This window comes from Eulemur rufifrons, chromosome 19, assembly GCF_041146395.1.
Source record: "Eulemur rufifrons isolate Redbay chromosome 19, OSU_ERuf_1, whole genome shotgun sequence".
Lineage (NCBI taxonomy): Eukaryota > Metazoa > Chordata > Mammalia > Primates > Lemuridae > Eulemur > Eulemur rufifrons.
In genome coordinates this window covers 2322829-2394917 of record NC_091001.1, presented here as the reverse complement: position 1 = coordinate 2394917, position 72089 = coordinate 2322829, and positions in this window count along the sequence as shown.

The following is a 72089-nucleotide window of genomic DNA, read 5'->3' as shown; positions in this document are numbered from 1 at the left end:
CATCACTGTGACCCCTAATCCCTAACTCTAATTCTAAACCGCTAACCCTAACCGTAACCCTACCTACTACCCTAACACTGACAGTAACCCTTACTTCTAACCCCAACGCTATGCCTAACAAAAACCCTAACCCTTGACCCTAACCCTTCACCCTAACCCCTAAGCCTTACCCTAACCCTTAACTTTATCCTAATCCTAACCATTAAACCTAACCCTAGCTCTTAAAGATAACCCTAAACCTTATCCTGACGACTAGACCTAACCCTGACACTAACCTAACACCTAACCCTAACCAGAACCCCTAAAGCTAACCCTGAACCCTATCCCTAACCCTAGCAGTAAACTTTAACCGTAAACCTAAGCCCAACCCGTAACCCTAATCCTATCCTTTTACCCTAAAACTAACCCTTAAACCTAAACCCTATACCTCACCCTCACTCTAACCCCAATCCTAATTCTAACCATACCCCTTCATAAAACACTAACTCCTAAACGCTAACCCTAACACTAACCAAAAACCCTAATCACTAATCCCTAACCCTAACGCTTAACCTTTACCCTAACCGTTAACCCTCACCCTAAATCTTTACACTGACCCTAACCTTAACCTTTAACTCTAAGCCTAACCCTTAATCCTACAGTAAGGAAGACCCTTAATGCTAATGGGATCCCTTATCCCTAACCCTAACACTACAGCTAAAAATAACCCTAACCTTGGATCCTTAAACCGAACCCCTAACACTTACTTTCACCCCAAACCCTAACCCTAATCCTAAGCATTAAACCTAACCCTATCTCTTAACCCTAACGCTAGCCCTTAACCTAACGCCTAGATCTAACCCTAAATCTAACCTACCGCCTAATCCTAACCTTAAGCCCTAATGCTAACTCTAACCCTGAACCCTAAACGTACCCGTAACCCTTCACACTAACCCTATCCGTGAACCTTAACCCTGACCCTAACCATTACCCGCACCCAAGCATTTAACCCTGATTCTAACCCTAATCCTTAATGCTAACCGTAGCACTAAACCTAACCTTAAGCCCAACACTTTTCCCTAATCCTATCCCTTAACCCTAACCCTAACCCTAACCCTAATGCTACCCCCTAAACGTAACCCTAACCGTGACCAGTAAACCTAACCCTAACCTCTAACACAAACCCTAGCACATAACTCTAAACCTAAAACTAAACCTAACCTTAAACCTAACCCTAAACCCTAACTCTTAACCTTAACCCTAAGCGTTAACTCTCACGCTAACCTTTAATCCTAACCCTAATCCTAATCTTCAACCCTAAACCTAACACTTAACCCTAACTCTGTTCCTAACCCTAAACCCTCACCTTACCCTAACTATAAACCTCAACCCTAAACCAAAGTGTAACCGTTAAACTTAAGAGTAACCTTTAACCCTAACCGTAATCCCTAACCCTAAGCCCTCACCCTAACATTGAACTTCATCCTTAACCCTAACCATAATCCTAACCCTAAATCTAATTCTCAGACTTCTTGCATTCTTAGAGTTTAGAAAGCCTGCAATCCTCCCATGCCATGCGTGAAAGGAGGCTCTACCACTGTGTCCTGCATGAAACCCAAGGGCCCATACCCAGAGTATGATAGAGTGGGTTCCCGGGTACAATCCCAGCCCCCTAAATTCCCCCCGCCCGCCTAATGCAGACAGGGCCCGTGGGCTAAGCATAAACAATACCTTTAACAGATAACCCTAACCCTGAACATAACACCCAATCCTGTTCCTATTTCTCCCCTTAACACGTAAACCTCACCGTGTGCCTAACTTTAACCTCTTATCCTAACGTTATTGCATAACCCATTTCCTGAGAACAACCCCTATCCCATAATTATAACCCTATCTCCTAGTCATCACTGTGACACCTAATCACTAACCCTAATTCTAAACCGCTAACCCTAACCGTAACCGTACCTACAACCCTAACACTGACAGTAACCCTTACTTCTAACCCCAACGCTATGCCTAACAAAAACTCTAACCCTTGACCCTAACCCTTCACCCTAACCCCTAAGCCTTACCCTAACCCTTAACCCTAATCCTAATCCTAACTATTAAACCTAACCCTAGCTCTTAAATCTAACCCTAAACCTTACCCTCACGACTGGACCTAACCCTGACACTAACCTAACACCTAACCCTAACCAGAACCCCTAAAGCTAACCCTGAACCCTATCCCTAACCCTAGCAGTAAACTTTAACCCTAAACCTAAGCCAAAACCGTAACCCTAATCCTATCCTTTTACCCTAAAACTAACCCCTAAACCTAACCCCTATACCTCACCCTAACTCTAACCCCAATCCTAATTCTAACCATACCCATTCATAAAACACTAACTCCTAACCGCTAACCCTAAGACTAACCAAAAACCCTAATCACTAATCCCTAACCCTAACGCTTAACCTTTACCCTAACCGTTAACCCTCACCCTAAATCTTAACACTGACCCTAACCTTAACCTTTAACTCTAAGCCTAACCCTTAACCCTACAGTAAGGAAGACCCTTAATGCTAATGGGATCCCTTATCCCTAACCCTAACACTACAGCTAAAAATAACCCTAACCTTTGATCCTTAAATCTAACCCCTAACACTTACTTTAACCCCAAACCCTAACCCTAATCCTAAGCATTAAACCTAACCCTATCTCTTAACCCTAACGCTAGCCCTTTCCCCTAACGCCTAGATCTAACCCTAAATCTAACCTACCGCCTAATCCTAACCTTAAGCCCTAATGCTAACTCTAACCCTGAACCCTAAACCTACCCGTAACCCTTAATACTAACCCTATCCGTGAACCTTAACCCTGACCCTAACCATTACCCGCACCCAAGCATTTAACCCTGACCCTAACCCCAATCCTTAATGATAACCCTAACACTAAACCCTAACCCTAAGCCCAACACTTAACCCTAAACCTATCCCTTAATCCTAACCCTAATACTAATCCCTAAACGTAACCCTCACTGTGACCAGTAAACCTAACCCTAACCTCTAACACAAACCATAGCACATAACTCTAACCCTAAAACTAACCCTAACCCTAACCCTAACCCCTAACCCTTAACCTTAACCCTAAGCGTTAACTCTCACGCTAACCTTTAATCCTAACCCTAATCCTAATCTTCAACCCTAAACTTAACACTTAACCCTAACCCTGTACCAAACCCTAACCCCTCATCTTAACCCTAACCGTAAACCTCAACCCTAAACCAAAGTGTAACCGTTAAACGTAAGAGTAACCTTTAACCCTAACCCTAATCCCTAATCCTAAGCCCTCACCCTAAAAATAAACTTCATCCTTAACCCTAACCATAATCCAACCCTAAATCTCATTCTCAGACTTCTTGCTTTCTTAGAGTTTAGAAAGCCTGCAATCCTCCCATGCCATGCGTGAAAGGAGGCTCTACCACTGCGTCATGCATGAAACCCATGGGCCCATACCCAGAGTATGATAGAGTGGGTTCCCGGGAACAATCCCAGCCCCCTAAACTCACCCCACCGGCCCAATGCAGACAGTGCCCGTGCGCTAAGCATAAACAATACCTTTAACAGATAACCCTAACCCTGAACATAACACCCAACCCTGTTCCTATTTCTCCCCTTAACACGTAAACCTCACCGTGCGCCTAACTTTAACCTCTTATCCTAACGTTAATGCATAACCCATTTCCTGAGAACAACCCCTATCCCATAATTCTAACCCTATCTCCTAGTCATCACTGTGACACCTAATCCCTAACCCTAATTCTGAACCGCTAACCCTAACCGTAACCCTACCTACAACCCTAACACTGACAGTAACCCTTACTTCTAACCCCAACGCTATGCCTAACAAAAACCCTGACCCTTGACCCTAACCCTTCACCCTAACCCCTAAGCCTTACCCTAACCCTTAACCCTAATCCTAATCCTAACCATTAAACCTAACCCTAGCTCTTAAAGCTAACCCTAAACCTTACCCTCACGACTAGACCTAACCCTGACACTAACCTAACACCTAACCCTAACCAGAACCCCTAAAGCTAACCCTGAACCCTATAGCTAACCATAGCAGTAAACTTTAACCCTAAACCTAAGCCCAACCCGTAACCCTAATCCTATCCTTTTACCCTAAAAGTAACCCCTAAACCTAACCCCTATACCTCACCCTAACTCTAACCCCAATCCTAATTCTAACCATACCCCTTCATAAAACACTAACTCCTAACCGCTAACCCTAACACTAACCAAAAACCCTAATCACTAATCCCTAACCCTAACGCTTAACCTTTACCCTAACCGTTAACCCTCACCCTATATCTTAACACTGACCCTAACCTTAACCTTTAACTCTAAGCCTAACCATTAACCCTACAGTAAGGAAGACCCTTAATGCTAATGGGATCCCTTATCCCTAACCCTAACACTACAGCTAAAAATAACCCTAACCTTGGATCCTTAAACCTAAGCCCTAACACTTACTTTAACCCCAAACCCTAACCCTAATCCTAAGCATTAAACCTAACCCTATCTCTTAATCCTAACGCTAGCCCTTACCCTAACGCCTAGATCTAACCCTAAATCTAACCTACCGCCTAATCCTAACCTTAAGCCCTAATGCTAACTCTAACCCTGAACCCTAAACCTACCCGTAACCCTTAACACTAACCCTATCCGTGAACCTTAACCCTGACACTAACCATTACACGCACCCAAGCATTTAACCCTGACCCTAACCCTAATCCTTAATGCTAACCCTAAAACTAAACCCTAACCCTAAGCCCAACACTTATCCCTAATCCTATCCCTTAACCCTAACCCTAACCCTAATGCTACCCCCTAAACATAACCCTAACCGTGACCATTAAACCTAACCCTAACCTCTAACACAAACCATAGCACATAACTCCAACCCTAAAACTAACCCTAACCCTAACCCTAACCCTAAACCCTAACTCTTAACCTTAACCCTAAGCGTTAATTCTCACGCTAACCTTTAATCCTAACCCTAATCCTAATCTTCAACCCTAAACCTAACACTTAACCCTAACCCTGTACCAAACCCTAACCCCTCATCTTAACCCTAACCGTAAACCTCAACCCTAACCAAAGTGTAACCGTTAAACCTAAGAGTAAGCTTTAACCCTAACCCTAATCCCTCACCCTAAGCCCTCACCCTAACACTAAACTTCATCCTTAACCCTAACCAGAATCCTAACCCTAAATGTAATTCTCAGACTTCTTGCTTTCTTAGAGTTTAGAAAGCCTGCAATCCTCCCATGCCATGCGTGAAAGGAGGCTCTACCACTGCGTTCTGCATGAAACGCAGGGGCCCATACCCAGCGTATGATAGAGTGGGTTCCCGGGTACAATCCAAGCCCCCTAAACTCCACCCGCCCGCCCAATGCAGACAGGGCCCGTGCGCTAAGCATAAACAATACCTTTAACAGATAACCCTAACCCTGAACATAACACCCAACCCTGTTCCTATTTCTCCCCTTAACACGTAAACCTCACCGTGCGCCTAACTTTAACCTCTTATCCTAACGTTAATGCATAACCCATTTCCTGAGAACAACCCCTATCCCATAATTCTAACCCTATCTCCTAGTCATCACTGTGACACCTAATCCCTAACCCTAATTCTAAACCGCTAACCCTAACCGTAACCCTACCTACAACCCTAACATTGACAGTAACCCTTACTTCTAACCCCAACGCTATGCCTAACAAAAACCCTAACCCTTGACCCTAACCCTTCACCCTAACCCCTAAGCCTTACCCTAACCCTTAACCCTAATTCTAATCCTAACCATTAAACCTAACCCTAGCTCTTAAAGCTAACCCTAAAACTTACCCTCACGACTAGACCTAACCCTGACACTAACCTAACACCTAACCCTAACCACAAACCCTAAAGCTAACCCTGAACCCTATCCCTAACCCTAGCAGTAAACTTTAACCCTAAACCTGAGCCCAACCCGTAATCCTAATCCTATCCTTTTACCCTAAAACTAACCCCTAAATCTAACCCCTATACCTCACCCTAACTCTAACCCCAATCCTAATTCTAACCATAACCCTTCATAAAACACTAACACCTAACCGCTAACCCTAACACTAACCAAACACCCTAATCACTAATCCCTAACCCTAACGCTTAACCTTTACTCTAACCATTAACCCTCACCGTAAATCTTAACACTGACCCTAACCTTAACCTTTAACTCTAAACCTAACCCTTAACCCTACAGGAAGGAAGACCCTTAATGCTAATGGGATCCCTTATCCCTAACCTTAACACTACAGCTAAAAATTACCCTAACCTTTGATCCTTAAACCTAACCCCTAACACTTACTTTAACCCCAAACCCTAACCCTAATCCTAAGCATTAAACCTAACCCTATCTCTTAACCCTAACTCTAGCCCTTACCCTAACGCCTAGATCTAACCCTAAATCTAACCTACCGCCTAATCCTAACCTTAAGCCCTAATGCTAACTCTAACCCTGAACCCTAAACCTACCCGTAACCCTTAACACTAACCCTATCCGTGAACCTTAACCCTGACCCTAACCATTACCCGCACCCAAGCATTTAACCCTGACCCTACCCCTAATCCTTAATGATAACCCTAACACTAAACCCTAACCCTAAGCCCAACACTTAACCCTAATCCTATCCCTTAACCCTAACCCTAACCCTAATGCTAACCCCTAAACGTAACCCTAACCGTCACCAGTAAACCTAACCCTAACCTCTAACACAAACCATAGCACATAACGCTAACCCTAAAACTAACCCTAACCCTAACCCTAACCCTAAACCCTAACTCTTAACCTTAACCCTAAGCGTTAACACTCACGCTAACCTTTAATCCTAACCCTAATCCTAATCTTCAACCCTAAACCTAATACTTAACCCTAACCCTGTACCAAACCCTAACCCCTCATCTTACCCTAACCGTAAACCTCAACCCTAAACCAAATGTAACCGTTAAACCTAAGAGTAATCTTTAACCCTAACCCTAATCCCTCACCCTAAGCCCTCACCCTAACACTAAACTTCATCCTTAACCCTAACCATTATCCTAAACCTAAATCTCATTCTCAGACTTCTTGCTTTCTTAGAGTTTAGAAAGCCTGCAAACCTCCCATGCCATGCGTGAAAGGAGGCTCTACCACTTTGTCCTGCATGAAACCCACGGGCCCATACCCAGAGTATGATAGAGTGGGTTCCCGGGTACAATCCCAGCCCCCTAAACTCCCCCCGCCCGCCTAATGCAGACAGGGCCCGTGCGCTAAGCATAAACAGTACCTTTAACAGATAACCCTAACCCTGAACATAACACCCAACCCTGTTCCTATATCTCACCTTAACACGTAAACCTCACCGTGCGCCTAACTTTAACCTCTTATCCTAACGTTAATGCATAACCCATTTCCTGAGAACAACCCCTATCCCATAATTCTAACCCTATCTCCTAGTCATCACTGTGACTCCTAATCCCTAACCCTAATTCTAAACCGCTAACCCTAACCGTAACCCTACCTACAACCCTAACACTGACAGTAACCCTTACTTCTAACCCCAACGCTATGCCTAACAAAAACCCTAACCCTTGACCCCAACCCTTCACCCTAACCCCTAAGCCTTACCCTAACCCTTAACCCTAATCCTAATCCTAACCATTAAACCTAACCTTAGCTCTTAAAGCTAACCCTAAACCTTACCCTCACGACTACACCTAACCCTGACACTAACCTAACACATAACCCTAACCAGAACCCCTAAAGCTAACCCTGAACCCTATCCCTAACCCTAGCAGTAAACTTTAACCCTAAACCTAAGCCCAACCCGTAACCCTAATCCTATCCTTTTACCCTAAAACTAACCCCTAAACCTAACCCCTATACCTCACCCTAACTCTAACCCCAATCCTAATTCTAACCATACCCCTTCATAAAACACTAACTCCTAACCGCTAACCCTAACACTTACCAAAATCCTTAATCACTAATCCCTAACCCTAACGCTTAACCTTTACCCTAACTGTTAACCCTCACCCTAAATCTTAACACTGACCCTAACCTTAACCTTTAACTCTAAGCCTAACCCTTAACCCTACAGTAAGGAAGAACCTTAATGCTAATGGGATCCCTTATCCCTAACCCTAACACTACAGCTAAAAATAACCATACCTTGGATCCTTAAACCTAACCCCTAACACTTACTTTAACCCCAAACCCTAACCCTAATCCTAAGCATTAAACCTAACCCTATCTCTTAACCCTAACGCTAGCCCTTACCCTAATGCCTAGATCTAACCCTAAATCTAACCTACCGCCTAATCCTAACCTTAAGCTCTAATGCTAACTCTAACCCTGAACCCTAAACCTACCCGTAACCCTTAACACTAACCCTATCCGTGAACCTTAACCCTGACCCTAACCATTACCCGCACCCAAGCACTTAACCCTGACCCTAACCCTAATCCTTAATGATAACACTAACGCTAAAACCTAACCCTAAGCCCAACACTTAACCCTAATCCTATCCCTTAACTCTAACCCTAACCCTAATGCTAACCCCTAATCGTAACCCTAACCGTGACCAGTAAACCTAACCCTAACCTCTAACACAAACCATAGCACATAACTCTAACCCTAAAACTAACCCTAACCCTAACCCTAAACCCTAACTCTTAACCTTAACCCTAAGCGTTAACTCTCACGCTAACCTTTAATCCTAACCCTAATCCTAATCTTCAACCCTAAACCTAACACTTAACCCTAACCCTGTACCAAACCCTAACCCCTCATCTTAACCCTAACCGTAAACCTCAACCCTAACCAAAGTGTAACCGTTAAACCTAAGAGTAGCCTTTAACACTAACCCTAATCCCTAAACCTAAGGCCTCACCCTAACACTAAACTTCATCCTTAACCTTAACCATAATCCTAACCCTAAATCTCATTCTCAGACTTCTTGCTTTCTTAGAGTTTAGAAAGCCTGCAATCCTCCCATGCCATGCGTGAAAGGAGGCTCTACCACTGTGTCCTGCATGAAACCCACGGGCCCATACCCAGAGTATGATAGAGTGGGTTCCCGGGTACAATCCCAGCCCCCTAAACTCCCCCCGCCCGCCTAATGCAGACAGGGCCCGTGCGCTAAGCATAAACAATACCTTTAACAGATAACCCTAACCCTGAACATAACACCCAACCCTGTTCCTATTTCTCCCCTTAACACGTAAACCTCACCGTGCGCCTAACTTTAACCTCTTATCCTAACGTTAATGCATAACCCATTTCCTGAGAACAACCCTTATCCCATAATACTAACCCTATCTCCTAGTGATCACTGTGACACCTAATCCCTAACCCTAATTCTAAACAGCTAACCCTAACCGTAACCCTACCTACAACCCTAACACTGACAGTAACCCTTACTTCTAACCCCTATGCTATGCCTAACAAAAACCCTAACCCTTGATCCTAACCCTTCACCGTAACCCCTAAGCCTTACCCTAACCCTTAACCCTAATCCTAATCCTAACCATTAAACCTAACCCTAGCTCTTAAAGCTAAACCTAAACCTTACCCTCATGACTAGACCTAACCCTGACACTAACCTAACACCTAACCCTAACCAGAACCCCTAAAGCTAACCCTGAACCCTATCCCTAACCGTAGCAGTAAACTTTAACCCTAAACCTAAGCCCAACCCGTAACCCTAATCCTATCCTTTTACCCTAAAACTAACCCCTAAACCTAACCCCTATACCTCACCCTAACTCTAACCCCAATCCTAATTCTAACCATACCCCTTCATAAAACACTAACTCCTAACCGCTAACCCTAACACTAACCAAAAACCCTAATCACTAATCCCTAACCCTAACGCTTAACCTTTACCCTGACCGTTAACCCTCACCCTAAATCTTAACACTGACCCTAACCTTAACCTTTAACTCTAAGCCTAACCCTTAACCCTACAGTAAGGAAGACCCTTAATGCTAATGGGATCCCTTATCCCTAACCCTAACACTACAGCTAAAAATAACCCTAACCTTGGATCCTTAAACCTAACCCCTAACACTTACTTTAACCCCAAACCCTAACCTTAATCCTAAGCATTAAACCTAACCCTATCTCTTAACCCTAACGCTAGCCCTTACCCTAACGCCTAGATCTAACCCTAAATCTAACCTACCGCCTAATCCTAACCTTAAGCCCTAATGCTAACACTAACCCTGAACCCTAAACCTACCCGTAACCCTTAACACTAACCCTATCCGTGAACCTTAACCCTGACCCTAACCATTAGGCGCACCCAAGCATTTAACCCTGACCCTAACCCTAATCCTTAACGCTAACCCTAACACTAAACCCTAACCCTAAGCCCAACACTTAACCCTAATCCTATCCCTTAACCCTAACCCTAACCCTAATGCTAACCCCTAAACGTAACCCTAACCTTTGCCAGTAAACCTAACCCTAACCTCTAACACAAACCATAGCACATAACTCTAACCCTAAAACTAACCCTACCCCTAACCCTAACCCTAAACCCTAACACTTAACCTTAACCCTAAGCGTTAACTCTCACGCTAACCTTTAATCCTAACCCTAATCCTAATCTTCAACCCTAAACCTAACACTTAACCCTATCCCTGTACCAAACCCTAACCCCTCATCTTAACCCTAACCGTAAACCTCAACCCTAAACCAAAGTGTTACTGTTAAATCTAAGAGTAACCTTTAACCCTAACCCTAATCCCTAACCCTAAGCCCTCACCCTAACACTATTCTTCATCCTTAACCCTAACCAGAATCCTAACCCTAAATCTAATTCTCAGACTTCTTGCTTTCTTAGAGTTTAGAAAGCCTGCAATCCTCCCATGCCATGCGTGAAAGGAGGCTCTACCACTGTGTCCTGCATGCAACCCACGGGCCCATACCCAGAGTATGATAGAGTGGGTTCCCGGGTACAATCCCAGCCCCCTAAACTCCCCCCGCCCGCCTAATGCAGACAGGGCCCGTGCGCTAAGCATAAACAATACCTTTAACAGATAACCCTAACCCTGAACATAACACCCAACCCTGTTCCTATTTCTCCCCTTAACACGTAAACCTCACCGTGCGCCTAACTTTAACCTCTTATCCTAACGTTAATGCATAACCCATTTCCTGAGAACAACCCCTATCCCATAATTCTAACCCTATCTCCTAGTCATCACTGTGACACCTAATCCCTAACCCTAATTCTAAACCGCTAACCCTAACCGTAACCCTACCTACAACCCTAACACTGACAGTAACCCTTACTTCTAACCCCAACGCTATGCCTAAAAAAAACCCTAACCCTTGACCCTAACCCTTCACCCTAACCCCTAAGCCTTACCCTAACCCTTAACCCTAATCCTAATCCTAACCATTAAACCTACCCTAGCTCTTAAAGCTAACCCTAAACCTTACCCTCACGACTATACCTAACCCTGACACTAACCTAACACCTAACCCTAACCAGAAACCCTAAAGCTAACCCTGAACCCTATCCGTAACCCTAGCAGTAAAGTTTAACCCTAAACCTTAGCCCAACCCGTAACGCTAATCCTATCCTTTTACCCTAAAACTAACCCCTATACCTCACCCTAACTCTAAACCCAATCCTAATTCTAACCATACCCCTTCATAAAACACTAACTCCTAACCGCTAACCCTAACACTAACCAAAAACCCTAATCACTAATCCCTAACCCTAACGCTTAACCTTTACCCTAACCGTTAACCCTCACCCTAAATCTTAACACTGACCCTAACCTTAACCTTTAACTCTAAGCCTATCCCTTGACCCTGCAGTAAGGAAGACTCTAAATGCTAATGGGATACCCTATCCCTAACCCTAACACTACAGCTAAAAATAATCCTAACCTTTGATCCTTAAACCTAACCCCTAACACTTACTTTAACCCCAAACCCTAACCCTAATCCTAAGCATTAAACCTAACCCTATCTCTTAACCCTAACGCTAGCCCTTACCCTAACGCCTAGATCTAACCCTAAATCTAACCTACTGCCTAATCCTAACCTTAAGCCCTAATGCTCACACTAACCCTGAACCCTAAACCTACCGGTAACCCTTAACACTAACCCTATCCGTGAACCTTAACCCTGACTCTAACCATTACCCGCACCCAAGCATTTAACCCTGAACCTAACCCTAATCCTTAATGCTAACCCTAACACTAAACCCTAACCCTAAGCCCAACACTTAACCCTAATCCTATCCCTTAACCCTAACCCTAACCCTAACCCTAATACTAACCCCTAAACGTAACCCTAACCGTGACCAGTAAACCTAACCCTAACCTGTAACACAAACCATAGCACATAACTCTAACCCTAACACTAACCCTAACCCTAACCCTAACCCCTAACTCTTAACCTTAACACTAAGCGTTAACTGTCACGCTAACCTTTAATCCTAACCCTAATCCTAATCTTCAACCCTAAACCTAACACTTAACCCTAACCCTGTACCAAACCCTAACCCCTCATCTTAACCCTAACCGTAAACCTCAACCCTAAACCAAAGTGTTACCGTTAAACCTAAGAGTAACCTTTAACCCTAATCACTAACCCTAAGCCCTCACCCTAACACTAAACTTCATCCTAAACCCTAACCATAATCCTAACCCAAAATCTAATTCTCAGACTTCTTGCTTTCTTAGAGTTTAGAAAGCCTGCAATCCTCCCATGCCATGCGTGAAAGGAGGCTCTACCACTGTGTCCTGCATGAAACCCACGGGCCCATACCCAGAGTATGATAGAGTGGGTTCCCGGGTACAATCCCAGCCCCCTAAACTCCCCCCACTCGCCTAATGCAGACAGGGCCCGTGCGCTAAGCATAAACAATACCTTTAACAGATAACCCTAACCCTGAACATAACACCCAACCCTGTTCCTATTTCTCCCCTTAACACGTAAACCTCACCGTGCGCCTAACTTTAACCTCTTATCCTAACGTTAATGCATAACCCATTTCCTGAGAACAACCCCTATCCCATAATTCTAACCCTATCTCCTAGTCATCACTGTGACACCTAATCCCTAACCCTAATTCTAAACCGCTAACCCTAACCGTAACCCTACCTACAACCCTAACACTGACAGGAACCCTTACTTCTAACCCCAACGCTATGCCTAACAAAAACCCTAACCCTTGACCCTAACCCTTCACCCTAACCCCTAAGCCTTACCCTAACCCTTAACCCTAATCCTAATCCTAACCATTAAACCTAACCCTAGCTCTTAAAGCTAACCCTAAACCTTACCCTCACGACTAGACCTAACCCTGACACTAACCTAACACCTAAAGCTAACCAGAACCCCTAAAGCTAACCCTGAACCCTATCCCTAACCCTAGCAGTAAACTTTAACCCTAAACCTAAGCCCAACCCGTAACCCTAATCCTATCCTTTTACCCTAAAACTAACCCCTATACCTCACCCTAACTCTAACCCCAATCCTAATTCTAACCATACCCCTTCATAAAACACTAACTCCTAACCGCTAACCCTAACACTAACCAAAAACCCTAATCACTAATCCCTAACCCTAACGCTTAACCTTTACCCTAACCGTTAACCCTCACCCTAAATCTTAACACTGACCCTAACCTTAAACTTTAACTCTAAGCCTAACCCTTAACCCTACAGTAAGGAAGACTCTTAATGCTAATGGGATCCCTTATCCCTAACCCTAACACTACAGCTAAAAATAACCCTAACCTTGGATCCTTAAACCTAACCCCTAACACTTACTTTAACCCCAAACCCTAACCCTAATCCTAAGCATTAAACCTAACCCTATCTCTTAACCCTAACGCTAGCCCTTACCCTAACGCCTAGATCTAACCCTAAATCTAACCTACCGCCTAATCCTAACCTTAAGCCCTAATGCTAACACTAACCCTGAACCCTAAACCTACCCGTAACCCTTAACACTAACCCTATCCGTGAACCTTAAACCTGACCCTAACCATTAGCCGCACCCAAGCATTTAACCCTGACCCTAACCCTAATCCTTAATGCTAACCCCAACACTGAACCCTAACCCTAAGCCCAACACTTAACCCTAATCCTATCCCCTAACCCTAACCCTAACCCTAATGCTAACCCCTAAACGTAACCCTAACCGTGACCAGTAAACCTAACCCTAACCTCTAACACAAACCATAGCACATAACTCTAACCCTAAAACTAACCCTAACCCTAACCCTGAACCCTAACTCTTAACCTTAACCCTAAGCGTTAACTCTCACGCTAACCTTTAATCCTAACCCTAATCCTAATCTTCAACCCTAAACCTAACACTTAACCCTAACCCTGTACCAAACCCTAACCCCTCATCTTAACCCTAACCGTAAACCTCAACCCTAAACCAAAGTGTAACCGTTAAACCTAAGAGTAACCTTAAACCCTAACCCTATTCCCTAACCCTAAGCCCTCACCCTAACACTAAACTTCATCCTTAACCCTAACCATAATCCTAACCCTAAATCTAATTCTCAGACTTCTTGCTTTCTTAGAGTTTAGAAAGCCTGCAATCCTCCCATGCCACGCCTGAAAGGAGGCTCTACCACTGTGTCCTGCATGAAACACACGGGCCCATACCCAGAGTATGATAGAGTGGGTTCCCGGGTACAATCCCAGCCCCCTAAACTCCTCCCACCCGCCTAATGCAGACAGGGCCCGTGCGCTAAGCATAAACAATACCTTTAACAGATAACCCTAACCCTGAACATAACACCCAACCCTGTTCCTATTTCTCCCCTTAACACGTAAACCTCACCGTGCGCCTAACTTTAACCTCTTATCCTAACGTTAATGCATAACCCATTTCCTGAGAACAATCCCTATCCCATAATTCTAACCATATCTCCTAGTCATCACTGTGACACCTAATCCCTAATCCTAATTCTAAACCGCTAACCCTAACCGTAACCCTACCTACAACCCTAACACTGACAGTAACCCTTACTTCTAACCCCAACGCTATGCCTAACAAAAACCCTAACCCTTGACCCTAACCCTTCACCCTAACCCCTAAGCCTTATCCTAACCCTTAACCCTAATCCTAATCCTAACCATTAAACCTAACCCTACCTCTTAAAGCTAACCCTAAACCTTACCCTCACGACTAGACCTAACCCTGACACTAACCTAACACCTAACCCTAACCAGAACCCCTAAAGCTAACCCTGAACCCTATCCCTAACCCTAGCAGTAAACTTTAACCCTAAACCTAAGCCCAACCCGTAACCCTAATCCTATCCTTTTACCCTAAAACTAACCCCTAAACCTAACCCCTATACCTCACCCTAACTCTAACCCCAATCCTAATTCTAACCATACCCCTTCATAAAACACTAACTCCTAACCGCTAACCCTAACACTAAACAAAAACCCTAAACACTAATCCCTAACCCTAACGCTTAACCTTTACCCTAACCGTTAACCCTCATCCTAAATCTTAACACTGACCCTAACCTTAACCTTTAACTCTAAGCCTAACCCTTAACCCTACAGTAAGGAAGACCCTTAATGCTAATGGGATCCCTTATCCCTAACCCTAATACTACAGCTAAAATTAACCCTAACCTTTGATCCTTAAACCTAACCCCTAACACTTACTTTAACCCCAAACCCTAACCCTAATCCTAAGCATTAAACCTAACCCTATCTCTTAACCCTAACGCTAGCCCTTACCCTAATGCCTAGATCTAACCCTAAATCTAACCTGCCGCCTAATCCTAACCTTAAGCCCTAATGCTAACACTAACCCTGAACCCTAAACCTACCCGTAACCCTTAACACTAACACTATCCGTGAACCTTAACCCCGACCCTAACCATTACCCGCACCCAAGCATTTAACCCTGATCCTAACCCTAATCCTTAATGCTAACCCTAACTCTAAACCCTAACCCTAAGCCCAACACTTAACCCTAATCCTATCCCTTAACCCTAACCCTAATCCTAACCCTAATGCTAACCCCTAAACGTAACCCTAACCGTGACCAGTAAACCTAACCCTAACCTCTAACACAAACCATAGCACATAACTCTAACCCTAAAACTAACCCTAACCCTAAACCCTAAATCTTAACCTTAACCCTAAGCGTTAACTCTCACGCTAACCTTTAATCCTAACCCTATTCCTAATCTTCAACCCTAAACCTAACACTTAACCCTAACCCTGTACCAAACCCTAACCCCTCATCTTAACCCTAACCGTAAACCTCAACCCTAAACCAAAGTGTAACCGTTAAATCTAAGAGTAACATTTAACCCTAACCCTAATCCCTAACCCTAAGCCCTCACCCTAACACTAAACTTCATCCTTAACCCTAACCAGAATCCTAACCCTAAATCTAATTCTCAGACTTCTTGCTTTCTTAGAGTTTAGAAAGCCTGCAATCCTCCCATGCCATGCGTGAAAGGAGGCTCTACCACTGTGTCCTGCATGAAACCCACGGGCCCATACCCAGAGTATGATAGAGTGGGTTGCCGCGTACAAGCCCAGCCCCCTAAACTCCCCCCGCCCGCCTAATGCAGACAGGGCCCGTGCGCTAAGCATAAACAATACCTTTAACAGATAACCCTAACCCTGAACATAACACCCAACCCTGTTCCTATTTCTCCCCTTAACACGTAAACCTCATCGTGCGCCTACTTTATCCTCTTATCCTAACGTTAATGCATAACCCATTTCCTGAGAACAACCCCTATCCCATAATTCTAACCCTATCTCCTAGTCATCACTGTGACACCTAATCCCTAACCCTAATTTTAAACCGCTAACCCTAACCTTAACCCTACCTACAACCCTAACACTGACAGTAACCCTTACTTCTAACCCCAACGCTATGCCTAACAAAAACCCTAACCCTTCACCCTAACCCCTAAGCCTTACCCTAACCCTTAACCCTAATCCTAATCCTAATCATTAAACCTAACCCTAGCTCTTAAAGCTAACCCTAAACCTTACCCTCACGACTAGACCTAACCCTGACACTAACCTAACACCTAACCCTAACCAGAACCCCTAAAGCTAACCCTGAACCCTATCCCAAACCCTAGCGGTAAACTTTAACCCTAAACCTAAGCCCAACCCGTAACCCTAATCCTATCCTTTTACCCTAAAACTAACCCCTAAACCTAACCCCTATACCTCACCCTAACTCTAACCCCAATCCTAATTCTAACCATACCCCTTCATAAAACACTAACTCCTAACCGCTAACCCTAACACTAACCAAAAACCCTAATCACTAATCCCTAACCCTAACGCTTAACCTTTACCCTAACCGTTAACCCTCACCCTAAATCTTAACACTGACCCTAACCTTAACCTTTAACTCTAAGCCTAACCCTTAACCCTACAGTAAGGAAGACCCTTAATGCTAATGGGATCCCTTCTCCCTAACCCTAACACTACAGCTAAAAATAACCCTAACCTTGGATCCTTAAACCTAACCCCTAACACTTACTTTCACCCCAAACCCTAACCCTAATCCTAAGCATTAAACCGAACCCTATCTCTTAACCCTAACGGTAGCCCTTACCCTAACGCCTAGATCTAACCCTAAATCTAACCTAACGCCTAATCCTAACCTTAAGCCCTAATGCTAACACTAACCCTGAACCCCAAACCTACCCGTAACCCTTAACACTAACCCTATCCGTGAACATAAACCCTGACCCTAACCATTACCCGCACCCAAGCATTTAACCCTGACCCTAACCCTAATCCTTAATGCTAACCTTAACACTAAACCCTAACCCTAAGCCCAACACTTAACCCTAATCCTATGCCTTAACGCTAACCATAACCCTAACCCTAATGCTAACCCCTAAACGTAACCCTAACCGTGACCAGTAAACCTAACCCTAACCTCTAACACAAACCATAGCACATAACTCTAACCCTAAAACTAACCATAACCCTAACCCTGAACCCTAACTCTTAACCTTAACCCTAAGCGTTAACTCTCACGCTAACCTTTAATCCTAACCCTAATCCTAATCTTCAACCCTAAACCTAACACTTAACCCTAACCCTGTACCAAACCCTAAACCCTCATCTTAACCCTAACCGTAAACCTCAACCCTAAACCAAAGTGTAACCGTTAAACCTAAGAGTAACCTTAAACCCTAACCCTATTCCCTAACACTAAGCCCTCACCCTAACACTAAACTTCATCCTTAACCCTAACCACAATCCTAACCCTAAATCTAATTCTCAGACTTCTTGCTTTCTTAGAGTTTAGAAAGCCTGCAATCCTCCCATGCCACGCCTGAAAGGAGGCTCTACCACTGTGTCCTGCATGAAACCCACGGGCCCATACCCAGAGTATGATAGAGTGGGTTCCCGGGTACAATCCCAGCCCCCTAAACTCCTCCCGCCCGCCTAATGCAGACAGGGCCCGTGCGCTAAGCATAAACAATACCTTTAACAGATAACCCTAACCCTGAACATAACACCCAACCCTGTTCCTATTTCTCCCCTTAACACGTAAACCTCACCGTGCGCCTAACTTTAACCTCTTATCCTAACGTTAATGCATAAACCATTTCCTGAGAACAACCCCTATCCCATAATTCTAACCCTATCTCCTAGTCATCACGGTGACACCTAATCTCTAATCCTAATTCTAAACCGCTAACCCTAACCGTAACCCTACCTACAACCCTAACACTGACAGGAACCCTTACTTCTAACCCCAACGCTATGCCTAACAAAAACCCTAACCCTTGACCCTAACCCTTCACCCTAACCCCTAAGCCTTACCCTAACCCTTAACCCTAATCCTAATCCTAACCATTAAAACTAACCCTACCTCTTAAAGCTAACCCTAAACCTTACCCTCACGACTAGACCTAACCCTGACACTAACCTAACACCTAACCCTAACCAGAACCCCTAAAGCTAACCCTGAACCCTATCCCTAACCCTAGCAGTAAACTTTAACCCTAAACCTAAGCCCAACCCGTAACCCTAATCCTATCCTTTTACCCTAAAACTAACCCCTAAACCTAACCCCTATACCTCACCCTAACTCTAACCCCAATCCTAATTCTAACCATACCCTTTCATAAAACACTAACTCCTAACCGCTAACCCTAACACTAACCAAAAACCCTAATCACTAATCCCTAACCCTAACGCTTAACCTTTACCCTAACCATTAACCCTCACCCTAAATTTTTTTTTTTTTTTTTTTTGAGACAGAGTCTCGCTTTGTTGCCCGGGCTAGAGTGAGTGCCGTGGCATCAGCCTAGCTCACAGCAACCTCAAACTCCTGGACTTAAGCGATCCTACTGCCTCAGCCTCCCGAGTAGCTGGGACTACAGGCATGCACCACCATGCCCGCTAATTTTTTGTAAATTTATATTTTAGTTGTCCATATAATTTGTTTCTATTTTTAGTAGAAACGGGGTCTCGCTCTTGCTCAGGCTGGTCTCGAACTCCTGACCTTGAGCGATCCACCCACCTCGGCCTCCCAGAGTGCTAGGATTACAGGCGTGAGCCACCACGCCCGGCCCCTCACCCTAAATCTTAACACTGACCCTAACCTTAACCTTTAACTCTAAGCCTAACCCTAAACCCTACAGAATGGAAGACCCTTAATGCTAATGGGATCCCTTATCCCTAACCCTAACACTACATTTAAAAATAACCCTAACCTTGGATCCTTAAACCTAACCCCTAACACTTACTTTAACCCCAAACCCTAACCCTAATCCTAAGCATTAAACCTAACCCTATCTCTTAACCCTAAAGCTAGCCCTTACCCTAATGCCTCGATCTAACCCTAAATCTAACCTACCGCCTAATCCTAACCTTAAGCTCTAATGCTAACACTAACCCTGAACCCTAAACCTAGCCGTAACCCTTAACACTAACCCTATCCGTGAACCTTAACCCTGACTCTAAACATTACCCGCACCCAAGCATTTAACCCTGACCCTAACCTTAATCCTTAATGCTAACCCTAACACTAAACCCTAACCCTAAGCCCAACACTTATCCCTAATCCTATCCCTTAACCCTAACCCTAACCCTAATGCTACCCCCTAAACGTAACCCTAACCGTGACCAGTAAACCTAACCCTAACCTGTAACACAAACCATAGCACATAACTCTAACCCTAAAACTAACCCTAACCCTAACCCTAACCCTAAACCCTAACTCTTAACCTTAACCCTAAGCGTTAACTCTCACGCTAAACTTTAATCCTAACCCTAATCCTAATCTTCAACCCTAAACCTAACACTTAACCCTAACCCTGTACCAAACCCTAACCCCTCATCTTAAACCTAACCGTAAACCTCAACCCTAAACCAAAGTGTAACCGTTAAACCTAAGAGTAATCTTTAACCCTAACCCTATTCCCTAACCCTAAGCCCTCACCCTAACACTAAACTTCATCCTTAACCCTAACCATAATCCTAACCCTAAATCTAATTCTCAGACTTCTTGCTTTCTTAGAGTTTAGAAAGCCTGCAATCCTCCCATGCCATGCGTGAAAGGAGGCTCTACCACTGTGTCCTGCATGCAACCCACGGGCCCATACCCAGAGTATGATAGAGTGGGTTCCCGGGTACAATCCCAGCCCCCTAAACTCCCCCCGCCCGCCTAATGCAGACAGGGCCCGTGCACTAAGCATAAACAATACCTTTAACAGATAACCCTAACCCTGAACATAACACCCAAACCTGTTCCTATTTCTCCCCTTAACACGTAAACCTCACCGTGCGCCTAACTTTAACCTCTTATCCTAACGTTAATGCATAACCCATTTCCTGAGAACAACCCCTATCCCATAATTCTAACCCTATCTCCTAGTCATCACTGTGACACCTAATCCCTAACCCTAATTCTAAACCGCTAACCCTAACCGTAACCCTACCTACAACCCTCACACTGACAGTAACCCTTACTTCTAACCCCAACTCTATGCCTAACAAAAACCCTAACCCTGGACCCTAACCCTTCACCCTAACCCCTAAGCCTTACCCTAACCCTTAACCCTAATTCTAATCCTAACCATTAAACCTAACCCTAGCTCTTAAAGCTAACCCTAAACCTTACCCTCACGACTAGACCTAACCCTGACACTAACCTAACACCTAACCCTAACCAGAACCCCTAAAGCTAACCCTGAACCCTATCCCTAACCCTAGCAGTAAACTTTAACCCTAAACCTACGCCCAACCCGCAACCCTAATCCTATCCTTTTACCCTAAAACTAACCCCTAAACCTAACCCCTATACCTCACCCTAACTCTAACCCCAATCCTAATTCTAACCATACCCCTTCATAAAACACTAACTCCTAACCGCTAACCCTAACACTAACCAAAAACCCTAATCAATAATCCCTAATCCTAACGCTTAAACTTTACCCTAACCGTTAACCCTCACCCTAAATCTTAACACCGACCCTAACCTTAACCTTTAACTCTAAGGCTAACCCTTAAACCTACAGGAAGGAAGACCCTTAATGCTAATGGGATCCCTTATCCCTAACCCTAACACTACAGCTAAAAATAACCCTAACCTTGGATCCTTAAACCGAACCCCTAACACTTACTTTAACCCCAAACCCTAACCCTAATCCTAAGCATTAAACCTAACCCTATCTCTTAACTCTAACGCTAGCCCTTACCCTAACGCCTAGATCTAACCCTAAATCTAACCTACCACCTAATCCTAACCTTAAGCACTAATGCTAACACTAACCCTGAACCATAAACCTACCCGTAACCCTTAACACTAACCCTATCCGTGAACCTTAACCCTGACCCTAACCACTACCCGCTCTCAAGCATTTAACCCTGACCCTAACCCTAATCCTTAATGCTAACCCTAACACTAAACCCTAACCCTAAACCCAACACTTATCCCTAATCCTATCCCTTAACCCTAACCCTAAAACTAATGCTAACCCCTAAACCTAACCCTAATCGTGACCAGTAAACCTAACCCTAACCTCTAACACAAACCATAGCACTTAACTCTAACCCTAAAACTAACCCTAACCATAACCCTAAACCCTAACTCTTAACCTTAACCCTAAGCGTTAATCCTCACGCTAACCTTTAATCCTAGCCCTAATCCTAATCTTCAACCCTAAACCTAACACTTAACCCTAACCCTGTACCAAACCCTAACCCCTCATCTTAACCCTAACGGTAAACCTCAACCCTAAACCAAAGTGTAACCATTAAACCTAAGAGTAAGCTTTAACCCTAACACTAATCCCTAACCCTAAGCCCTCACCCTAACACTAAACTTCATCCTTAACCCTAACCAGAATCCTAACCCTAAATCTAATTCTCAGACTTCTTGCTTTCTTAGAGTTTAGAAAGCCTGCAATCCTCCCATGCCATGCGTGAAAGGAGGCTCTACCACTGTGTCCTGCATGCAACCCACGGGCCCATACCCAGAGTATGATAGAGTGGGTTCCCGGGTACCATCCCAGCCCCCTAAACTCCCCCCGCCCGCCTACTGCAAACAGGGCCCATGCGCTAAGCATAAACAATACCTTTAACAGATAACCCTAACCCTGAACATAACACCCAACCCTGTTCCTATTTCTCCCCTTAACACGTAAACCTCACCGTGCGCCTAACTTTAACCTCTTATCCTAACGTTAATGCATAACCCATTTCCTGAGAACAACCCCTATCCCATAATTCTAGCCCTATCTCCTAGTCATCACTGTGACACCTAATCCCTAACCCTAATTCTAAACCGCTAACCCTAACCGTAACCCTACCTACAACCCTAACACTGACAGGAACCCTTACTTCTAACCCCAACGCTATGCCTAACAAAAACCCTAACCCTTGACCCTAACCCTTCACCCTAACCCCTAAGCCTTACCCTAACCCTTAACCCTAATCCTAATCCTAACCTTTACACCTAACCCTAGCTCTTAAAGCTAACCCTAAACCTTACCCTCACACTAGACCTAACCCTGACACTAACCTAACACCTAACCCTAACCAGAACCCCTAAATCTAACCCTGAACCCTATCCCTAACCCTAGCAGTAAACTTTAACCCTAAACCTAAGCCCAACCCGTAACCCTAATCCTATCCTTTTACCCTAAAACTAACCCCTAAACCTAACCCCTATACCTCACCCTAACTCTAACCCCAATCCTAATTCTAACCATACCCCTTCATAAAACACTAACTCCTAACCGCTAACCCTAACACTAACCAAAAACCCTACTCACTAATCCCTAACCCTAACGCTTAACCTTTACCCTAACCGTTAACCCTCACTCTAAATCTTAACCCTGACCCTAACCTTAACCTTTAACTCTAAGCCTAACACTTAACCCTACAGTAAGGAAGACCCTTAATGCTAATGGGATCCCTTATCCCTAACCCTAACACTACAGCTAAAAATAACCCTAACCTTGGATCCTTAAACCTAACCCCTAACACTTACTTTAACCCCAAACCCTAACCCTAATCCTAAGCATTAAACCTAACCCTATCTCTTATCCCTAAGGATAGCCCTTACCCTAACGCCTAGATCTAACCCTAAATCTAACCTATCGCCTAATCCTAAACTTAAGTCCTAATGCTAACACTAACCCTGAACCCTAAACCTACCCGTAACCCTTAACACTAACCCTATCCGTGAACCTTAACCCTGACCCTAACCATTACCCGCACCCAAGCATTTAACCCTGATTCTAACCCTAATCCTTAATGATAAACCTAACACTAAACCCTAACCCTAAGCCTAACACTTAACCCTAATCCTATCCCTTAACCCTAACCCTAACCCTAATGCTACCCCCTAAACTTAACCCTAACCGTGACCAGTAAACCTAACCCTAACCTCTAACACAAACCATAGCACATAACTCTAACCCTAAACTAACGCTAACCCTAACCCTAACCCTAACCCTAAACCCTAACTCTTAACCTTAACACTAAGCGTTAACTGTCACGCTAACCTTTAATCCTAACCCTAATCCTAATCTTCAACCCTAAACCTAACACTTAACCCTAACCCTGTACCAAACCCTAACCCCTCATCTTAACCCTAACCGTAAACCTCAACCCTAAACCAAAGTCTAACTGTTAAACCTAAGAGTAACCTTTAACCCTAACCCTATTCCCTAACCCTAAGCCCTAACCCTAACACTAAACTTCATCCTTAACCCTAACCAGAATCCTAACCCTAAATCTAATTCTCAGACTTCTTGCTTTCTTAGAGTTTAGAAAGCCTGCAATCCTCCCATGCCATGCGAGAAAGGAGGCTCTACCACTGTGTCCTGCATGAAACCCACGGGCCCATACCCAGAGTATGATAGAGTGGGTTCCCGGGTACAATTCCGGCCCCGTAAACTCCCCCCGCCCGCCTAATGCAGACAGGGCCCGTGCGCTAAGCATAAACAATACCTTTAACAGATAACCCTAACCCTGAACATAACACCCAACCCTGTTCCTATTTCTCCCCTTAACACGTAAACCTCACCGTGCGCCTAACTTTAACCTCTTATCCTAACGTTAATGCATAACCCATTTCCTGAGAACAACCCCTATCCCATAATTCTAACCCTATCTCCTAGTCATCACTGTGACACCTAATCCCTAACCCTAATTCTAAACCGCTAACCCTAACCGTAACCCTACCTACAACCCTAACTCTGACAGGAACCCTTACTTCTAACCCCAACGCTATGCCTAACAAAAACCCTAACCCTTGACCCTAACCCTTCACCCTAACCCCTAAGCCTTACCCTAACCCTTAACCCTAATCCTAATCCTAACCATTAAACCTAACCCTAGCTCCTAAAGCTAACCCTAAAACTTACCCTCACGACTAGACCTAACCCTGACACTAACCTAACACCTAACACTAACCAGAACCCCTAAAGCTAACCCTGAACCCTATCCCTAACCCTAGCAGTAAACTTTAACCCTAAACCTAAGCCCAACCCGTAACCCTAATCCTATCCTTTTACCCTAAAACTAACCCCTAAACCTAACCCCTATACCTCACCCTAACTCTAACCCCAATCCTAATTCTAACCATACCCCTTCATAAAACACTAACTCCTAACCGCTAACCCTAACACTAACCAAAAACCCTAATCACTAGTCCCTAACCCTAACACTTAACCTTTACCCTAACCGTTAACCCTCACCCTAAATCTTAACACTGACCCTAACCTTAACCTTTAACTCTAAGCCTAACCCTTAACCCTACAGGAAGGAAGACCCTTAATGCTAATGGGATCCCTTATCCCTAACCCTAACACTACAGCTAAAAATACCCCTAACCTTGGATCCTTAAACCTAACCCCTAACACTTACTTTAACCCCAAACCCTAACCCTAATCCTAAGCATTAAACCTAACCCTATCTATTAACCCTAACGCTAGCCCTTACCCTAACGCCTAGATCTAACCCTAAATCTAACCTACCGCCTAGTCCTAAACTTAAGCCCTAATAGTGACACTAACCCTGAACCCTAAACCTACCCGTAACCCTTAACACTAACCCTATCCGTGAACCTTAACCCTGACCCTAACCATTACCCGCACCCAAGCATTTAACCCTGACCTTAACCCTAATCCTTAATGCTAACCCTAACACTTAAACCTAACCCTAAGCCCAACACTTAACCCTAATCCTATCCCTTAACCCTGACCCTAACCCTAATGCTACCCTCTAAACGTAACCCTAACCGTGACCAGTAAACCTAACCCTAACCTCTAACACAAACCATAGCACATAACTCTAACCCTAAAACTAACCCTAACCCTAACGCTAACCCTAAACCCTAACTCTTAACCTTAACCCTAAGCGTTAACTCTCACGCTAACCTTTAATCCTAACCCTAATCCTAATCTTCAACCCTAAACCTAACACTTAAACCTAACCCTGTACCAAACCCTAACCCCTCATCTTAACCCTAACCTTAAACCTCAATCCTAAACCAAAGTGTAAACGTTAAACCTAAGAGTAACCTTTAACCCTAACCCTAATCCCTTACCCTAAGCCCTCACCATAACACTAAACTTCATCCTTAACCATAACCATAATCCTAACCCTAAATCTAATTCTCAGACTTCTTGCTTTCTTAGAGATTAGAAAGCCTGCAATCCTCCCATGCCATGCGTGAAAGGAGGCTCTACCACTGTGTCCTGCATGAAACCCACGGGCCCATACCCAGAGTATGATAGAGTGGGTTCCCGGGTACAATCCCAGCCCCCTAAACTCCCCCCGCCCGCCTACTGCAGACTGGGCCCGTGCGCTAAGCATAAACAATACCTTTAACAGATAACCCTAACCCTGAACATAACACCCAACCCTGTTCCTATTTCTCCCCTTAACACGTAAACCTCACCGTGCGCCTAACTTTAACCTCTTATCCTAACGTTAATGCATAATCCATTTCCTGAGAACAACCCCTATCCCATAATTCTAACCCTATCTCCTAGTCATCACTGTGACACCTAATCCCTAACCCTAATTCTAAACCGCTAACCCTAACCGTAACCCTACCTACAACCCTAACACTGACAGTAACCCTTACTTCTAACCCCAACGCTATGCCTAACAAAAACCCTAACCCTTGACCCTAACCCTTCACCCTAACCCCTAAGCCTTACCCTAACCCTTAACCCTAATCCTAATCCTAACCATTAAACCTAACCCTAGCTCCTAAAGCTAACCCTAAACCTTACCCTCATGACTAGACCTAACCCTGACACTAACCTAACACCTAACCCTAACCAGAACCCCTAAAGCTAACCCTGAACCCTATCCCTAACCCCAGCAGTAAACTTTAACCCTAAACCTAAGCCCAACCCGTAACCCTAATCTTATCCTTTTACCCTAAAACTAACCCCTAAACCTAACCCCTATACCTCACCCTAACTCTAACCCCAATCCTAATTCTAACCATACCCTTTCATAAAACACTAACTCCTAACCGCTAACCCTAACACTAACCAAAAACCCTAATCACTAATCCCTAACCCTAACGCTTAACCTTTACCCTAACCGTTAACCCTCACCCTAAATTTTTTTTTTTTTTTTTTGAGACAGAGTCTCGCTTTGTTGCCCGGGCTAGAGTGAGTGCCGTGGCATCAGCCTAGCTCACAGCAACCTCAAACTCCTGGACTTAAGCGATCCTACTGCCTCAGCCTCCCGAGTAGCTGGGACTACAGGCATGCACCACCATGCCCGGCTAATTTTTTTATATTTATATTTTAGTTGTCCATATAATTTGTTTCTATTTTTAGTAGAGACGGGGTCTCGCTCTTGCTCAGGCTGGTCTCGAACTCCTGACCTTGAGCGATCCACCCGCCTCAGCCTCCCAGAGTGCTAGGATTACAGGCGTGAGCCACCACGCCCGGCCCCTCACCCTAAATATTAACACTGACCCTAACATTAACCTTTAACTCTAAGCCTAACCCTTAACCCTACAGGACAGAAGACCCTTAATGCTAATGGGATCCCTTATCCCTAACCCTAACACTACATTTAAAAATAACCCTAACCTTGGATCCTTAAACCTAACCCCTAACACTTTCTTTAACCCCAAACCCTAACCCTAATCCTAAGCATTAAACCTAACCCTATCTCTTAACCCTAACGCTAGCCCTTACCCTAACGCCTAGATCTACCCCTAAATCTAACCTACCGACTAATCCTAACCTTAAGCCCTAATGCTAACACTAACCCTGAACCCTAAACCTACCCATAACCCTTAACACTAACCCTATCCGTGAACCTAAATCCTGACCCTAACCATTACCCGCACCCAAGCATTTAACCCTGATTCTAAACCTAATCCTTAATGTTAACCCTAACACTAAACCCTAACCCTAAGCCCAACACTTAAACCTAATCCTATCCCTTAACCCTAACCCTAATCCTAACCCTAATGCTACCCCCTAAACGTAACCCTAACCGTGACCAGTAAACCTAACCCTAACCTCTAACACAAATCATAGCACATAACTCTAACCCTAATACTAACCCCAACCCTAACCCTAAACCCTAACTCTTAACCTTAACCCTAAGTGTTAACTCTCACGCTAACCTTTAATCCTAACCCTAATCCTAATCTTCAACCCTAAACCTAACACTTAACCCTAACTCTGTACCAAACCCTAAGCCCTCATCTTAACCCTAACCGTAAACCTCAACCCTAAACCAAAGTGTAACCGTTAAACTTCAGAGTAACCTTTAACCCTAACCCTATTCCCTAACCCTAAGCCCTCACCCTAACACTAAACTTCATCCTTAACCCTAACCAGAATCCTAACCCTAAATCTATTTCTCAGACTTCTTGCTTTCTTAGAGTTTAGAAAGCCTGCAATCCTCCCATGCCATGCGTGAAAGGAGGCTCTACCACTGTGTCCTGCATGAAACCCACGGGCCCATACCCAGAGTATGATAGAGTGGGTTCCCGGGTACAATCCCAGCCCCCTAAACTCCCCCCGCCCGCCTAATGCAGACAGGGCCCATAAACAATACCTTTAACAGATAACCCTAACCCTGAACATAACACCCAACCCTGTTCCTATTTCTCCCCTTAACACGTAAACCTCACCGTGCGCCTAACTTTAACCTCTTATCCTAACGTTAATGCATAACCCATTTCCTGAGAACAACTCCTATCCCATAATTCTAACCCTATCTCCTAGTCATCACTGTGACACCTAATCCCTAACCCTAATTCTAAACCGCTAACCCTAACCGTAACCCTACCTACAACCCTAACACTGACAGTAACCCTTACTTCTAACCCCAACGCTATGCCTAACAAAAACCCTAACCCTTGACCCTAACCCTTCACCCTAACCCCTAAGCCTTACCCTAACCCTTAACCCTAATCCTAATCCTAACCATTAAACCTAACCCTAGCTCTTAAAGCTAACCCTAAACCTTACCCTCACGACTAGACCTAACCCTGACACTAACCTAACACCTAACCCTAACCAGAACCCCTAAAGCTAACCCTGAACCCTATCCCTAACCCTAACAGTAAACTTTAACCCTAAACCTAAGCCCAACCCGTAACCCTAATCCTATCCTTTTACCCTAAAAGTAACCCCTAAACCTAACCCCTATACCGCACCCTAACTCTAAACCCAATCCTAATTCTAACCATACCCCTTCATAAAACACTAACACCTAACCGCTAACCCTAACACTAACCAAAAACCCTAATCACTAATCCCTAACCCTAACACTTAACCTTTACCCTAACCGTTAACCCTCACCCTAAATCTTAACACTGACCCTAACCCTAACCTTTAACTCGAAGCCTAACCCTTAACCCTGCAGTAAGGAAGACCCTTAATGCTAATGGGATCCCTTATCCCTAACCCTAACACTACAGCTAAAAATAACCCTAACCTTGGATCTTTATTTTTTTTTATTTATTTTTTTTTTTTTGAGACAGAGTCTCACTCTGTTGCCCAGGCTAGAGTGAGTTCCGTGGCGTCAGCCTAGCTCACAGCAACCTCAAACTCCTGGGCTCAAGCGATCCCACTGCCTCAGCCTCCCGAGTAGCTGCGACTACAGGCATGCACCACCATGACCGGCTAATTTTTTCTATATATATTTTTTAGCTGTCCATATAATTTCTTTCTATTCTTAGTAGAGATGGGGTCTGACTCTTGCTCAGGCTGGTCTCGAACTCCTGAGCTCAAACGATTCACCCACCTCGGCCTCCCAGAGTGCTAGGTTTACAGGAGTGAGCCACCGCGCCCGGCCACCTTGGATCTTTAAACCCAACCCCTAACACTTACTTTAACCCCAAACCCGAAACCTAATCCTAAGCATTAAACCTAAACCTATCTCTTAACCCTAACGCTAGCCCTTACCCTAATGCCTAGATCTAACCCTAAATCTAACCTACCGCCTAATCCTAACCTTAAGCCCTAATGCTAACACTAACCGTGAACCCTAAACCTACCCGTAACCCTTAACACTAACCCTATCCGTGAACCTTAACCCTGACCCTAACCATTACCCGCACCCAAGCATTTAACCCTGATTCTAACCCGAATCCTTAATGATAACCCTAACACTAAAAACTAACCCTAAGCCCAACACTTAACCTTAAACCTATCCCTTAACCCTAACCCTAACCCTAATGCTACCCCCTAAACGTAACCCTAACCGTGAGCAGTAAACCTAACCCTAACCTCTAACACAAACCATAGCACATAACTCTAACCCTAAAACGAACCCTAACCCTAACCCTAACCCTAAACCCTATCTCTTAACCTTAACACTAAGCGTTAACTCTCACGCTAACCTTTAATCTTAACCCTAATCCTAATCTTCAACCCTAAACCTAACACTTAACCCTAACCCTGTACCAAACGCTAACCCCTTATCTTAACCCTAACCGTAAACCTCAACCTTAAACCAAAGTGTAACCGTTAAACCTAAGAGTAACCTTTAACCCTAACCCTAATCCCTAACCCTAAGCCCTCATCCTAACACTAAACTTCATCCTTAACCCTAACCAGAATCCTAACCCTAAATCTAATTCTCAGACTTCTTGCTTTCTTGGAGTTTAGAAAGCCTGCAATCCTCCCATGCCATGCGTGAAAGGAGGCTCTACCACTGTGTCCTGCATGAAACCCACGGGCCCATACCCAGAGTATGATAGAGTGGGTTCCCGGGTACAATCCCAGCCCCCTAAACTCCCCCCGCCCGCCTACTGCAGACAGGGCCCGTGCGCTAAGCATAAACAGTACCTTTAACAGATAACCCTAACCCTGAACATAACACCCAACCCTGTTCCTATTTCTCCCCTTAACACGTAAACCTCACCGTGCGCCTAACTTTAACCTCTTATCCTACCGTTAATGCATAACCCATTTCCTGAGAACAACCCCTATCCCATAATTCTAACCCTATCTCCTAGTCATCACTGTGACACCTAATCCCTAACCCTAATTCTAAACTGCTAACCCTAACCGTAACCCTACCTACAACCCTAACACTGACAGTAACCCTTACTTCTAATCCAAACGCTATGCCTAACAAAAACCCTAACCCTTGACCCTAACCCTTCACCCTAACCCCTAAGCCTTACCCTAACCCTTAACCCTAATCCTAATCCTAACCATTAAACCTAACCCTAGCTCTTAAAGCTAACCCTAAACCTTACCCTCACGACTAGACCTAACCCTGACACTAACCTAACACCTAACCCTAACCAGAACCCCTAAAGCTAACCCTGAACCCTATCCCTAACCCTAGCAGTAAACTTTAACCCTAAACCTAAGCCCAACCCGTAACCCTAATCCTATCCTTTTACCCTAAAACTAACCCCTAAACCTAACCCCTATACCTCACCCTAACTCTAACCCCAATCCTAATTCTAACCATACCCCTTCATAAAACACTAACTCCTAACCGCTAACCCTAACACTAACCAAATACCCTAATCACTAATCCCTAACCCTAACGCTTAACCTTTACCCTAACCGTTAACCCTCACCCTAAATCTTAACACTGACCCTAACCTTAACCTTTAACTCTAAGCCTAACCCCTAACCCTACAGTAAGGAAGACCCTTAATGCTAATGGGATACCTTATCCCTAACCCTAACACTACACCTAAAATAACCCTAACCTTTGATCCTTAAACCTAACCCCTAACACTTACTTTAACCCCAAACCCTAACCCTAATCCTAAGCATTAAACCTAACCCTATCTCTTAACCCTAACGCTAGCCCTTACCCTAACGCCTAGATCTAACCCTAAATCTAACCTACCGCCTAATCCTAACCTTAAGCACTAATGCTAACTCTAACCCTGAACCCTAAACCTACCCCTAACCCTTAACACTAACCCTATCCGTGAACCGTAACCCTGACCCTAAACATTACCCGCACCCAAGCATTTAACCCTGACCCTACCCCTAATCCTTAATGATAACCCTAACACTAAACCCTAACCCTAAGCCCAACACTTAACCCTAATCGTATCCCTTAACCCTAACCCTAATGCTAACCCCTAAACGTAACCCTAACCGTGACCAGTAAACCTAACCCTAACCTCTAACACAAACCATAGCACATAACTCTAAATCTAAAACTAACACTAACCCTAACCCTAACCCTAACCCTAACCAAAAACCCTAATCACTAATCCCTAACCCTAATGCTTAACCTTTACCCTAACCGTTAGCCCTCACCCTAAATCTTAACACTTACCCTAACCTTAACCTTAAACTCTAAGCCTAACCCTTCACCCTACAGTAAGGAAGACACTTAATGCTAATGGGATCCCTTATCCCTAACCCTAACACTACAGCTAAAGATAACCCTAACCTTGGATCCTTAAACCTAACCCCTAACACTTACTTTAACCCCAAACCCTAAACCTAATCCGAAGCATTAAACCTAACCCTATCCCTTAACCCTAACGCTAGCCCTTACCATAACGCCTAGATCTAACCCTAAATCTAACATAACGCCTAATCCTAACTTTAAGCCCTAATGCTAACTCTAACCCTGAACCCTAAACCTACCCGTAACCCTTAACACTAACCCTCTCCGTGAACCATAACCCTGACCCTAACCATTACCCGCACCCAAGCATTTAACCCTGACCCTAACCCTAATCCTTAATGATAACCCTAACACTAAACCCTAACCCTAATCCCAACACTTAACCCTAATCCTATCCCTTAACCCTAACCCTACCCTAACCCTAATGCTAACCCCTAAACGTAACCCTAACCGTGACCAGTAAACCTAACCCTAACCTCTAACACAAACCATAGCACATAACTCTAAACCTAAAACCAAACCTAACCCTAACTCTAACCCTAAACCCTAACTCTTAACCTTAACCCTAAGCGTTAACTCTCACCCTAATGATTAATGCTAACCCTAATCCTAATCTTCAACCCTAAACCTAACACTAAACCCTACCCCTGTACCAAACCCTAACCCCTCATCTTAACCCTAACCTTAAACCTCAACCCTAAACCAAAGTGTAACCATTAAACCTAAGAGTAACCTTTAAACCTAACACTAATACCTAACCCTAAGCCCTCACCCTAACGCTAAACTTCATCCTTAAACCAAACCATAATCCTAACCCTAAATCTAATTCTCAGACTTCTGGCTTTCTTAGAGCTTAGAAAGCCTGCAATCTTCCCATGCCATGCGTGAAAGGAGGCTCTACCACTGTGTCCTGCATGCAACCCACGGGCCCATACCCAGAGTATGATAGAGTGGGTTCCCGGGTACAATCCCAGCCCCCTAAACTCCCCCCGCCCGCCTAATGCAGACAGGGCTCGTGCGCTAAGCATAAACAATACCTTTAACAGATAACCCTAACCCTGAACATAACACCCAACCCTGTTCCTATTTCTCCCTTTAACACGGAAACCTCACCGTGCGCCTAACTTTAACCTCTTATCCTAACGTTAATGCATAACCCATTTCCTGAGAACAACCCCTATCCCATAATTCTAACCCTATCTCCTAGTCATCACTGGAACACCTAATCCCTAACCCTAATTCTAAACTGCTAACACTAACCGTAACCCTACCTACAACCCTAACACTGACAGTAACCCTTACTTCTAACCCCAACGCTATGCCTAACAAAAACCCTAACCCTTGACCCTAACCCTTCACCCTAACCCCTAAGCCTTACTCTAACCCTTAACCCTAATCCTAATCCTAACCATTAAACCTAACCCTAGCTCTTAAAGCTAACCCTAAACCTTACCCTCACGACTAGACCTAACCCTGACACTAACCTAACACCTAAACCTAACCAGAACCCCTAAAGCTAACCCTGAACCCTATCCCTAATCCTAGCAGTAAACTTTAACCCTAAACCTAAGCCCAACCCGTAACCCTAATGCTATCCTTTTACCCTAAAACTAACCCCTAAACCTAACCCCTATACCTCACCCTAACTCTAACCCCAATCCTAATTCTAACCATACCCCTTCATAAAACACTAACTCCTAACCGCTAACCGTAACACTAACCAAAAACCCTAATCACTAATCCCTAACCCTAACGCTTAACCTTTACCCTAACCGTTTGCCCTTACCCTAAATCTTAACACTGACCCTATCCTTAACCTTTAACTCTAAGCCTAACCCTTGACCCTACAGTAAGGAAGACCCTTAATGCTAATGGGATCCCTTATCCCTAACCCTAACACTACAGCTAAAAGTAACCCTAACCTTTGATCCTTAAACCTAACCCCTAACACTTACTTTAACCCCAAACCCTAACCCTAATCCTAAGCATTAAACCTAACTCTATCTCTTAACCCTAACGCTAATTCTTACCCTAACACCTAGATCTAACCCTAAATCTAACCTACCGCCTAATCCTTACCTTAAGCCCTAATGCTAACTCTAACCCTGAACCCTAAACCTACGCGTAACCCTTAACACTAACCCTATCCGTGAACCTTAACCCTGACCCTAACCATTACCCGCACCCAAGCATTTAACCCTACCCTAACCCTAATCCTTATGCTAAACTTAACACTAAACCCTAACCCTAAGCCCAACACTTAACCCTAATACTATCCCTTAACCCTAACCCTAACCCTAACCCTAATGCTAACCCCTAAACGTAACCCTAACCATGACCAGTAAACCTAACCCTAACCTCTATCACAAACCAGAGCACATAACTCGAACCCTAAATCTAACCCTAACCCTAACCCTAAACCCTAACACTTAACCTTAACCCTAAGCGTTAACTCTCACGCTAACCTTTAATCCTAACCCTAATCCTAATCTTCAACCCTAAACCTAACACTTAACCCTAACCCTGTACCAAACCCTAACCCCTCATCTTAACCCTAACCGTAAACCCCAACCCTAAACCAAAGTGTAACCATTAATCCTAAGAGTAACCTTTAACCCTAACCCTATTCCCTAACCCTAAGCCCTCACGCTAACACTAAACTTCATCCTTAACCATAACCAGAATCCTAACCCTAAATCTAATTCTCAGACTTCTTGCTTTCTTAGAGTTTAGAAAGCCTGCAATCCTCCCATGCCATGCGTGAAAGGAGGCTCTACCACTGTGTCCTGCATGAAACCCACGGGCCCATACCCAGAGTATGATAGAGTGGGTTCCCGGGTACAATCCCAGCCCCCTAAACTCCCCCCGCCCGCCTACTGCAGACTGGGCCCGTGCGCTAAGCATAAACAATACCTTTAACAGATAACCCTAACCCTGAACATAACACCCAACCCTGTTCCTATTTCTCCCCTTAACACGTAAACCTCACCGTTGCGTTCTCTGCGTGAATGTAACGGTTCATATATATGACTCTCCTACTTCTTCCCAACTACAGTTATTATGCCTTCAAACCATCACCATGTTTCTTTCTCTGAGTGAATGAATGCAAGTGCTCTCACATTTCATCCAAGTTAGAGTTTAGCAGGCCTACCAATAAACTTCCGAGAGTTGTTTTCTCTGTGTCACTGTAATCTTTCCTATATAAGACTCTCGAACTTCTTCCAAACCACAGTTTAGCATGCCAACAAAATACGACCCCAGAGTTGCTTTCTCTGCCTGAATGTTAGCATGCCTACAAAACCTGATGCCATAAGTGCTTTCTCTGTGTGAATGTAAGTGTTCCTATATAGGACTCTCGTACTTCTTCCAAACTACAGTTTAGTATGCCCTACAAACCACCACCCAAACGTTGTTTTCTCTGAGTGAATGTAAGCGTTCCCATATATGACTCTCACACTTCAACCAAAATAACTATTTCAACCAAAATAACTCTACATTCCACACCCAGAGAGTTGCTTTCTCTACGTGACTTTAAACTTTCCTATATATGACTCTCAAACTTCGTCCAAACTAGAGTTTTGCAAGCCTACAAAACACCACCCCATAGTTGCATTCGGTGCCGGAATGTAAGCGGTTCTACATGTGATTCTCTTGCTTCTTCTAGGAACCACAACCACAACGTTGCTTTCACTGAGTTCCCATATATTATTCTAACACTTCATTGAAAATAGAGTTTAGCAGGCCTACGAAACACCCCCGAGGGTTGCTTTCTCTAAGTGACTGTAAGCTTCCCAGATATGGCTCTCGAACTTCCTCCAAACTATATTTTAGTAGGCATACAAACATCACTCCATAGTTGCTTTCTCTGCGTGAAGGTAAGCGTTCCTATATACGATTCTCGTACTTCTTCCAAACTAGAGTTGACTATGCCTACAAATCACAATCCCATCGTTGATTTCTCTGAGTGAATGCACGCGGTCCCCAATATGACTCTCTCCCACTTCCAAACTGGAGTTTTGCAGGTGTACAAAACATCCCCCGAGAGTTGGTTTCTATGACTGTACCCTTTCCTATATATTACTCCTTAACTTCTTCCAAACTAGAGATTAGCATGGCTACAAAAACGCCACCCCATAATTGCTTTCTCTACGCGAACGTAAGCGTTCCCATATATCATTCTCCTACTTCTTCCAAACTAGAGTTTAGTATGCCTACAAACCACCACGCCGTCGTTGCTTTCTCTGAGGGAATGTAAGCCTTCCCATATACGACTCTCACTCTTAAACCAAAATAGAGTTTAGCAGGCCTACATTCCACACCCAGAGATTTGCTTTCTCTAAGTGACTCTAAGCTTTCTTATATGTGATTCTCAAACTTCGTCCAAACTAGAGTTTAGCATGCCTATAAAACACCACCCCATAGTTACTTTCAGTGCGTCAAAAATGTATGTGCTCCTATATGTGATTCTCGTGCTTCTTCCAAACTGCAGTTTAGTAAGCCTACAAACAACCCCATCATTGCTTTCTCTGAGTGAATGTAAGCGTTCTCATATATGACTCTCACACTTCAACCAAAACAGGGTTTTGCAGGCCTACAAACCACCCGCCAAAACTTGCTTTTTCAAAGTGGCTGTTACCTTTCCTATATAGGACTCTGGAACTTCTCCCAAGCTAGACTTTAATATGTCTACCTGACACTACTCCGTAGTTGCTCTCGCTGTGTGAATGTAAGCGTTCCTATATATGAGTCTTGTACCTCTTCTTAACTAACATCTGGCATGCCAAAATAACACTCCCCCATAGTTGCTTTCTTTGAGTCAATGTAAACATTCCTATATATGTCTCTCGCACTTCTTCCAAACTAGAGTTGAATAAGTCTACAAACCAATCCCCGACAGCTGTTTTCTCTGAACGAATTTAAGCGTTCCTATATATGACTATGGCACTTCCTCCAAACTAGAGTTTAGAAAGCCTACACTCCACCCCTGTTCGTTGCTTTCTCTAAGTTACTGTAAGTTTTCCTATACATGGCTCTCAAAATTTTCCAAACTAGAGTTAGCATGCCTACTATACACCTACACATAATTGCTTTGTCTGAGTGAATATAAGCCTTCCTATATATGACTGTCGCACTTTTTCCAAATTAGAGTGTAGCCAGCCTGGAAAGCACCCCTTATAGTTGCTTTCATTGAGTGAATGTTAACATTCCTATGTATGACTCTCGCAACTTTTCCAATCTAAGATTTTAGCAATGCTACAAATCCCCCGCCGAGAGTTCCTATACATAACTGTCCTCTTTTTCCAAGCTAGAGTTTAGGAAGCCTAGAATCCGTCCCCCCGTAGACGCTTTATGTGAACGTAAGCGTTCCTATATATGACTCTCGCCTTCCTCCAAACTAGAGCTTAGCAAGCCTACAAACCAACTCCCTATAATTGCTTTCTCTGAATGAATGATATCGTTCCTATATAAGACTCTCGAACTTCTTCCAAACCAGAGTTTAACAAGCCAAAAAAGCACCCCCCATAGATGCTTCCTCTAACTCAAGGCTAATATTCCTATATATGATTCAGCTTCTTCATCCAAACTAGAGTAAGGCAAGCCTACAAATCACACATCAATAGTTGCTTTCTATAAGTAAATGTAAGCATCCCTATATATGACTATAGCAATTCTTCCAAACTGGAGTTTAGCAAGCCTACAGACCCCAGGACTCCACTCCATAGTACCCTGGGCATTGGCGCCTGCCTGTCATGCAGGACATAGGGGCGGACGCTCATCTCAGACACGGCATTGGTGGATTGTAGGCTTTTTTAAGTTTTTGAATTGAAGAACTCTGAGAATTGGAATTCGGTTTAGGGTAAGGTTAGGTGTTAGAGACTAGGATTAGATTTAGGGGTTAGGGTTTTAGGTTAGAATTAGGGTTAGGATTACTGTTAGGGTTAGAGATTAGGATTATGTTTAGTGGTTGGGTTTAGGTTTAGGGTGAGAGGCAAGAGTAAGGGTCAGGGATTAGGGTTACTGTTAGGAGTTAGATTCAGGGCTTACGAAGGGTTTGGTTTAGTGATAGGGTTAGGGCTTACGTTTAACGGTGTGTGTTAGGGCACGGGCCCCGTCTAATGTACGGGGCACTGTGGGTGTGGAGCAAGGCTGCGTCCCCACTTCATCTTACCCTGGGTGTTGGGATTCAACTGTCACGCAGGACAAAGGCAGAGGCTCATGAAACGCATGGTTAGGATTAAGGTTTAAGGTTAGGGTCAAGGTTGAGGGTTAGGGTGAGGGTTAAGAGTTAGAGTTAGGGTAAGGGGGTTAGGGATAGGGTTAGGGTTAAGGGTTAGGTTTATGGTTCAGGTTTAAGGTTAGCATTAGAGGGTAGGGTTAGTGTAACTGTAGGTCAGTGTTGCAGTTAGATCTCTAGGCATTAGGGTAAAGGTCAGGGTTAGGGTTAAGAGTTAGGGTTAAGTTTAATGGTTAAGGATTGGGATTAGGGTTGAGGGTTAGGGTTAAGATTATGGGTAATGACTCAGGATCAAAGGTTAGGGTTATTTTTAGGCGTAGGGTTAGCGTAAGGGGTTAGGGTTAGTGTTAGTGTTGTTGGTAGGGTTAAGGTTAGGGTTGGCGTTTCAGAATTAGGGATTAGGTGTTATGGTTATGGCTAGGAGTTAGCGTTAGATTTACGGTACAGGTCTTGTTCTCAGGGTGTCATGCATTAACGTTAAGATAAGGGGTTAAAGTTAGGGTTACGGTGAGCTTTACCTGTTAAGGTGAGCAGTAGGATCCGGGTTAGGTGTTATGTTCTGGGTTAGGGTTATGGGTGAGGGGTAGGGTTTATCCTTAGGGCACGGGCCCTGTATGCACTAGGAGGCGAAGTTAGGAGTCTGTGATGGTCGCTGGGAACCCACTCTATCGCACGCAGTGTATGGGCCTCTGGGTTTCATGCAGGACACTGCGGCAGAGCCGGCTTTCATGCATGGCTTAGTAGGATTGTAGGCTTTCAAAACTCTGAGAAAGCAAGAAGTCTGAGAATTAGATTTCGGGTTAGGATTACGGCACGATTTAGGGATGAAGATTAGTGGTTAGGGTGAGGGCTTAGGGTTAGGGGTTAGGGTTAGGGTTAGGGTTGCCGGTAGGGTGAAGGTTAGGTTTGACGTTTTAGAATTAGGGATGAGGTGTTACGGTTATGACTATGGTTTAGGATTAGAATTACGGGATAGGGCTTCTTCTCAAGGTGTTATGCATTCACGTTAAGTTAAGGGTCTAAGTTAGGGTTACGGGGAGGTTTATGTTTTAAGGTGAGCAATAGGATCAGGGTTAGGTGTTATGTTCAGGGTGAGGGTTATCTGTTAGGGGTAGTGTTTATACTTAGCGTACGGGCCCTGTCTGCACTGGGCGGGGGGCGGGGGTTTGGGGGATGGGATTGTCCCCGGGAACACACTCTATCGTACGCTGGGTATGGGCTCCTGGGTTTCATGCAGGACACAGTGGCAGAGCCCCCTTTTACTCATGGCATGGGAGGATTGTAGGCTTTCTAAACTCTGAGAAAGCAAGAACTCTGAGAATTAGATTTAGGGGTAGGATTCTGGTAATGTTTAGGGATGAAGATTAGTGTCAGGGTGGGGTCTTGGGTTAGGGGTTGGGGTTAAAGGTTAGTGTTAGGTTTAACAGTTACAGTTAGGTTTACGGTTAAGTCTCAGGGTTCGGGTTAAGGTTTGGGTTTAGCGTTTGGCACAGGGGTAGGCTTCAGTGTTAGCTTCATGGTTAAAGATTAGGAGTAGGGTTAGTGTGAGGGTTAAGGGTAAGGGTCAAGATTAAGGGTTCAGGTTGGGGTTAGGCTTAGGTTTAGGGTTAGGGGTCAAGGGTTAGGATTAGGGTTAAGTGTTGGGCTTAGGGTTGGGGTTTAGTGTTAAGTTTATCGTTAAGGATTAGGGTTAGGGTCAGGGTTAAATGCTTGGGTGCGGGTAATGGTTAGGGTCAGGGTTAAGGTTTATGGATAGGGTTAGTGTTAAGGGTTTACGGGTAGGTTTAGGGTTCAGGGTTAGAGTTAGCATTAGGGCTTAAGGTTAGGATTAGGTGGTAGGTTAGATTTTAGGGTTAGATCTAGGCGTTAGAGTAAGGGTTAAGAGATAGGGTTCGGTTTAATGCTTAGGATTAGGGTTAGGGTTTGGGGTTAAAGTAAGTGTTAGGGGTTGGGTTTAAGGATCAAAGGTTAGTGTTATTTTTAGCTGTAGTGTTAGGGTTAGGGATAAGGGATAAGGTTGGCGTGAGGGTTTTCCTTACTGTTAGGGTTAAGGTCAGGCTTAGATTAAAGGTTAAGGTTAGGGTCAGCGTTAAGGGTTAGGGTGAGGGTTAACGGTTACGGTAAAGGTTAAGCGTTAGGGTTAGGGATTAGCGATTAGGGTTTTTGGTAAGTGTTAGGGTTAGGAGTTAGTGTTTTATGAAGGGGTATGGTTAGAATTAGGATTGGAGTTAGTCTTAGGGTTAGGTTTAGGAGTTAGGTTTAGGGTAAAAGGATAGGATTAGGGTTAAGGGTTGGGCTCAGGTTTAGGGTTAAAGTTTAGTGTTAGGGTTAATGTTTAGTGTTATGGTCCAGTTTAAGTGTTAGGGTGAGGGTTAACGGTTAGGATTAGGCTTAGAGGTTGGGGATATAGTGAGGGTTCAGTGTTAGGGTTAGGTTTAGGGTTCAGGGTTAAGGTTAGCTGTAGGGGTTATGGTTAGGGTTAGGTGTTAGGTTAGTGTCAGGGTTAGGTCTAGTCGTGAGGGTAAGGTTTAGGGTTAGCTTTAAGAGCTAGGGTTAGGTTTAATGGTTAGGATTAGGATTACGGTTAAAGGTTAGGGTAATGCTCAGGGGTTAGGGTGAAGGGTTAAGGGTTTTTGTTAGGCATAGCGTTGGGGTTAGAAGTAAGGGTTACTGTCAGTGTTAGGGTTGTAGGCAGGGTTACGGTTAGAGTTAGCGGTTTAGAATTAGGGTTAGGGATTAGGTGTTACAGTGACGACTAGGAGATAGGGTTAGAATTATGGGATAGGGGTTGTTCTCAGGAAATGGGTTATGCACTAACGTTAGGATAAGAGGTTAAAGTTAGGCTCATGGTGAGGTTTACGTGTTAAGGGGAGAAATAGGAACAGGGTTAGGTGTTATGTTCACGGTGAGGGATATCTGTTACAGGTATTGTTTATGCTTAGCGCACGGGCCCTGTCTGCCTTAGGCGGGGGTGGGGGGAGGTTAGGGGACTGGGATTGTAACCAGGATCCCACTGTATCGTACTCTGGGTATGGGCCCATAGGTTTGATGCAGGACACAGTGGTAGAGCCTCCTTTCACGCATGGCATGGGAGGATTGCAGGCTTTCTAAACTCTAAGAAAGCAAGAAGTCTGAGAATTAGATTTAGGGTTAGGATTCTGGTTAGGGTTAAGGATGAAGTTTAGTGTTAGGGTGAGGGCTTAGGGTTAGGGATTAGGGTTAGGGTTAAAGGTTACTCTTAGGTTTAACGGTTACAGTTGGGTTTAGGGTTGAGGTTTACGGTTAGGGTTAAGATGAGGGGTTAGGGTTTGGTATAGGGTTAGGGTTAGGTACAGGGTTAGGGTTAAGTGTTAGGTTTACGGTTGAAGATTAGGATTAGCGTTAGGATTAAAGGTTAGCGTGAGAGTTAACGGTTAGGGTTAAGGTTAAGAGTTAGGGTTAGGGTTTAGGTTTAGGGTTAAGGGTTAGGGTTAGCTTTAGGGTTCGAGTTATGTGTTAGGGTTTGTGTTAGAGGTTAGGGTTAGGTTTACTGGTCACGGTTAGGGTTACGTTTAGGGGTTAGCATTAGGGTTAAGGATTAGTTTTAGGGTAAGGGTTTAGAGTTAGTGTTGGGCTTTAGGCTCGGGGCTTAGGTTCAGGGTCAGGGGTTAGCGTTGGTGGTAGGGGTTAGATTTATCGGTCAGTTTAAGGGCACAGGACCTGGTTAATCTACGGTGAGAGGGGTGCGGTCGGAGTCATCATGAAAGCACAACATCATTCCCTGGGCCCTGGGACAAGATCTACATGCAGGACTCAGGCGGAGCCTCATCTCACACATGGCATGGCTGTATTGTAGGCTTGCTTCACTCTGGGAATGGAAGTAGTGTGAGAATTAGGGTTAGGGTTGGGGTTAGGGGTTTCGAGTTAGGGGTTAGGCTTGGAGTCAGGGTTAGGTGCTAGGGATTAGTGGTTAGGGTTAGAGTTAGTGTTACGGGTTAGGTGTTAACTCTGGTTTAGGGGGCCAGGGTAAGGTTTAGGTTTGGAGTTAGCGTTAGGGTTAGGCGTTAGGGTTAAGGGATAGGGTTAGGTTTAAGTGTTAGGCTTAGGGTAAGGGTTCAGGTTTAGGGTTAGGGTCAGGGTTAAGGGTTAGGGTGAGGGTTAACAGTTAGGGATAGGGTTAGGGGGTTAGGGATAGGATTAGGTTTAAGGGTTAGGGTTAGGGTTCAGGTTTAAGGTTAACATTAGGGGGTTAGGGTTAGTGTTAACTGTAAGTCAGTGTTAGGGTTAGATCTCTAGGCATTAAGGTAAAGGTTAGGTTTAAGGTTAAGTGTTAGGGTTATGTTTAATGGTTAGGCTTGGGATTAGGGTTAAGTGTTAGGGTTAAGGTTAGGGGTTATGACTAAGGATCAACGGTTAGGGTTATTTTTATGCATAGGGTTAGGGTAAGGTGTTAGGGTTAGTGTTAGTGTTGTTGGTAGGGTTAAGGTTAGGGTTGGCGTTTCAGAATTCGGGATCAGGTGTTATGGTTATGGCTAGGAGTTAGCGTTAGAATTACAGTATAGTGCTTTTTCTCAGGGTGTCATGCATTAACGTTAAGATAAGGTGTTAAAGTTAGGGTTATGGTGAGCTTTACCTCTTAAGGTGAGCAGTATGATCAGGGTTAGGTGTTATGTTCTGGGTTAGTCTTATGGGTGAGGGGTAGGGTTTATGCTCTGGGCACGGGCCCTGTATGCACTAGGAGGCAAAGATAGGGGTCTGTGATGGTCGCTGGTAACCTACTCTATCGTATGCAGTGTATGGGCCTCTGGTTTCCTGCAGGACACTGTCGCAGAGTGGGCTTTCATGCATGGCTTAGTAGGATTGTAGGCTTTCAAAACTCTGAGAAAGCAAGAAGTCTGAGAATTAGATTTCGGGTTAGGATTACGGCACGGTTTAGGGATGAAGATTAGTGTTAGGGTGAGGGCTTAGGGTTAAGGGTTAGGGTTAGGGTTAGGGTTGATGGTAGGTTGAAGTTTAGGGTTGGCACTTTAGAATATGGATGAGGTGTTATGGTTATGGCTAGGGGTTAGGTTTAGAATTATGGGATAGGGCTTCTTCTTTGGGTGCTATGCATTAACGTTAACATAAGGGGATAAATTAGTGTTATGGTTAGGTTTATGTTTTAAGGTGAGCAACAGGATCAGGGTTAGGTTTTATGTTTGGAGTTAGGGTTATCTGTTAGGGATAGTGTTTTTGCTTAGCGCACGGGCCCTGTCTTCACCAGGAGGGGGGGGGTTAGGGACTAGGATTGCCACTGGGAACCCGCTCTATCATGCACTAGTTATGGGCCTCCGGGTTTCTTGCAGGACACAGTGGCAGAGCCTCCTTTTACTCATGACGTGGGAGAATTGTAGGCTTTCTATACTCTGAGAAAGCAAGAAGTCTGAGAATTAGATTTAGGGGTAGGTTTATGGTAATGTTTAGGGATGAAGGTTAGTGTTAGGGTGCGTTCTTAAGGTCAGTGGTTAGGGTTAAAGGTTAGTGTTAGGTTTAACCGTTACAGTCAGGTTTATGGTTATGTTTTAGGGTTAGGGTTAAGGTTAAGGTTTAGCGTTTGGTACAGTGTTAGGCTTAAGTTTTAGCTTTAGGGTTAAAGATTAGGATTAGGGTTAGGGTTAAGGGCTAGTGTGAGGGTTAATGATAAGGATCAAGACTAAGGGCTAGGGTTTTTGTTAGTGTTAGGAATAAGTCTTCGTGTAGGCTTTAGGGTTAGCGTTAAGTGTTATGGTTAGGGTTAGGTTTAGGGTTCATGGTTAGTGTTATGTTTAGGGGTTAGTGTTAGGGTTAGGGCTTAGGTTTAGGGTAAGGTTTTAGAGTTCGTGTTCAGCGTTACGGTCGGAGCTTATGTTTACGGTTAGGGGTTAGTGTTAGTGTTAGGGCTGAGATTTAGCTTTTAGTTTAAGGGCACAGGACTTGTTTTATCTACGGTGAGAAGGGTGCTGTCGGAGTCTCCACGAAAGCACAAAATCGTTCCCTGATCCTTGGGAAAGGACCTTCATGCAGGACTCAGGTGGAGCCTCATCTCACGCATAGTATAGCTGTATTGTAGGCTTGCTTCACTCTGAGAATGGAAGTAGTGTGAGAATCAGGGTTAGGGTTTGGGTTAGGGGTTTGGAGTTTGGGATTATGGTTCGAGTCAGGGTTAGGTCCTAGGGATTAGGAGTTAGGGTTAGTGTTAGGGATAGGGGTTAGTTGTTGGGTTTGGGTTAGGGTGCTAGGGTTAGGTTTAGGGTTGGGGTTAATATTAGGGTTAGCGTTTAGGGTTAAAGGATAGGATTATGGTTAAGGGTTTGGCTTAGGGTTAGGGTTAAGGGTTAGTGTTAAGGTTTAGGGTTAAGTTCAGGGTTACGTGTTAGGGTGAGGGTTAACAGTTAGGGTTATGGTTAGCGTCTTAGGGATAGGGTTAGGGTTAGAGTTAGGGGTTAGGATTAAGGGTGAAGTGTTAGGGTTATTTTTAGGCATAGTTTTAAAGTTAGGGGCTAGGGTAATGTTTGGTTTGATGGTAGGTTTAAGGTTAGGGTTAGCAGTTTAGAATTCGCATTAGGGATTAGGTGTTATGGTTATGGCTTGGAGTTAGGGTTAGAATTCAGAGATAGGAGTTGTTCTCAGGGTAAGTGTTATGCATTAACGTTATGATAAGGGGTTAAATTTAGGGTTATGGTGAGATTTACATTTTAAGGTGAGCAATGGGATCAGGGTCAGGTGTTATGTTCAGGGTTATGGTTAGGGGTGAGGGGTAGGGTTTATGCTTACGACTCGGGCCCTGTCTGCACTAGGCAGGGGGGGAGGGGTTTGGGGTTGCGATTGTCGTCGGGAACCCACTCTAGTGTATGCTGAGTATGGGCACTGGGGTTTCCGGCAGGACACAGTGGTAGAGCCTCCTTTTATTCATGGCATGGGAGGATTGTAGGCTTTCTAACGCTGAGAAAGCAAGAAGTCTGATAATTAGATTTAGGGTTAGGATTATAGTTAGGGTTAGGAATGAGGTTAGTGCTAGGGTGAGGGATTAGGGCTAGGGATTATGGGTAGAGTTAAGGTTAAATGTTAGAGTTAGGTTTAACGGTTACAGTTAGGTTTAGGGTTACGTTTTAGGGTGAGGGTTATGGTTAGGGGTTAGGGTTTGGTACAGGGTTAGGGTTAAGTGTTAGGTTTAGGGTTAAAGATTAGAATTCAGATTAGGGTTGACGGTTAGTGTGAGTGTTAATGGTTAAGTTTGTGTTTAAGGGTTAGGGTTAGGGTTTAGGGCTAGTGTTAAGCGTTCGTGTTAGATTTAGGGTTAGAGTAAAGTGTTATGGTTAGGGTTATGGGTTAGCATTAGGGTTAAAGGTTAAGGGTTAGGTTTATTTTCAGGCACAGGGTTAGGATTAGGTGTTAGGGTTAGTGTTACCGTTAAGGTTTTTTGTAGGCTTAAGGTTAGGTTTAGCAGTTTAGAATTAGGGTTAGGGATTAGGTGTTATGGTTATGGTAAGGAGTTAGGGTTAGAATTATGGCATAGGGGTTGGTCTCAGGGTCAGTTTTATGCTTAAAGTTAGGGTAAGCGGTTAAAGTTAGTGTTACGGTGAGCTTTACGTGTTAAGGTGAGCAATAGGATCAGGGTTAGGTTTTATGTTCAGGGTTAGGGTTATGGGTGAGGGGTAGAGTTTATACTTAGGGTTAGGGTTAGGGTTAGGGTTTAGGCTTAAGGATCAAGGGTTAGGGTTAGGGTTAGTGTTAGGGCTGTTGGTAGGGTTAAATTTAGGGTTAGCAGCTTACAATTAGGTATTAGGTTTTACAGTTATGAATAAGAGTTAGGGTTAGAATTATGGGATAGGTGTTGTCCTCAGGGTAAGTATTATTCATTAACGTTAGGATAAGGGGTTAGGATTAGGGTTATGGTGAGTTTTACATGTTAAGGTGAGCAATAGGATCAGGGTCAGATGTTATGATCAGGGTTATGGTTATGGGTTAGGGGCAGTGTTTATGCTTAGGGCACAGGCCCTGTCTTCACTAGGTGGGGGGGCTCGGAGGCTGGGATTGTCACCAGGAACCCACTCTATCGTATGCTGGGTATGGGCCTCTGGGTTTCATGCAGGGCACAGTGGCAGAGCCTCCTTTCATGCATGGCATGGGAGGATTGTAGGCTTTCTAAACTCTGAGAAAGCAAGAAGTCTGAGAATTAGATTTAGGGTTAGGATTACGGTTAGGGTTAGGGATGAAGTTTAGTGTTAGGGAGAGGGCTTAGTGTTAGGGATTAGGGTTTGGTACAGGGTTAGGGTTAAGTGTTCGGCTTAGGGGTAAAGATTAGGATTAGTGTTAGGTTTAAGGGTTAGCTGAGGGTTAACGGTTAGGGTTAAGGTGAAGGGTTAGGGTTAGGGTTTAGGGTTAGGATTAGGGGTTCGTGTTAGGTTTAGGGTTACACTTAAGTGTTAGGGTTTAGGTTCAGGTTTAGGGTTCATGGTTAAGGTTATGTTTAGGGGTTAGGTTTAGGGGTTAGGTTTGGTGTAAGGGTATACTGTTAGTGAAGGGAGTTTGGGTCAGGGTTTCTGTTTAGGGTAGGGGTTAGTGTTAGGACTTAGATTTAGCGATTAGTTTAAGGTCAGAGGACCTGTTTAATCTATGGTGAGAAGGGTGTGGAATCGGTCGCTGAGACACCACAGCATTGTACCCTGGGCCTTGGGCTCAGACCTACATGCAGGAATCAGGGGGAGCCTGTTCTCATGCATGGCATGGTTGTATTGTAGGCTTGGTTAACTCTTAGAATGGAAGAAGTGTGAGAATTAGGGTTATGGTTAGGGTTAGGGATTTGGGTTTAGGAGAGAGTGTTCAAATGAGGGTTAGGGGTTAGGCATTAGGGGTTAAGGTTAGTGTTAGGGTTAGGGGTTGGGGTGAGGGTTGGGTTAGGGGCTAGGGTTAGGTTTAGGGTTGGGGTTAGTGTTAGCGTTCGAGTTAGGGATTAGAGTTAGGGTTAAGGGATAGGATTAGGGTTAAGAGTTTGGCTTAGGGTTCAGGTTAAGGGTTAGGGTTATGGTTAAAGATTAGTGTTAGTTTAAACAGTTACAGTTAGGTTTAGGGTTAAATTTTAGGGTGAGGGCTTTTTAAACTCTGAGAGAGGAAGACGTCTGAGATTAAGATTTAGGGATAGGATTATGGTTAGGATTAGGGATGACGATTAGTGTTAGGGTGAGGGCTTAGGGTTAAGGGTTAGGGTTAGAGTTAGGGTTAAGGTTAGTGTTAGTTTTAACGGTTAAAGTTAGGTTTAGGGTTAAGGTTTATTGTCAGGGTTAAGGTCAGGGGTTAGGGTTTCGTACAGGGTAAGAGTTAAGTGTTAGGTTTAGGGTTAAAGATTAGCATTATGGTTAGTGTTAAAGGTTAGTGTGAGGGTAAAAGTTTAGGGTTAAGTTTAAGGGCTAGGGTTAGGGGTTAGTGTTAGGGTTAAGGGGTCTTGTTAGGTTTAGGGTTACAGTTAAGTGTTATGGTTAGTGTTAGGGGTTACGGTTAGGCTTAGGGTTCATGGTTAGTGTAACATTTAGGGGTTAGGGCTAGGGTTAAATGATAGTGTTAGAGTTAAGGCTTAGGCTTTGGGTAAAGGTTTAGGGATAGGTTTACGGGTTAGGGTTAGTGTCAGGGTTAAATGTTAGGGTGAGAGTTAACAGTTATGGTTAGGGTTATTGGTTAGGGGTTGTGTTTATGCTTAGGGCACGTGCCTTGTCTGCACTAGGCGGAGAGGTTAGGGGGCTAGCATATTCGCCGGGAAATCACTCTATCGTATGCTGGGTATTGGCCCCTGGACACAGTGGCAGGGCCTCCTTTCACACATGGCGTGGGAGGATTATAGGCTTTCTAAACTCTGAGAAAGAAAAAGTCTGAGAATTAGATTTAGGGTTAGGATTATGGTTAGAATTAGGGATGAAGTTTAGTGTTAAGGTGATGCCTTAGGGTTAGGGGTTAGGTTTAGGGTCAGAGTTAAAGGTTAGTGTTAGGTTTAACAGTTACAGTTAGGTTTAGCGTTAAGGTTTAGTGTTAGGGTTCAGTTTAGGGGATAGGTTTTGGTACAGGTTAAGGTTTAAGTGTTAAGTTTAGAGTTAAAGATTACAATTAGGGTTAGGTTTAAAGGTAAGTGTGAGGATTAACGGTTAGGGTTAAGCATGAGGGTTAGGGATTAGGTTTAGTGTTAAGGGTTTATGTTAGTTTAGGGTTAGAGTTAAGTGTTATGGTTAGGGTTAGGGGTTAGGGTTAGATATAGGGTGCATGGTTAGGGTTACGTTTAGGGGTTAGGGTTACGGGTTAGGTTTAGGGTGAGTGTTTGGTGTTAGTGTTGGGCATTAGGATAAGGGCTTAGGTTTAGGGTTAGCGTTTAGGTTTAGTGTTAGGGCTTAGATTTAGCGGTTAGTTTAAGGGCACAGGACCTGTTTAATCTATGGTGAGAAGGGTGCAGAATTGGTCCCCTTGACACCACACCATCGTACCTGGGCCTTGGGCCCAGACCTACATGCAGGACTCAGGCGGAGCCTCTTCTCACTCATGGCATGGCTCTATTGTAGGCTTGGTGAACTCTGAAAATGGAGGAAATGTGAGAATTAGGGTTATGGTTATGGTTAACTGTTTGGGGTTGGGGTTAGGGTTCGAGTGTGGTTCAGGGGTTAGAAATTAGGAGTTAGTGTTAGTGTTAGGGTTAGGGGTTAGGGGTTAGTGTTGGTTTAGGGGCTAGGGTTAGATTCAGAGTTAGGGTTAGTGTTAGGGTTAGGGTTAGGGATTATGGTTAGGGTTAGGAATTAGGGTTAGGGTTAGGCTTAAGGGATAGGATTAGGGTAAAGGGTTAAGGCTTAGGGTTAGCATTAGGGGTTAGGGTTAGGGTTAAGTGTTAGGGTTTTGGTCTGATTTAAGGGTTAGGGTGAGCGTTAACAGTTAGGGTTAAGGTTAATTGTTAGGATTGGGGGTTAGGCTTAAGGATTCGTATTAGGGTTAGGGTATAAGGGTGAGACTTAAGTCTTATGGTTAGGGACAGGGCTTTTGGTTAGGGATAAGGGTTAGGAGTTAGGGTTACTTTTAGGCATAGGGTAGGATTAGGGGTGAGGGTTAGGGTTAGGGTTAGTGTTAGGGTTGTTGGTAGTGTTAAGGTTAGGGTTAGCAGTTTAGAATTAGGGTTAGGGATTAGGTTTTATGGTTATGGCTAAGATTTAGGGTTAGAATTATGGGATAGGCGTTGTTCTCAGTGTAAGTGTTATGCATTAACTTTAGGAGATGCGGTTAAAGTTAGGGTTACAGTGTGGTCTACATGATAAGGTGAGCAGTAGGATCAGGGTTAGGTGTTACGTTCAAGGTTAGGGTTATATGTTAGGCGTACTTTTTATGCTTAGGGCACGGGCCCTGTCTGCACTAGGCGGGAGGATTAGGGGTCTAGGATTGTGGCTGAGAACTTTCTCTATCGTACACTGGGTATGGGTCCCTGGGTTTCATGCAGGACACAGTGGCAGAGCCTCTTTTCACGCATGGCATGGGAGGATTGTAGGCTTTCTAAACTCTGAGAAAGCAAGAAGTCTGAGAATTAGATTTAGGGATAGGATTATGGTTAGTGTTAAGGATAAAGTTTAGCATTAGGGTGAGGGCTTAGGGTTAGGGGTTAGAGTTACGGTCAGGGTTAAAGGTTAGTGTTAGGTTTAATGGTTACAGTTAGCTTTAGGGTCAAGTGTTAGGGTTAAGGTTAAGGTTAGGGGTTAGGTTTTGGTACAGGGTAAGGGTTAACTGTTAGGTTTAGGGTTAAAGATTACGATTAGGGTTAGGTTTAAGGGTTAGTGTGAGAGTTAACGGTTAGGGTTAAGGTTAAGTGTTAGGGTTAGTGGTTAAGTTTAGGTTTAAGTGTTCGTGTTAGGTTTAGGGTTAGAGTTAAGTGTTATGGTTAGGGTTTGGGGTTAGGGTTAGGTTTAGAGTTCATCGTTAGGGTTACGTTTAGGCATTAGGGTTATGGGTAAGGATTAGGGTAAGGGTTTAATGTTAGTGTTGGGCGTTAGGGTCAGGGCTTAAGTTTAGGGTTAAGGGTTAGTGTTAGAGTTAGCGTTAGGGCTTAGATTTAGAGGTTACTTTAAGGGCACAGGACCTGTGTAATCTATGGTGAGAAGTGTGCAGAATGGGTCATCGCCACACCACACCATCGTACCCTAGGCCTTGGGCCCAGACCTACATGCAGGTCTCAGGCAGAGCCTCTTCTCACGCATGGCATGGTTTTATTGTAGGCTTGGCTAACTCTGAGAATGGAGGAAGTGTGAGAATTATGGTTATGATTAGGGTTAGGTGTTTGGGGTTAGGGGTTAGTGTTCGCGTGAGGGTTAGGTGTTAGGGATTAGGGGTTAGGGTTAATGTTAGCATTAGGGGTTAACGGTTAGGGTTGGGTTAGGGACTAGAGATAGATTTAGGGTTGGGGTTAGGGTTAGGGGTTAGGGTTAGGGTTAAGGGATAGGATTAGGGTTAAGGGTTAAGGCTTAGGGTTAGCATTAAGGGATAGGGTTAGGGTTAAGGGTTAGGGTTATGGTCCGAGTTAAGGGTTAGGGTGAGGGTTAACAGTTAGGGTTAGGGTTATAAGTTAGGGATAGTGTTAGGTTTAAGGTCTAGGGTTAGGGTTAGAGGTAGCTTTACTGCTAAAATTAGGTCTCGGCATTAAGGTAAGGGTTAGTGTTAGGGTTAAGGGTTAGGGTTAGGTTTAATTGTTAGGATTAGGATCAGAATTAAGGGTTAGGCTTAGGGTTAGGGGATAGGGTTAGGGTTTAGGGTAAACTTTTAAGGTTATGTTTAGGGATAAGGTTAGGGTTAGCGTTTAAGGTTAGGGTTAGTATTAGGGTTGTTTGTAGGGTTAAGGTAATGTTTAGTGGTTAGAATTAGGGTTAGGGATTAGGGGTTACTGTTATGGCTAGGAGTTAGGGTTAGAATTAAGTGATAGGGGTTGTTCTTAGCATAAGTGTTATGCATTAATGTTAGGATAAGTGGTTAAAGTTAGGTTTACGGTGAGGTTTATGTGTTAAGGTGAGCAATAGGATCAGGGTTAGAATTATGAGTGAGGGGTAGGGTTTTGCTTAGGGTATGGGCCCTGTCTGCCCTAGGAGTGGGATTGAGGGGGATGCGATTGTCACCAGAAACCCACTCTATCGTATGCAGGGTATGGGCCCATGGGTTTCTTGTAGGACACTCTGGCAGAGCCTGATTTCACACATGGTAAAGGAGGATTGTAAGCTTTCAAATCTCTAAGAAAGTAAGAAGTCTGAGAATTAGATTTAAGGTTAGGATTATCGTTATGGTTAGGGATGAAGTTTAATCTTAGGGTGAGGGCTTCGGGTAAGGGGATACGGTTAGTTTTAGGGTTAAAAGTTACTGTTAGGTTTAACAGTTACAGTTAGACTTAGGGTTTAGGTTTAGGGTTAGGGTTAAGCTTAGGGGTTATGGTTTGGTACAGGGTTAGGGTTAAGTGTTAGGGTTAGGGTTAAAGATCATGACAAGGGTTAGAGTTAAGGGTTAGTTTGAGTGTTAACAGTAGGGTTAAGGATAACTTTTAGGGTTAGGGGTTAGGATTAGTGTTAGGGCTGAGATTTAGCGGTTAGTTTAAGGGCACAGGACCTGTTTAATCTATGGTGAGAGTGGTGCACAGGGTCGCTGCGACACAACACCACCGTACGCTGGGCCTTGGGCCAAGACCTACATACAGGACTCAGGTGGAGCCTCTTCTCACGCATGACATGGCTGTATTGTAGGCTTGGTTAACTCTGAGAATGGAAGAAGTGTCAGAAATCGGGTTAGGGCTGGCTGTAGGTGTTTTTAACCCCTAACCCTAACACTAACCCCCTAATCCTAACCCTAACACTAACCCCAAGGTTAAATCTAACCTTAACCCCTCCGACAACCCTAACCCTAACCCTAACCCCTCTCACTGTAGAATAAACAGGTCCTGTGCCCTTAAACTAACCACTAAATCTAAGCCCTAACATCAACCCTAACCTCTGACCCTAAACCTAAGCCCTGAGCCTAAAGCCCAACACTAACTCTAAACTCTTACCCTAAAGCTAATCCCTAACCCTAATGCTAACCTCTAAACGTAACCCTAACTGTGAACCCTAAACCTAACCCTAACCTCGAGCGCTAACCATAGCACTTAACTCTAACCCTAAACCTAACATGAACCCTTAATCCTAACACTAACCCTAACCCTAACTCTTAACTTTAACCCTGACTGTTAACCCTCACACTAACCTTTAAACCTAACCTTAATCGTAATCTTTAACCCTAAACCTAATATTTAACCCTAATCCTGTACCAAACCCTAAACCCTAACCTTAAACTTAACCATAAACCTTAACCCTGAACCTAACTGTAACGGTTAAAACTAAGAGTAACCTGTAACGCTACCCGTAACCCCTAACTCTAAGCCTTCACCCTAATACTAACCTTGATCCTTAACCCGAACCCTAACCCTAACCCTAAATCTAATTCTCAGTCTTCTTGCTTTCTTAGAGTTTAGAAAGCCTACAATCCTCCCATGCCATGCGTGAAAGGAGGCTCTTCCACTGTGTCCTGAATGAACCGCTGGGGCCCATAACCAGAGTACGATAGAGTGGGTTCCTGGTGACAATCCCAGCCCCCTAACCCCCCCCCCCGCCTAATGCAGACAAGGCCCGTGCCCTAAGCATAAACTCTACACCTCACCCAAAACTCTAACCCTGAAAATAACATTTAACCCTGATTCTATTGCTCACCTTAGAATGTAAACCTCACCGTAACCTGAACTTTAACCTCTTATCCTAACGTTAATGCATAACACTTACCCTGAGATTAACCCCTATCCCATAATTCTAACCCTATCTCCTAGTCATAACTGTGACAACTAATCCCTAACCCTAATTCTAAACCACTAACACTAACTGTTACCCTACGTAGTTACTGTTACGGTAACCTACTGTTACCCTAACACTGAACCTAACCCTTACTCCTAACGCCAAAGCTATGGCTAAAAATAATGCTAACCCTTGACCCTTGACCCTAACTCCTAACCCTAACCCTAATCCTAACCACTAAACCCAACCTTAGCTCTTAACCCTAACCCTAAACCTTACCCTGACGCCTAGACCTAACACTAACACTAAACTAACACCTAACCCTAATCATAACCCCTAAAGCTAACCCTAACCCTGAACCCTAAACCTAACTCTAACACTTAATACTAACTATATCCCTAACCCCTAACCCCAACCCTAACCCTAACCGTTAACCCTCACCCTAACCCTTAAACCGGACCCTAACACTAAATCTTAACCCTAAAGCTACGCCCAACCCTTAACCATAATCCTATCCCTTAACCCTAAACCTAACCCCTAACCCTAAACCTAACACTAACCCCAATCCTAATTCTAACCATAGCCCTTAATACATCACTACGCCTAACCCCTAACCCTAACCCTAACCCCTAATGCTAACCCTAACACTGAACCCTAAACCTAACCCTATCCCTAACCCTTAAACATAACTCTATCCCTAACCAATAATCCTAAGCCTAATCTTTAACCCTCACCCTAGAGCTTAACTCAAACCGTAACCCTAAGCCTAAACCCCAACCCTAACACTTAACACAAACCCTAAGCCTAAACACTTAACGCCAATCCTATCCTTTAACCCTAACACTAACCCTGATGCCTAATCCTAACCCTAACACTAACCCCAACCATAAATCTAACCCTAGCCCCTAACGCAAAACTAACCCCTAACCCTAACACTAACCCTAAATCCTAGTCCCTAACCACTAAACCTCACTTGAACCCTAACCCCTAACACCAAACCCTTAACCCTAACCATAACCCTATTTCTCACACTACTTCCATTCTCAGAGTTAACCAAGCCTAAAATACAACCATGCAATGCGTGAGTAGAGTTTCCGCATGAGTCCTGCAAGTAGGTCTGGGCCAAAGGCCCAGGATCCGATGGTGTGGTGTCGCATGGAAACATTCTGCACCCTTCTCACCATAGATTACACAGGTCCTGTACCCTTAAACTAACCGCCAAATCAAAGCCCAAACACTGACCCTAACCCCTAACCCTACCTAAGCCCTGACCCTAATGCCCAACACTAACACTAAACGCTTACCCTAAACCTAACCCCTAAATGTAACCTTAACCATGAACCCTAAACCTAACCCAAACCCCTAACCCTAACCGTAACACTTAACTCTAACCCTAAACCTAACATGAACACTTAACCCTAACCCTAACCCATAAACCTAACACTTAACCTTAACCCTAACCGTTAACCCTCACACTAAACCTTAACCCTAACCCTAATCCTAATCTTTAAGCCTAAACCTAGCACTTAACCCTTACCCTGTACCAAAACCTAACCCCTAATCTTAACCCTAAGCTTAAACCTTAAAGCTTAACCCTAAACCTAACTGTAACTGTTAAACCTAACACTAACCTTTAACCCTGACCCTAACTGAAACCCCTAACCCTAAGCCCTCACCATAACAGTAACCTATATTGCTAACCCTAACCCTAATCCTAGCCCTAAATTTAATTCTCAGACTTCTTGCTTTCTCAGAGTTTACAAAGCCTACAATCCTCCCATGCCATGTGTAGAAGGAGGCTTGGCCACTGTGTCCGGCATGAAACCAAGGGGCCCATACCCAGTGTATGATAGAGTGGCTTCCGGCATCTATCCCAGCCCTCTAAGCCCCCTCCTAGAGCAGAGAGGGCTCGTGATATAAGCATAAACACTACCCCTCACCCATAACCCTAACCCTGAACATCACAGCTCACCCTGATACTATTGCTCACCTTAACACATCAACCTCACCATAACTCTAACTTGAACCTGTTATCCTAACGTTAATGCATAAGACTTACCCTAAGAACAACCCCTATCCCTTAATTCTAACCCTAACTCCTAGCCACAATTGTAACACCTCATCCCTAAGGCTAATTCAAAACTGCTAAACATTACCTTATCCCTACAAACTAACCCTAACCCTAACCGCTAACCCTAACCGTACACCTAAAAATAACCGTAACACTTGACACTTAACCCTAACCCTTAACCCTGATCCTAATCCTAACAATTAAACCTAACCCTAACTCTTAAGCCTAACACTAACACGTACCCTAATGCCTAGACCTAACCCTAAGAGTAAACGTAACCCCTAACCCTAACCCTAATCCCTAATGCTAACCCTAACACTCAACCCTAATCCTAAGCCTTCAACCTAACTCTATCCTTAACCCATAACCCTAGCCCTAACCGTTAACCCCACACTAACCCTTAACTCGAACTGTAACCCTAACCCTTAAAACTAAACCTAACACTTAACGCTAACCCTAAGCCTTAACGCTTAACCCTTATCCTATCCCTTAACCCTAACCCTAACCCATAACGCTAACCCTAACCCCACTCTAAATCTAACCCTAGCCCCTAACCCAACCCTAACCCCTAAGCCCTAACCCTATCACTAAACCCAACACCTACTCCCTAACCCCTAATCCTCACTCGAAGCTTAAGCCCTAACCCTAAGCCCTCTCCCTGACTAATCTTCATCCCTAACCCTAACCATAATCCTAACCCTAAATCTAATTCTCAGACTTCTTGCTATCTCAGAGTTTTAAAAGCCTACAATTCTCCAAAGCCATGCGTGAAAGCTGGCTCTGCCACAGTGTCCTGCATGAAACCCAGGAGCCCATACTCTGTGTACAATAGAGTGGGTTCCCGGGGACAATCACAGCCCCCTAACTCCCCCTGCTAGTGCTGACAGGGCCCATGCCCTAAGCAAAAACCCTGCACCTCACCCATAACCCTAACCCTGAACATAACACCTAACCCTGATGTTATTGTTCACCTTAACACGTAAACCTCACTGTAACCCTAACTTTAACCCCTATCCTAATGTTATTGCATAACACTTACCCTAAGAACAAACCCTATCCCTTAATTCTAAGCCTAACTCCTAGCATAACCGTAACACCTAATCCCTAACCTTAATTCTAAACTGCTAAACATTACCTTCACCCTACAAACAACCCTAACACTAACCCTAACTCTAACCGCTAACCCTAACCCTAACCATTACCCTGATCATAATCCTAACAATTAAACCTAACCCTAATTCTTAACCCTAACACGAACCATTACCATAATGCCTAGACCTAACCCTAACTGTAACCCTAACCCCTAACCCTAACCCTAACCGCTAATGCTAACCCTAACCCCGAACCCTAAACCTAACCCTAACCCTATCCCTTAAACCTATTACTATCCCTAAACCATTACCCTAATCGCAACTGTTAACCCTCACTCTCACCCTTAACTTGGACCGAAACCCTAACCCTTAACCCTAACCTTAACCCTTACTGCTAATCTTAAGCCTTCACCCTTTACCTTAATCCTATCTTGTAAGCCTAACCCTAACGCTGACCCCTAACCCACCTGAACATTAACCCTAAACCTAAATCTAACGCTAGCCCCTTACAAAAACCTAACACCTAAGCCCTGACACACTAATCCTAACTTCTAATTCCTAACCACTAAACTTCACTCAAACCCAAACCTCTAACCCCAAACACATAACCCTAACCATAACCCTAATTCTCACACTTCCTTTGTTCTCAGAGTTGACCAAGCCTACAATAGAGCCATGCCACGAGTGAGAAGAGGCTCTGCCTGAGTCCTGCATGTAGGTCTGGGCCCAAGGCCCAAGTACGATGGTGTGGTGTTGAGGCGACCCAGTCTGCACCCTTCGCACCATAGATTAAACAGAGCATGTGCCCTTAAACTAACCACTAAATCTAAGCCCTAACACTAAACCTAAATCCTAACCCTAAACCTCGGCCCTTATCCTAACGCCCAACAGTAACACTAAACACTCGCCCTAAACTTAACCCGTAACCCGAACCCCTAAATGTAACCCTAACCATGAACCCTAAACCTAACCCTAACCTCTAGCCATAACCATAACACTTAACTCTAAACCTAAAGGTTACACGAAGCCTTATTCCTAACCCTAAGCCCAACCCTAACCCTTAATCTTGAATCTTACCATTAACCCTCACACTAACCCTTAACCCTAACCCTAATCCTAATCTTTAACCATAAAGCTAACACTGAAGCCTAACCCTGTGCCAAACGATAAAACCAAACCTTAACCCTAACCCTGAAACTTAACCGTAAACGTAACTGTAACTGTTAAAAATAACACAAACCTTTAACCCTAACCCCTAACCGTAAGAGCCCACCCTAACACTAATCTTCCTCGATAAACATTACCATAATCCTACCCCTAAATCTAATTGTCAGACTTCTTGCTTTCTCAGAGTTTAGAAAGCCTAAAATCCTCCCATGCCATGAGTAAAAGGGGGCTCTACCACTGTGTCCTGCATGAAACCCAGGAGCCCATATCCAGCGTACGATAGAGTGGGTTCCCGGGGACAATCCCATCCCCCTAACCCCAGCCCCCCGCCCAGTGCAGACAGGGCCTGTACGCTAAGTATAAACACTACCCCTAACAGATAACCCTCACCCTGAATATAACACCTGACCCTGATCCTATTGCTCACCTTAAAACATAAACCTCCCCGTAACCCTAACTTATCCCCTTATCTTAACCTTAATGCATAAAACCCTGAGAAGAAGCCCCATCCCATAATTCTAATCCTAATCCCCAGCCATAACCATAAGACCTCATCCCTAATTCTAAAATGCCAACCCTAACCTTCACCCTGCCAACAACCCTAACCCTAACCCTAACCCCTAACCCTAAGCCCTCACCCTATCACTAATCTTCATCCCTAAACCGTACCGTAATCCTAACCCTAAATCTAATTCTCAGACTTCTTGCTTTCTCCGAGTTTTGAAAGACTACAATCCTACTAAGCCATGAATGAAAGCCGGCTCTGCCACAGTGTCCTGCAAGAAACCCAGAGGCCCATACACAGCGTACGATAGAGTGGGTTCCCAGCGACCACAACCGACCCCTAACTTCGATTCCTAGGGCATACAGGGCCCATGCCCTAAGCATAAACACTACCCCTCACCCATAACCCTAACCCAGAACATAACACCTAACCCTGATCCTACTGCTCACCTTAACACGTAAACCTCACCGTAACCCTAATTTTAACCCCATATCGTAACATTAATGCATGACACCCTGAGAACAAGCCCTATACTGTAATTCTAACCCTAACTCCTAGCCATAAGCATAACACCTAATCTCTAATTCTGAAACACCAACCCTAACCTTAACCCTACCAACAACACTAACACTAATACTAACCCCTTACCCTAACCCTACGCCTAGAAATAACCGTAACCGTTGATCCTTAGTCATAACCCCTAACCTTAACCCTAACCCTTAACCCTAATCCCAATCCTAACCATTAAACATAACCCCAACTCTTAACCCTAACTCTAACCTTTACCTTAATGCCTAGAGTTCTAACCCCAACACTGACCTACAGTTAGAAGTAACACAAACCCCTAATGCTAACCTTAAACCTGAACAATAAACCTAATCCTTAACAATAACACCCTAACCCTAACCCTAACCCTTAACCCTGACCCTAACCCTAAACCTTAACCCTAACCCTGAAGCCTAACCCTAAGCCTACCCTTAACCCTAACCCTATCCATTAACCCTAACCGCTAACGATAACACTAACCCCAACCCTAAACCTACCACTGGCTCCCTAACCCAGAATTAACACCGAACCCGTAACACTAACTCTACCCCTAACGACTAGCACCTAACCCTGACTCGAAACCTAAGCCCTAACTCGAAACCCCTAACCCCAACCCAAACCTTAATTCTCACACTACTTCCATTCCCGAGAGAAGCAAGCCTACAATACAGCCATGCCATGTGTGAGATGAGGATCCGCCTGAGTCCTGCATGTAGGTCTTGTCCCAGGGCCCAGGGAATGATGTTGTGATTTCGTGGTGACTCCGACCGCACCCCTCTCACCGTAGATTAACCAGGTCCTGTGCCCTTAAACTGACCGCTAAATCTAAGCCCTACCACCAACCCTAACATCTGACCCTGAACTTAAGCCCCGAGCCTAAAGCCCAACACTAACTCTAAACCTTACCCTAAACCTAATCCCTAACCCTAATGCTAACCCCTAAACATAACCCTAACCGTGAACAGTAAACCTAACCCTAACCTCTAACACAAACCCTAACACATAACTCTAACCCTAAAACTAACCCTAACCCTTAACCCTAAACCTAAACCCTAACCCTAACCCTTAACCTTAATCTTAACCGTTAACTCTCATGCTAACCTTTAATCCTAACCCTAATCCTAATCTTCAACCCTAAACCGAACACAACCCTAACCCTGTACCAAAACCTAACCCCTCATCTTAACCCTATCCGCAAACCTCAACCCCAAAACGAACTGTAACCGTTAAACCTAATAGTAACCTTAAACCGTAACCCTAATCTGTAACCCTATCCCCTCACCATAACACTACACTTCATCCTGAACCCTAACCATAATCCTAACCCTAAATCTAATTCTCAGAATTCTTGCTTTCTTAGAGTTTAGAAAGCCTGCAATCCTCCCGTGCCATGTGTGAAAGGAGGCTCTACCACTGTGTCCTGCATGAAATCCACGGGCCCATACCCAGAGTCCGATACAGTGGGTTCCCGGTGACAATCCCAGCCCCCTAACCTCCCCCCAGCCTAATGCCGACAGGGCCCGTGCGCTAAGCATAAATGATACCTTTAACAGATAACCCTAACCCTGAACATGGCACCTAACCCTGTTCCTATTTCTCCCCTTAAGTCGTAAACCTCACCGTGAGCCTAACTTTAACCTCTTAACGTAACGTTAATGCATAACCCATTCCCTGAGAACATCCCCTATCCCATAATTCTAACCCTATCTCCTAGTCATAACTGTAACACCTAATCCCTAACCCTAATTCTCCACCGCTAAGCCTAACCGTAACGCTGCCTACAACCCTAACACTGACAGGAACCCTTAGTTCTAACCCCAACGCTATGCCTAACAAAAGCCCTAACCCTTCACCCTTCACCCTAACCCCTGAGCATTACCCTAACCTTTAACCGTAATCCTAATCCTAACCATTAAACCTAACCCTAGCTCTTAAAGCTAACCCTAAACCTTACCCTCACGACCAGACCTAACCCTGACACTAACCTAACACCTAACCCTAACCATAACCCCTAAAGCTAACCCTAACCCTGAACCCTAAACCTAACCCTAACACTGAACCTTCACTATATCCCTAACCCCTAAGCCTAATCCTAACTGTTAACCCTCACCCTAACACTTAAACTGGACCATAACACTAAACATTAACCCTAACACTAAACTTTAACCCTAACCATAAGCCCAACACTTAACCCTAATCCTATCCCCTAACCCTAAGCCCTAACCCTAAACCTAACCCTAACCCCAACCCTAACCCTTAATCTTGACCCTTACCATTAACCCTCACACTAACCCTAATCCTAATCTTTAACCATAAAGCTAACACTGAAGCCTAACCCTGTGCCAAACGCTAAACCCAAACCTTAACCCTAACCCTGAAACTTAACCATAAACCTAACTGTAACTGTTACACCTAACACTAACCTCTAACCCTAACCCCTAACCCTAAGACCCCACCTTAACACTAACCCTAACCCTAAACATTATCATAATCCTACCCCTAAATCTAATTCTCGGACTTCTTGCTTTCTTAGAGTTTAGAAAGCCTAAAATCCTCCCATGCCATGAGTAAAAGGGGGCTCTGCAGCTCTCTCTTGCATGAAACCAGGAGCCCATACCTAGCGTATGATAGAGTGGGTTCCCGGGGACAATCCCATCCCCCTAACCCCAGCCTCCCGCCCAGTGCAGACAGGGCCTGTACGCTAAGTATAAACACTACCCCTAACAGATAACCCTCACCCTGAACATAGCACCTGACCCTGATCCTATTGCTCACCTTAAAACATAAACCTCCCCGTAACCGTAACTCATCCCCTTATCTTAACCTTAATGCATAACACCCTGAGAAGAAGCCCTATCCCATAATTCTAATCCTAACCCCTAGCCATAACCCTAACACCTCATCCCTAATTCTAAAATGCCAACCCTAACCTTCACCCTGCCAACAACCCTAACCCTAACCCTAACCCCTAACCCTAAGCCCTCACCCTATCACTAATCTTCATCCCTAAACCGTACCGTAATCCTAACCCTAAATCTAATTCTCAGACTTGCTTTCTCAGAGTTTTGAAAGCCTACAATCCTACTAAGCCATGCATGAAAGCCCGCTCTGCCACAGTGTCCTGCATGAAACCCAGAGGCCCATACACTGCGTACGATAGAGTGGGCTCCCAGCGACCATCACAGACCCCTAACTTCGCCTCCTAGTGCATACAGGGCCCGTGCCCTAAGCATAAACCCTACCCCACACCCATAACCCTAACCCAGAACATAACACCTAACCCTGATCCTACTGCTCACCTTAACACGTAAACCTCACCCTAACCCTAACTTAACCCCTTATCTTAACGATAATGCATGACACCCTGAGTACAAGCCCTATACCGTAATTCTAACCCTAACTCCTAGCCATAACCATAACACCTAATCCCTAATTCTGAAACGCCAACCCTAACCTTAACCCTACCGACAACACTAACACTAACCCTAAAACCCTTACCCTAACCCTACGCCTAAAAATAACCCTAACCATTGATCCTTAGTCATAACCCCTAAAGCTTAACCCTAACCCTTAACGCTAATCCCAATCCTAACCATTAAACATAACCCTACTTAACCCTAACCCTAACCTATACGCTAATGCCTAGAGATCTAACCCCAACACTGACCTACAGTTAACACTAACCCTAACCCCTAATCCTAACCTTAAACCTGAACCATAAACCTAACCCTTAACCCTAACCCTATTCCTAACCCCCTAACCCTAACCCTAACTGTTAAGCCTCACCCTAACACTTAACCCTGACTCTAACCCTAAACCTTAACCCTAACCCTGAACCCTAACCCTAAGCCTAACCCTTAACCCTAACCCTATCCCTTAACCCTAACCCCTAACCCTAACGCTAACCCCAACCCTAAACCTAACCCTGGCCCCCAACCCAGACTTAACACCTAACCCCTAACACTAACTCTAAACCTAACCACTAATCCCTAGCACCTGACCCTGACTCGAAACCTAACCCCTAACTCGAAACCCCTAACCCCAAACCTAACCCTAATTCTCACACTACTTCCATTCCCAGAGTGAAGCAAGCCTACAATACAGCCATGCCATGTGTGAGATGAGGCTCTGCCTGAGTCCTGCATGTAGGTTTTGTCCCAAGGCCCAGGGAATGATGTTGTGCTTTTGTGGTGACTCCGACCACACCCCTCTCACCGTAGATTAACCAGGTCCTGTGCCCTTAAACTGACCGCTAAATCTAAGCCCTACCACCAACCCTAACCTCTGACCCTGAACCTAAGCCCCGAGCCTAAAGCCCAACACTAACTCTAAACACTTACCCTAAACCTAATCCCTAACCCTAATGCTAACCCCTAAACGTAACTCTAACCACGAACAGTAAACCTAACCCTAACCTCTAACACAAACCCTAACACATAACTCTAACCCTAAAACTAACCCTAACCCTTAACCCTAAACCTAAACCCTAACCCTAACCCTTAACCTTAATCTTAACCGTTAACTCTCATGCTAACCTTTAATCCTAACCCTAATCCTAATCTTCAACCCTAAACCGAACACAACCCTAACCCTGTACCAAACCCTGACCCCTCATCTTAACCCTATCCGCAAACCTCAACCCCAAAACGAACTGTAACCGTTAAACCTAACAGTAACCTTAAACCGTAACCCTAATCTGTAACCCTATCCCCTCACCATAACACTACACTTCATCCTGAACCCTAACCATAATCCTAACCCTAAATCTAATTCTCAGACTTCTTGCTTTCTTAGAGTTTAGAAAGCCTGCAATCCTCCCGTGCCATGTGTGAAAGGAGGCTCTACCACTGTGTCCTGCATGAAATCCACGGGCCCATACCCAGAGTCCGATACAGTGGGTTCCCGGTGACAATCCCAGCCCCCTAACCTCCCCCCAGCCTAATGCCGACAGGGCCCGTGCGCTAAGCATAAATGATACCTTTAACAGATAACCCTAACCCTGAACATGGCACCTAACCCTGTTCCTATTTCTCCCCTTAAGTCGTAAACCTCACCGTGAGCCTAACTTTAACCTCTTAACGTAACGTTAATGCATAACCCATTCCCTGAGAACATCCCCTATCCCATAATTCTAACCCTATCTCCTAGTCATAACTGTAACACCTAATCCCTAACCCTAATTCTCCACCGCTAAGCCTAACCGTAACGCTGCCTACAACCCTAACACTGACAGGAACCCTTAGTTCTAACCCCAACGCTATGCCTAACAAAAGCCCTAACCCTTCACCCTTCACCCTAACCCCTGAGCATTACCCTAACCTTTAACCGTAATCCTAATCCTAACCATTAAACCTAACCCTAGCTCTTAAAGCTAACCCTAAACCTTACCCTCACGACCAGACCTAACCCTGACACTAACCTAACACCTAACCCTAACCATAACCCCTAAAGCTAACCCTAACCCTGAACCCTAAACCTAACCCTAACACTGAACCTTCACTATATCCCTAACCCCTAAGCCTAATCCTAACTGTTAACCCTCACCCTAACACTTAAACTGGACCATAACACTAAACATTAACCCTAACACTAAACTTTAACCCTAACCATAAGCCCAACACTTAACCCTAATCCTATCCCCTAACCCTAAGCCCGAACCCTAAACCTAACCCTAACCCCAACCCTAACCCTTAATCTTGACCCTTACCATTAACCCTCACACTAACCCTAATCCTAATCTTTAACCATAAAGCTAACACTGAAGCCTAACCCTGTGCCAAACGCTAAACCCAAACCTTAACCCTAACCCTGAAACTTAACCATAAACCTAACTGTAACTGTTACACCTAACACTAACCTCTAACCCTAACCCCTAACCCTAAGACCCCACCTTAACACTAACCCTAACCCTAAACATTATCATAATCCTACCCCTAAATCTAATTCTCGGACTTCTTGCTTTCTTAGAGTTTAGAAAGCCTAAAATCCTCCCATGCCATGAGTAAAAGGGGGCTCTGCAGCTCTCTCTTGCATGAAACCAGGAGCCCATACCTCGCGTATGATAGAGTGGGTTCCCGGGGACAATCCCATCCCCCTAACCCCAGCCTCCCGCCCAGTGCAGACAGGGCCTGTACGCTAAGTATAAACACTACCCCTAACAGATAACCCTCACCCTGAACATAGCACCTGACCCTGATCCTATTGCTCACCTTAAAACATAAACCTCCCCGTAACCGTAACTCATCCCCTTATCTTAACCTTAATGCATAACACCCTGAGAAGAAGCCCTATCCCATAATTCTAATCCTAACCCCTAGCCATAACCCTAACACCTCATCCCTAATTCTAAAATGCCAACCCTAACCTTCACCCTGCCAACAACCCTAACCCTAACCCTAACCCCTAACCCTAAGCCCTCACCCTATCACTAATCTTCATCCCTAAACCGTACCGTAATCCTAACCCTAAATCTAATTCTCAGACTTGCTTTCTCAGAGTTTTGAAAGCCTACAATCCTACTAAGCCATGCATGAAAGCCCGCTCTGCCACAGTGTCCTGCATGAAACCCAGAGGCCCATACACTGCGTACGATAGAGTGGGCTCCCAGCGACCATCACAGACCCCTAACTTCGCCTCCTAGTGCATACAGGGCCCGTGCCCTAAGCATAAACCCTACCCCACACCCATAACCCTAACCCAGAACATAACACCTAACCCTGATCCTACTGCTCACCTTAACACGTAAACCTCACCCTAACCCTAACTTAACCCCTTATCTTAACGATAATGCATGACACCCTGAGTACAAGCCCTATACCGTAATTCTAACCCTAACTCCTAGCCATAACCATAACACCTAATCCCTAATTCTGAAACGCCAACCCTAACCTTAACCCTACCGACAACACTAACACTAACCCTAAAACCCTTACCCTAACCCTACGCCTAAAAATAACCCTAACCATTGATCCTTAGTCATAACCCCTAAAGCTTAACCCTAACCCTTAACGCTAATCCCAATCCTAACCATTAAACATAACCCTACTTAACCCTAACCCTAACCTATACGCTAATGCCTAGAGATCTAACCCCAACACTGACCTACAGTTAACACTAACCCTAACCCCTAATCCTAACCTTAAACCTGAACCATAAACCTAACCCTTAACCCTAACCCTATTCCTAACCCCCTAACCCTAACCCTAACTGTTAAGCCTCACCCTAACACTTAACCCTGACTCTAACCCTAAACCTTAACCCTAACCCTGAACCCTAACCCTAAGCCTAACCCTTAACCCTAACCCTATCCCTTAACCCTAACCCCTAACCCTAACGCTAACCCCAACCCTAAACCTAACCCTGGCCCCCAACCCAGACTTAACACCTAACCCCTAACACTAACTCTAAACCTAACCACTAATCCCTAGCACCTGACCCTGACTCGAAACCTAACCCCTAACTCGAAACCCCTAACCCCAAACCTAACCCTAATTCTCACACTACTTCCATTCCCAGAGTGAAGCAAGCCTACAATACAGCCATGCCATGTGTGAGATGAGGCTCTGCCTGAGTCCTGCATGTAGGTTTTGTCCCAAGGCCCAGGGAATGATGTTGTGCTTTTGTGGTGACTCCGACCACACCCCTCTCACCGTAGATTAACCAGGTCCTGTGCCCTTAAACTGACCGCTAAATCTAAGCCCTACCACCAACCCTAACCTCTGACCCTGAACCTAAGCCCCGAGCCTAAAGCCCAACACTAACTCTAAACACTTACCCTAAACCTAATCCCTAACCCTAATGCTAACCCCTAAACGTAACTCTAACCACGAACAGTAAACCTAACCCTAACCTCTAACACAAACCCTAACACATAACTCTAACCCTAAAACTAACCCTAACCCTTAACCCTAAACCTAAACCCTAACCCTAACCCTTAACCTTAATCTTAACCGTTAACTCTCATGCTAACCTTTAATCCTAACCCTAATCCTAATCTTCAACCCTAAACCGAACACAACCCTAACCCTGTACCAAACCCTGACCCCTCATCTTAACCCTATCCGCAAACCTCAACCCCAAAACGAACTGTAACCGTTAAACCTAACAGTAACCTTAAACCGTAACCCTAATCTGTAACCCTATCCCCTCACCATAACACTACACTTCATCCTGAACCCTAACCATAATCCTAACCCTAAATCTAATTCTCAGACTTCTTGCTTTCTTAGAGTTTAGAAAGCCTGCAATCCTCCCGTGCCATGTGTGAAAGGAGGCTCTACCACTGTGTCCTGCATGAAATCCACGGGCCCATACCCAGAGTCCGATACAGTGGGTTCCCGGTGACAATCCCAGCCCCCTAACCTCCCCCCAGCCTAATGCCGACAGGGCCCGTGCGCTAAGCATAAATGATACCTTTAACAGATAACCCTAACCCTGAACATGGCACCTAACCCTGTTCCTATTTCTCCCCTTAAGTCGTAAACCTCACCGTGAGCCTAACTTTAACCTCTTAACGTAACGTTAATGCATAACCCATTCCCTGAGAACATCCCCTATCCCATAATTCTAACCCTATCTCCTAGTCATAACTGTAACACCTAATCCCTAACCCTAATTCTCCACCGCTAAGCCTAACCGTAACGCTGCCTACAACCCTAACACTGACAGGAACCCTTAGTTCTAACCCCAACGCTATGCCTAACAAAAGCCCTAACCCTTCACCCTTCACCCTAACCCCTGAGCATTACCCTAACCTTTAACCGTAATCCTAATCCTAACCATTAAACCTAACCCTAGCTCTTAAAGCTAACCCTAAACCTTACCCTCACGACCAGACCTAACCCTGACACTAACCTAACACCTAACCCTAACCATAACCCCTAAAGCTAACCCTAACCCTGAACCCTAAACCTAACCCTAACACTGAACCTTCACTATATCCCTAACCCCTAAGCCTAATCCTAACTGTTAACCCTCACCCTAACACTTAAACTGGACCATAACACTAAACATTAACCCTAACACTAAACTTTAACCCTAACCATAAGCCCAACACTTAACCCTAATCCTATCCCCTAACCCTAAGCCCGAACCCTAAACCTAACCCTAACCCCAACCCTAACCCTTAATCTTGACCCTTACCATTAACCCTCACACTAACCCTAATCCTAATCTTTAACCATAAAGCTAACACTGAAGCCTAACCCTGTGCCAAACGCTAAACCCAAACCTTAACCCTAACCCTGAAACTTAACCATAAACCTAACTGTAACTGTTACACCTAACACTAACCTCTAACCCTAACCCCTAACCCTAAGACCCCACCTTAACACTAACCCTAACCCTAAACATTATCATAATCCTACCCCTAAATCTAATTCTCGGACTTCTTGCTTTCTTAGAGTTTAGAAAGCCTAAAATCCTCCCATGCCATGAGTAAAAGGGGGCTCTGCAGCTCTCTCTTGCATGAAACCAGGAGCCCATACCTAGCGTATGATAGAGTGGGTTCCCGGGGACAATCCCATCCCCCTAACCCCAGCCTCCCGCCCAGTGCAGACAGGGCCTGTACGCTAAGTATAAACACTACCCCTAACAGATAACCCTCACCCTGAACATAGCACCTGACCCTGATCCTATTGCTCACCTTAAAACATAAACCTCCCCGTAACCCTAACTCATCCCCTTATCTTAACCTTAATGCATAACACCCTCAGAAGAAGCCCTATCCCATAATTCTAATCCTAACCCCTAGCCATAACCCTAACACCTCATCCCTAATTCTAAAATGCCAACCCTAACCTTCACCCTGCCAACAACCCTAACCCTAACCCTAACCCCTAACCCTAAGCCCTCACCCTATCACTAATCTTCATCCCTAAACCGTACCGTAATCCTAACCCTAAATCTAATTCTCAGACTTGCTTTCTCAGAGTTTTGAAAGCCTACAATCCTACTAAGCCATGCATGAAAGCCCGCTCTGCCACAGTGTCCTGCATGAAACCCAGAGGCCCATACACTGCGTACGATAGAGTGGGCTCCCAGCGACCATCACAGACCCCTAACTTCGCCTCCTAGTGCATACAGGGCCCGTGCCCTAAGCATAAACCCTACCCCACACCCATAACCCTAACCCAGAACATAACACCTAACCCTGATCCTACTGCTCACCTTAACACGTAAACCTCACCCTAACCCTAACTTAACCCCTTATCTTAACGATAATGCATGACACCCTGAGAACAAGCCCTATACCGTAATTCTAACCCTAACTCCTAGCCATAACCATAACACCTAATCCCTAATTCTGAAACGCCAACCCTAACCTTAACCCTACCGACAACACTAACACTAACCCTAAAACCCTTACCCTAACCCTACGCCTAAAAATAACCCTAACCATTGATCCTTAGTCATAACCCCTAAAGCTTAACCCTAACCCTTAACGCTAATCCCAATCCTAACCATTAAACATAACCCTACTTAACCCTAACCCTAACCTATACGCTAATGCCTAGAGATCTAACCCCAACACTGACCTACAGTTAACACTAACCCTAACCCCTAATCCTAACCTTAAACCTGAACCATAAACCTAACCCTTAACCCTAACCCTATTCCTAACCCCCTAACCCTAACCCTAACTGTTAAGCCTCACCCTAACACTTAACCCTGACTCTAACCCTAAACCTTAACCCTAACCCTGAACCCTAACCCTAAGCCTAACCCTTAACCCTAACCCTATCCCTTAACCCTAACCCCTAACCCTAACGCTAACCCCAACCCTAAACCTAACCCTGGCCCCCAACCCAGACTTAACACCTAACCCCTAACACTAACTCTAAACCTAACCACTAATCCCTAGCACCTGACCCTGACTCGAAACCTAACCCCTAACTCGAAACCCCTAACCCCAAACCTAACCCTAATTCTCACACTACTTCCATTCCCAGAGTGAAGCAAGCCTACAATACAGCCATGCCATGTGTGAGATGAGGCTCTGCCTGAGTCCTGCATGTAGGTTTTGTCCCAAGGCCCAGGGAATGATGTTGTGCTTTTGTGGTGACTCCGACCACACCCCTCTCACCGTAGATTAACCAGGTCCTGTGCCCTTAAACTGACCGCTAAATCTAAGCCCTACCACCAACCCTAACCTCTGACCCTGAACCTAAGCCCCGAGCCTAAAGCCCAACACTAACTCTAAACACTTACCCTAAACCTAATCCCTAACCCTAATGCTAACCCCTAAACGTAACTCTAACCACGAACAGTAAACCTAACCCTAACCTCTAACACAAACCCTAACACATAACTCTAACCCTAAAACTAACCCTAACCCTTAACCCTAAACCTAAACCCTAACCCTAACCCTTAACCTTAATCTTAACCGTTAACTCTCATGCTAACCTTTAATCCTAACCCTAATCCTAATCTTCAACCCTAAACCGAACACAACCCTAACCCTGTACCAAACCCTGACCCCTCATCTTAACCCTATCCGCAAACCTCAACCCCAAAACGAACTGTAACCGTTAAACCTAACAGTAACCTTAAACCGTAACCCTAATCTGTAACCCTATCCCCTCACCATAACACTACACTTCATCCTGAACCCTAACCATAATCCTAACCCTAAATCTAATTCTCAGACTTCTTGCTTTCTTAGAGTTTAGAAAGCCTGCAATCCTCCCGTGCCATGTGTGAAAGGAGGCTCTACCACTGTGTCCTGCATGAAATCCACGGGCCCATACCCAGAGTCCGATACAGTGGGTTCCCGGTGACAATCCCAGCCCCCTAACCTCCCCCCAGCCTAATGCCGACAGGGCCCGTGCGCTAAGCATAAATGATACCTTTAACAGATAACCCTAACCCTGAACATGGCACCTAACCCTGTTCCTATTTCTCCCCTTAAGTCGTAAACCTCACCGTGAGCCTAACTTTAACCTCTTAACGTAACGTTAATGCATAACCCATTCCCTGAGAACATCCCCTATCCCATAATTCTAACCCTATCTCCTAGTCATAACTGTAACACCTAATCCCTAACCCTAATTCTCCACCGCTAAGCCTAACCGTAACGCTGCCTACAACCCTAACACTGACAGGAACCCTTAGTTCTAACCCCAACGCTATGCCTAACAAAAGCCCTAACCCTTCACCCTTCACCCTAACCCCTGAGCATTACCCTAACCTTTAACCGTAATCCTAATCCTAACCATTAAACCTAACCCTAGCTCTTAAAGCTAACCCTAAACCTTACCCTCACGACCAGACCTAACCCTGACACTAACCTAACACCTAACCCTAACCATAACCCCTAAAGCTAACCCTAACCCTGAACCCTAAACCTAACCCTAACACTGAACCTTCACTATATCCCTAACCCCTAAGCCTAATCCTAACTGTTAACCCTCACCCTAACACTTAAACTGGACCATAACACTAAACATTAACCCTAACACTAAACTTTAACCCTAACCATAAGCCCAACACTTAACCCTAATCCTATCCCCTAACCCTAAGCCCTAACCCTAAACCTAACCCTAACCCCAACCCTAACCCTTAATCTTGACCCTTACCATTAACCCTCACACTAACCCTAATCCTAATCTTTAACCATAAAGCTAACACTGAAGCCTAACCCTGTGCCAAACGCTAAACCCAAACCTTAACCCTAACCCTGAAACTTAACCATAAACCTAACTGTAACTGTTACACCTAACACTAACCTCTAACCCTAACCCCTAACCCTAAGACCCCACCTTAACACTAACCCTAACCCTAAACATTATCATAATCCTACCCCTAAATCTAATTCTCGGACTTCTTGCTTTCTTAGAGTTTAGAAAGCCTAAAATCCTCCCATGCCATGAGTAAAAGGGGGCTCTGCAGCTCTCTCTTGCATGAAACCAGGAGCCCATACCTCGCGTATGATAGAGTGGGTTCCCGGGGACAATCCCATCCCCCTAACCCCAGCCTCCCGCCCAGTGCAGACAGGGCCTGTACGCTAAGTATAAACACTACCCCTAACAGATAACCCTCACCCTGAACATAGCACCTGACCCTGATCCTATTGCTCACCTTAAAACATAAACCTCCCCGTAACCGTAACTCATCCCCTTATCTTAACCTTAATGCATAACACCCTGAGAAGAAGCCCTATCCCATAATTCTAATCCTAACCCCTAGCCATAACCCTAACACCTCATCCCTAATTCTAAAATGCCAACCCTAACCTTCACCCTGCCAACAACCCTAACCCTAACCCTAACC